This window comes from Bufo gargarizans, chromosome 4, assembly GCF_014858855.1.
Source record: "Bufo gargarizans isolate SCDJY-AF-19 chromosome 4, ASM1485885v1, whole genome shotgun sequence".
Lineage (NCBI taxonomy): Eukaryota > Metazoa > Chordata > Amphibia > Anura > Bufonidae > Bufo > Bufo gargarizans.
In genome coordinates this window covers 63,950,172-64,022,260 of record NC_058083.1, presented here as the reverse complement: position 1 = coordinate 64,022,260, position 72,089 = coordinate 63,950,172, and the positions used below count along the sequence as shown (strand labels likewise).

The 72,089-nt window shown below is 46.0% G+C and overlaps 1 long non-coding RNA gene across 1 annotated transcript; it reads right to left on the bottom strand.

The window, feature by feature from the left end:
• Window positions 1-52,871: 52,871 nt before the first annotated feature.
• On the bottom strand, window positions 52,872-53,453 carry LOC122933950. Its single transcript, XR_006388614.1, has 3 exons — window positions 53,426-53,453; window positions 53,065-53,156; window positions 52,872-52,928 (listed from the first exon to the last, which is right to left on the bottom strand). It is a non-coding gene; the product is annotated as an uncharacterized LOC122933950 (long non-coding RNA).
• Between the last annotated feature and the right edge of the window lie 18,636 nt (window positions 53,454-72,089).

Here is a 72,089-nt window from a genome sequence, read left to right as displayed (position 1 = left end):
CCTTATAATAGACACATTTGTGAGGAATATTAAATAAAATCACATTAGATGACAAGGCACGTGTTACCAACAAATAGTAGCAGGGAGAAAGAGTTTAGTAACATAACTCTGGGATGTTACACAGGCCCCATAGAAATGAATGGGGTTGCGTGAAAATCCCAAGCATCCGCAAGCAAGTTGCTAGGTGACGCACGGTTGCTAGGTGACGATCGGGATGGGGACCCGATCATTATTATTTTCCCTTATAACATGGTTATAAGGGAAAATAATAGCATTCTGAATACAGAATGCATAGTACAATAGCGCTGGAGGGGTTAAAAAAAAATAATAAAAAAAATTTAACTCACCTTTATCTACTTGTTCGCGCAGCCGGCATCTCTTCTGTCTACATCTGTGAGGAAAAGGACTTTTGATGACGTCACTACGGTCATCACATGATCCATCACCATGGTAATGGATCATGTGACGTCACCACAGGTCCTTTTGCAGTACGCCGCCCTGCAGGGTGAGGCGAATGGTGAGGTCACAGGGGTAGTTACTAACCGAGGGTGGTTGTGGTACTCACAGTCTTTTGTATACCCTGGGCAGACGTACAGCAGTGATGGAGAGGCTGGCACAGGGGTCCTCTGGGGCACTCTCTGTATATAGGGACCAGGCCTGATGGTAGATGAGGTGCCCTGGATGTTGCAGGCGTTTAATGTGCTGGTGGCAAGATCCCTTGTGAGCGGCAGTCACTAGCAGGCTTATACAAATGGCAGGCACAATGTTCTTGCAAGATACTCAGAGGGTTAAACACTTACAGATCAGGCGGCACTTTTCCTCAGAATCCTGTCTGTGTTTATCCCAAGGCCCGTATGCCCTAATGCTGGCTTTATCCTTGGTTAAGGTAAACTTCCTCAGGTATATATTTCCTTGCTTTAAGTAAAATCCTTCTGCCCTTCAGCCCTCAGGTTGGCTGGAAACACTTTGGCTCTGCTCTGGTTATGGGAACTTCAGGTTTTCTCCGGAGATAGCTTCTTCTCCTGGTGGCAACTAGAAGCCTGGGCTGTCTAGCTACATGGCAGTAGTTGGCCTTCAGCTCCACTCTGGCTGAAGACACCCTCTGAACTCTCAACTCTGCACACAGACCCTTCCCTGAACAGGACCTGACTATTTATACTAGGGGTTCCCTAGCTCCCTCTACTGTCGAGGGGGAGGAACTACACCATAATAGGCCTGAGACACATAACAGGGAAAAATACACATAAAAGCATAGCAATATACATTAAAATGGACTGTAAAACACACTGCCACTGTGCCTCAGGAGGTGGAGAACAACGTGGCCCAATTGACCCTTGTGTAGTGCCAACATTTACCTAGTGGGACACTACACTTTTCCTCACAGATGAAGACAGAAGAGATGCCAGCTGCGCGAACAAGTGGATTAAGGGGAGTTACATTTTTTTATTTATTTTTTTTAACCCCTCCAGCGTTATTGTACTATGTATTCTGTATTCAGAATGCTATTATTTTCCCTTATAACCATGTTATAAGGTAAAATAATACAATCTACAGAACACCGAACCCAAACCCGAACTTCTGTGAAGAAGACCGGGTCTGGGTACCACAGTTAGTTTTTTAGCATGCGCTTTAAAAACTGAACAACGGAACGCAATCGCAGTCAAAACTGAATGCAAATGTGTACCTACTGGCGCAGGTTTACCGCAATGCACCGGGACGCATCCGGACCTAATCAGACACGCTCGTCTGCAAGGGGCCTAAGAGAAAACGGAGCCCATGATATACTGTGGAGCCTCGGCAGCTACAACACTCCGGGCCGTACATCTACTGCTAGAAGACACATGTCCGCTCTGCCAGGACCACAGACTGGAGGAGGAGAGAGAAGAGCCCGGTGATCCCACCTTCTCCTCCGGTCACACATAGCACCTTGTGTCTTCTCTGCTTGTGGAGTGACTAGAGGATCCCAGACATGAAGGGAGGAGAACTACTGGAATAAGGATGTGTTCACACCACGTCTGAGCCTTCCATCAGAGGTAGATATCAGGAGGGTTTCCTAATGTAGATCTCAGATAGAAGGAGGTGACGTCTTCCCTGTACAGTCCTATCATTCTATATAGTCACACAGGGGCAGACGTCACCCATAAGCCCCATGTATACGGCACGGCGCAGGTTCTCCTGCAGGATCCTCTGTATAGAATAGTGTCATCTACTGTACCGGCCGATGGAGGCCAAGAGGACACTATATCTGTCAGGAGGATGGAGCCTATGGAGAAGTCTGATGTATATGGGAAATGTAGGCTCTAACGTGATGTGACCGGAGAATAACATGTGGAGCTCCTACATTACATGTCATTACACGCGTGTACACACTGCACATGACCGGACTGAGGCTCTAACACGGCCTCTTCTCACCTCGTCTCTTCTGAGGCTACTTTCACACTTGCGTTCAGAGCGGATCCGTCTGCATTATATTGTAAAAAAAATTCTAAGTGTCAAAGTAGCCTCAGACAGATCCGTCCAGACTTTACATTGAAAGTCAATGGGGGGACGGATCCGTTTGAAAATTGAGCAATAGTGTGTCATATTCAAATGGATCCGTCCCTATTGACTTACATTGTAAGTCTGGACGGATCCGCACGCCTCCGCACGGCCAGGTGGACATCCGAACGCTGCAAGCTGCGTTCAGGTGTCCGCCTGCTGAGCGGAGCGGAGGCTGAACGCTGCCAGACTGATGCATTCTGAGCAGATCCGCATCCACTCAGAATGCATTAGGGCTGGACGGATGCGTTCGGGGCCGCTTGTGAGCCCCTTCAAACAGAGCTCACAAGCGGAACCCCGAACGCTAGTGTGAAAGTAGCCTTACCTGGTGATGTCAGAGGCCGGGGAGCCTCCATCATGGCCTCCTTGTACAGATCCTTGTGTCCTTCTATATACTCCCACTCCTCCATGGAGAAATAGACCGCCACATCCTGACACCTTACAGGAACCTGACAACACAATGACACCGTCATCACCCAGACCCCTCCAGTGCTGTTACTGGAGAATTTCCCAGCATTCCCAGCAGTGTCACCTCTCCAGTCAGCAGCTCCATCATCTTGTGGGTGAGTTCTAGGATCTTCTGCTCATGTATCAGGGGGGGAGGCTCTGTGATGGGGGTCCTGCTCCACCCTCCTGACTCATGGATGATGGGAGTCCCCCCCGATGTCTTCTTCACTATGGTGTAATCCTGTGGATGGTAGAGAGACACTTAGGGAAAGAAATTCCTTCCTGACTCCAGATCTACACTCAGAATCCCTCCCTGGATCATGGCCCCATCTCCAGTAATCTAGTTACTAGAAGCTGGAATATTATTACCCTCCAGACCTCCAGACCCTTCTGGACTCTTCTAGAGAATCCCCCATGACCCCTTCCTCTGGCAGAGAGCTCCATAGTCTCACTGCTCTTACAGTAAAGACTCCTCTTCTAAGTTGGTGGAGAAACCTTCTTTCCTCTAGACGTAGTGGAGGCCTCCTTGTTATAGTCCAGTATCATCTAGATGTCAGACTAGTGGTAGAAATCCTCCCTCCAGGCCACACTCCGGCCATCTCCTCTGCTTCCTCTCCTCCTGGGTGCAACGTGCCTACTTACCTTCTCATGGCTCCTACAACATGACTATTGGTCTCCATAATCCATCACTGACCATACAGGTGGCTGATCTTCAGGTTCTCCATCACTTGGAAGGTCTGGAGGCCGTTCTCCAGGACCCTGGACTCTTCCTATCACTTCCTATGATGGATTCTCCTTCCCGATGTCTGACTTGTTACAGAATACAATAAAGAGGAGAGAAATCTAGAAAAGTTTACCTCTCCGCTCAGCAGGGAGATGATCTCCAAGGTGAGGTCTAATATTCTTCTGCTGATCTCCTTCCTGTCCATCCTTGGTGGTCATTCAGGAGAAGAGGAGAGACCTGGAGGAGCTGGAGGCTTCTAGTACTGCAGGCGCCTTTATGAGGAGAGGAGAGGAGAGGCTGGAAATCCTCCAGGGACAAGAGCATTAGTGAGATCCAAAACCGCACTTACTGCTCCTGGAGAGACCCCGCTTCTCAGAGCCCCCAGCACCGGGGATAAAGGGGGATTCTGGAGAAATGGCTGATACCAGAGAGAAGAAGAGGCTCCAGACACCACAGCAGTGACTACCGACCAGGACCTGCTCTGTATCTGCTGCACTGCAAGAGCTGAAGGACCTGGGATGATGTCACCATCATGTGATCAGTGCAGGGGGCGGAGCTCAGCAGTGGAGAGAAGTGGTAGCGAAGGACCTGTGATGATATCACTGTCATGTGATCAGGAGGGGCGGAGCTCAGCAGCTGAGGGAAGTGGTGATGAAAGACCTGTGATGAAGTCACCATCATGTGACCACATTCCTGTGAGGGAGGGGCAGTTCTGGAGTAGAACTGTGTGATATTTCACAAGACCAGATGCAGGTGTAAGGCTGGGTTCACACCTGAGCGTTTTACAGCGCGTTCCTACGCGCTGTAAAACGCACAACAGGCAAGAACCAATGATTCCCTATGGGAATGGTTCTCACCTGGGCGTTTTACAGCACGTACGATCGCGCTGTAAAACGCCCGACGCTCAAACAAGTGCTTGAGCTTTTTTTTGGGCGTTTGTCGCGCGTTCCCGCACATAGAAATTCGGGAACGCGCGACAATGTGTGAACGCCAGTCTCTGTATGCGCGATTGTAAACGCCCGTACAATCGCGCATACAGAGCGCTCGTTTCAGAACGCTCAGGTCTGAACCCAGCGTAATGCTCTGCAGGGAAAGCAATGGTCTGAAGGAATTTGGGGCTCTTGGCGTCTTATTTCCTAGTAGAAAGAAAAAGCTTGGTGAGGGGAAAGGGAAACTGCCCCCCCCCCCCCCCGGGTTAGTATGGCGCATCAATTTATGTCTATTTTTGTGTTTACGCATTGATTAGGGCTGCACCAGTAGACTGGATTGATCACTCCTTGGATTCTGATACCCGTATTTGCCAACTACGGTAATGTGGGTTCATCCCTTTGCTCGGTCGGTAGTCTGAGTTGCACTGGTCACTATATCTAATATTGGATGCACTTTACTGGCCAGTGGGGTCTCTGTCATTACTCATCCGCACGATTTTATATGTGTGTTTATTGTCATTGTTACATTGTGCTTCAGTAAAGGGATGTTTTGTTATATCACAGGTGTGGTCTATGTGATTTGGTAGAGATCCTAGTAGAAAGGCCGTGTTCCCTCCTCACACATCACGGTACGTCCTACAGGTCCCTGTCCTGGAAACCACAGAGGAAAGATGGCAGAGTCCGCCTTGTTATACCTTCGTGTTTCCTGTCCTGGACTGTAGAGCAGAACGTAAGATGTCTCCTCTAAGTGTAATTTCTCATTGGTCGCCTCACCAAAAATGGGACCAATTAAAGGAACAGTTTGCCTTTAAAAAAAACTAAACGTATGGCTTTGAGAATATGGCGACACAAAATAATTTTTGTGAACCTCAACGCTATCTGACGGATATATTCATCACGGTGCAGCGCTACTTAGTGCCTCGTGACGAATATATCCGTCACTGAATCACACTGTGATCATGTCTATGTACATGGTGACAGAGCGGCGATGGCGGCTGTCACGCACAACCAGTCATCTCAGCTCACCGGCCCGGGACAGGTGAGGGTGGCCCCTGATCGCTCCGATTGGTTTGTACCTATGGGCCAATCAGAGCAGGAGACGCGCACATAGTGAAGCACTGCAACACCCAGCCGTTCCTCCTCTCGATATTTTACTCAAGTAGAATATGCGCCTCAAAAGAAAGCCGACCAGTTGTGAAAACAGAAAAGACAGATAGAGAAAATGGTACAAAAAAGAAGAATTTCCAATTTTCCTTCCTGACACAGTACTCTGCGCGAGCAGTATTAATAAAACATGCGGTAAAAAGAACTGGGCTACATTAAAAAACAATCCAGTTATAGGTAAATTAATACCAGACCACCCAGATGTGATTTTTAGAAAAGTCCCGAACTTACAGAACCACTTAGTACATAGTGCGGTAGCAGTAAAAGAACAAAAGAAATTGTCAAAATAGGTTCCTCTGGTGCGGGTTTTGTTTACCCTGTAAAAACCGCACTAAAGAAAAAAAGAAGGTGAGACAGGCAAATACCGTACATTCTAATAAAAGAGACATAGATCTAAAGATTGTGGGTGACATTACGTGTAAGTCCTCGGGTGTAGTCTTCGTGCTGGAGTGCCCATGTGGCCTCCAGTATGTCGGCCGCACCATGAGGAAATTAAAATTTAGAATACAAGAGGCACATCAGAAATATTAAAAAGGGATTAGAAACCCCAAAAGTTCAGTTACATTTCAAAATTGCCCATAACAAAAATCCGAAGGGTCTGACCTATATTGGAGTAGAACGAGTGCAGGCGAACTGGCGAGGTGGCGATACTATAAAAAAGATCGATCGAACAGAAGTAAAAATGGATCTATGAGATGGGAACATTACAACCGCATGGTCTGAACATGGAGTTGGAACTGAAACCTTGTCTTATAGATTAGAGCCACCCAGCCAGCTGCATTATTATTATTATTATTTATTATTAAAACGCCATTCATTCCATAGCGCTGTACATATGATAAGCAGTGCACATATATAATACAGACAATTGCACTAATCATGAACAAGACGAGTTACAAACTGGTACAGAAGGAGAGAGGGCCCTGCCCGCGAGGCTTACAATCTACATGGTATGGGAGAAGGACACAGTAGGTGCGGGTGAAGTTGGTCGTGGCGGTAAAGAGGCAGCAGGGTCACGGGTTGTCGGCTTGTCTGAAGAGGTGGGTTTTCAGGTTTCTTTTGAAGGATTCCACTGTAGGTGAGAGTCTGATATGTTGGGGTAGCGAGTTCCAGAGTATGGGGGATGCATCCGAGAAATCTTGGAGGTAATTGTGGGAAGAGGCGATAAGAGGAGAGGAGAGAAGGAGGTCTTGTGAGGATCGGAGAGTGTGTGTGGGGGTGTATCGGGAAAGTAGGTCAGAGATGTAGGGTGGGGTCAGGTTATGGACGGCCTTGTATGTATTTGTTAGTACTTTGAAGTGAATTCATTGGGCAATGAGGAGCCAGTGAAGGGATTGGCAGAGGGGAGAGGCAGAGGAGTAATAGGGTGAGAGGTGGATTAGTCGGGCAGCAGAGTTGAGGATAGATTGGAGGGGTGCGAGAGTGCTAGATGGAAGGCCACAGAGGAGAATGTTGCAGTTGTCTAGGCGGGAGATGATGAGGGCATGTACATGCCTTTTTGCAATTTCAAAGTTAAGGAAAGCGCGGATGAAGGAGATGTTTTTGAGTTGGAGGCGGCAGGTGGTGGAAAGGGCTTGGATGTGCGGTTGGAAGGAAAGGGCAGAATCCAAGGTCACTCGAAAGCAGCGGGCTTTGTTGACTGGGGAGAGTGTGCAGCCATTAATCATGATAGATAGGTCTGTTGGGGGGGGGGTGAACAAGATGGGGGAAAGATTATGAATTCTGTCTTATCCATGTTAAGTTTTAGAAAGCGAAAGGCGAAGAAGGATGATATAGAAGATAGACATTGTGGGATTCTGGATAGTAAGGTGGTGATGTCTGGACCAGAGAGGTAGATTTGTGTGTCGTCAGCGTAGGAGTGATACTGAAAGCCATGGGACTATATGAGCTGTCCCAGGCCAAAAGTGTAGCTAGAGAAGAGCAGGGGTCCTAGGACAGAGCCTTGCGGGACACCAACAGAGAGGGAATGAGACGAGGAGGTGGTGCAGGAGTGGGAGACGTTAAACGTCCGGTCTGTGAGGTATGATGTGATCCAGGAAAGGGCCAGGTCAGTGATGCCAAGAGATGAGAGAGTTTGCAACAGAAGGGAGTGGTAAACAGTGTCGAAGGCAGATTACAGGTCAAGGAGCAGGAGGACAGAGTATTGTTTCTTGGTTTTGGCTGTCAGTAGGTTATTGGTGACTTTGGTAAGGGCAGTCTCGGTCGAGTGGTGGGGTCGGAAGCCAGATTGTAGGCTGTCAAAGAGGGAGCAGGAGGAGAGGTGGGAGGACAGTTCTGAATGGACATGTTGTTCAAGATACATCAATTGAATATACCATATCTGAATATTCAAGATACATCAATTGAATATTGGGAACACGTGTGAGAGGCAGGAGTTGGATCGGAGTGAGTGCTATAGCTGTTGGTAGAGTATTATTTGTTTTATCTGCTTTTGAAGAATTTTACAATTACATGCCCTGGTCCCTCTTATCTTGAAAAACTAAGGTACATCAGAATGTATCAAAGCAAATTGAGTAGGAGTTTTTAGTAAAGTATTGAGAATAGTGGGTGGAGTGAACTTGGGGATTTAAGAATTGTGGGAATACTTGGAAGCCACGCCCTTGATGAAGCCATTTGGAGCGAAATCCGTGTCGGGCAGGACCATTGATCTGTGTTGATTTTATCATTGCGCATTTTATCTCATTTGAATGTAAGTATAATAAACCATATTTATGAATTTTAAAATACGGAATTTCACTATGGGAGCATTATTTAATCATCTGTAGGAGGCACAACGAGAACAACTGTACAGAGGACCTACTGGTCGGCTTTCTTTTGAGGCGCATATTCTACTTATACGCTTGTGAGTATAACATTAAGAGGAGGAACGGCTGGTTGTTGCAGTGCTTCACTATGTGCGTGTCTTCTTTATATTCTCACAGGATGTTAATTGAAAGAAATGCCTAACGAAGCTAGTGTGTGCTTGAAGGTATTGTGCCAATATTGACTGGTATTTGGAACTGTTCAGAATTCCCTCTAGCTTAACTAAGGCCCCAATTCCAGCTGAAGAATTGCTGCCACCACCATGCTTCACTGTGGGGATGGAGTTCTTTTGGTGATGTGCAGTGTTGTTTTTGCGCCAAACATATCTTTTGGAATTATGGCCAAAAAGTTCAACCTTGGTTTCATCAGACCATAACACATTTTCCCACATGCTTTTGGGAGACCTCAGATGTGTTTTTGCAAAATGTAGCCTGGCTTGGATGTTTTTCTTGGTAAGAAAAGGCTTTCGTCTTGGCACTCTATTCCATAGCCCAGACATATGAAGAATACGGAGATTGTTGTCACATGTACCACACAGCCAGTACTTGCCAGATATTCCTGCAGCTCCTTTAATGTAGCTGTAGGCCTCTTGGTCGCCTCCGAGACCAGTTTTCTTCTAGACTTTTCATAAATTTTGGAGGGACGTCCAGTTCTTGTTAATGTCACTGTTGGGCCATACTTTCTCCACTTGATGATGACTGTCTTCACTGTGTTCCTGTCACTGCCACTTCTGTGAGAAGGTCTGACAGACGTCCTTCTCTACATCTTGCATGATGTTCTTTGTTTTGGTTTTTACTTTCTCATCTCATTCCTTCTTCCAGGTATCACCGTTTTAGACTAATCCTCTTTCCTTTATATTCCCTCCCATACTGCCTCACCATGTGGTTTATACTATAAACCGGATTCCAAAAAAGTTGGGACACTAAACAAAGTGTGAATAAAAACTGAATGCAATGATGTGGAGATGGCAAATGTCAATATTTTATTTGTAATAGAACGTAGATGACAGATAAAACGTTTAATCCGAGTAAATGTATCATTTTAAAGGAAAAATACGTTGATTCAAATTTTCACGGTGTCAACAAATCCCCAAAAAGTTGGAACAAGTAGCAATAAGAGGCTGGAAAAAGTAAATATGAGCATAACGAAGAGCTGGAAGACCAATTAACACTAATTAGGTCAATTGGCAACATGATTGGGTATAAAAAGAGCTTCTCAGAGTGGCAGTGTCTCTCAGAAGCCAAGATGGGTAGAGGATCACCAATTCCCACAATGTTGCGCAGAAAGATAGTGGAGCAATATTAGAAAGGTGTTACCCAGAGAAACATTGCAAAGACTTTGCATCTATCATCATCAACTGTGCATAACATCATCCGAAGATTCAGAGAATCTGGAACAATCTCTGTGTGTAAGGGTCAAGGCCGTAGAACCATACTGGATGCCCATGATCTCCGGGCCCTTAAACGACACTGCACCACAAACAGGAATGCTATTGTAAAGGAAATCCCAGAATGGGCTCAGGAATACTTCCAGAAACCATTGTCAGTGAACACAATCCACCGTGCCATCCGCCGCTGCCAGCTGAAACTCTACAGTGCAAAGAAGAAGCCATTTCTAAGCAAGATCCACAAGCTCAGGCGTTTTCACTGGGCCAGGGATCATTTAAAACGGAGTGTGGCAAAATGGAAGACTGTTCTGTGGTCAGACGAGTCACGATTCGAAGTTCTTTTTGGAAATCTGGGACGCCATGTCATCCGGACCAAAGAGGACAAGGACAACCCAAGTTGTTATCAACGCTCAGTTCAGAAGCCTGCATCTCTGATGGTATGGGGTTGCATGAGTGCGTGTGGCATGGGCAGCTTGCATGTCTGGAAAGGCACCATCAATGCAGAAAAATATATTCAGGTTCTAGAACAACATATGCTCCCATCCAGACGTCATCTCTTTCAGGGAAGACCCTGCATTTTTCAACAAGATAATGCCAGACCACATTCTGCATCAATCACAACATCATGGCTGCGTAGGAGAAGGATCCGGGTACTGAAATGGCCAGTCTGCAGTCCAGATCTTTCACCTATAGAGAACATTTGGCGCATCATAAAGAGGAAGGTGCAACAAAGAAGGCCCAAGACAATTGAACAGTTAGAGGCCTGTATTAGACAAGAATGGGAGAGCATTCCTATTTCTAAACTCGAGAAACTGGTCTCCTCGGTCCCCAGACGTCTGTTGAGTGTTGTAAGAAGAAGGGGAGATGCCACACAGTGGTGAAAATGGCCTTGTCCCATCTTTTGGGGGATTTGTTGACACCATGAAATTCTGATTCAACATATTTTTCCCTTAAAATGGTACATTTTCTCAGTTTAAACTTTTGTTCCGTGATTTATGTTCTATTCTGAATAAAATATTAGAAGTTGGCACCTCCGCATCATTGCATTCAGTTTTTATTCACGATTTGTATAGTGTCCCAACTTTTTTTGAATCCGGTTTGTACTTCCTGGATTGAAGTGTTCACTGCTGGAGATTTCTGCTACTGCTTGTTCAGATAAGTCCTTTCATGTATTGTGTTTCCTTGCTGGCTTGATTCTAGGTGACCCTGACTCCCTCCGTATGAAGTGCAGGGAGCCGGTGGTCGTATCCCCTCACTATTATAGGGTTTTCAGGTGTCACACAGTCTAGGTACGTGGGCATGCAATCGTCTACCTCTAAGACCCTTGTATGTGTTTAGCAGTCAGGGTGAGCGCTTAAAGTTTTATAGGGGTCACCTATATGCTCCTTAGTTTGGGATCAAGCCATTCGGATGTTTATTCATAACTTCCAGCTATCAACATCATCCGTGACATTATAAACCGCCATTACCGTCTTAAGCATGTATCCGGTTTCAGACTTGATTGACCACATGCAAGGTCTTTCACTGGAGGTAGCAGATCTCCATAAAACTGTGTCTCAGTTTCAGGTGACCGGTTCTGCTTGCGTTCATGAAGTTTGTTCCGAGCCTAAGATCACGCTTCCGGATACGTTCTCCGGGGGTAGTGAGAATTTTGTTCGCTTTAGAGAGGCTTGCAAACTCCATTTTTGCCTACTTCCCCATTCCTCTGGTGATGAGGAACAGAGGGTGGGGATCATCATCTCGCTGCTCAGAGATAATGCTCAGTCTTGGGCCTTTTCGCTGCCGGTCGGGGCACGGCCCCTCCGATCGGTGGATTAATTTTTTGTAGCCCTGGGGCAGATATGTGATGACCCGGATCGTATTGCTCTGGCTGAATCTAAACTGCGACTTTTATGCCAGGGTAAACAGTCCGCAGAGATATATTGTTCTGAATTTCGGAGATGGGCAGCTGATACTGGTTGGAACGATGCTGCACTCCGAAGTCAATTTTGCCATGGTCTTTCGGAGGGATTGAAAGATGCATTTGCTTTTCATGAGAGACCTGCCTCGTTGGAGTCTGCCATGTCTCTAGCTGTTCGTATTGACAGGCGTCTTAGAGAGAGAGGAGAGACCACTCCTTCCTGTCATATTTAGCCCAAGGACAGTGGGGCTGTCTCATTCAGTACGCAGGGGTCTCAGTCTCTCTCAATCCCCTCTGAGCAGGAGGCCATGCAGCTGGGTTTGCTTGCTTCTGATAGTAGAGGATTCAGTTCCCAGAGGAGGGTTTGTATCTGTTGTGGGGGTATAAATCATTTGGCTAATGTTTGCCCCTCTAGGAGATTCGGGGAGTTTTCTGAGGGTATTAAAAAAGAAACAAAAAGAAAAAACCCTCTAAAAACTTTCCATTTGCTACTATTGGCAAGGTTGATGTGGAAATTGAAGGTTTGCCGTTTGCTTGTAGTTCCCGTTTTCTCCTACCTGCCAGGGTGGCGCTAGACAGCAAGAACATTGTTTGTGAGATTTTTGTAGATAGTGGAGCAGCTGTCAATCTCATTGATAATCAATTTGCTATAACACATGGTTTCCAGGTATGCACTTTTGGAATAGGATATACCTGTTTTTGAGATTCCACTCGTTAAAGGGCATAGTTCACAATATCCGTTTGACTGTGGGTGACGCTCATGTTGAGGATATGTCATGTTTCGTCCTAAGCGGATTACCTACTCCTCTAGTGTTGGGGCTACCCTGGCTCACTAAACATAACCCCACCATTGATGGTGGAGTGACTTTTGCAGAGAGAATTGCCTCACTGCGTCTCTTTCAGAGGTTTCTACCAAGACTGTACCATCTTTTCTCTCAGAATTTTTGGATGTGTTTTCCGAGAGTGGTGTCCAGGAGTTGCCCCCTCACCGGGAGTACGATTGCCCTATTAATCTCAACCCAGGCGCCAAGCTGCCAAAATCACGTTTATACAATCTCTCCCAACCTGAAAGAGTCGCTATGCGTACTTATATCTCTGAGAGCCTGAGAAAGGGACACATCCGACCCTCGAAGTCACCTGTTGCCGCTGTTTTTTTTTTTTTGTTAAGAAAAAAGATGGTTCTTTAAGACCTTGTCTGTATTTCAGGGAGCTGAACTGTATCACAATTCGTGACCCATATCCGCTTCCTCTGATCCCAGACCTGTTTAACCAGATTTTTGGGGCTAAAGTTTTTTCTAAGTTAGATTTGAGAGGGGCATACAACCTGGTCAGGGTCAGGGAAGGGGATGAATGGAAGACAGCCTTCAATACTCCTGAGGGCCATTTTGAGAATTTGCCCTTTGGTTTGATGAATGCTCCAGCCGTCTTCCAACATTTTGTGAACAGCATTTTTTATCATTAAATGGGGAAATTTGTACTGGTGTATCTAGATGACATTTTGATTTTTTCTCCTGATTTCAAAACTCATAGGGACCACCTACGTCAGGTCTTGCTCATTCTGCGGGAGAATAAATTGTACGCTAAACTGGAAAAATGTGTGTTTGCGGTTCCGGAGATTCAATTTCTTAGTTTTCTTCTCTCCGCTTCTGGTTTTCGCATGGACCCTGAGAAGGCCCGCGCTGTGCTTGATTGGGAGCTTCCTGACTATCAGAAGGCACTGATGCTGTTTTGGGGTTTTGCCAATTATTACAGAAAGTTCATTTTGAATTATTCCTCTGTTGTTAAGCCACTCACTGATATGACTAAAAAGGGGGTAGATTTTTCCTCCTAGTCGGTAGATGCGCTTAAGGCCTTTTCTAGTATCAAAGAGAGTTTTGCTTCTGCTCCCATTTTGGTACAACCTGATGTCTCTCTAGCTTTTATTGTTGAGGTGGATGCTTCTGAGGTGGTTGTGGGTGCGGTCTTATCTCAGGGTCCCTCTCCTGCCAAATGGCGACCGTGTGCCTTTTTCTCAAGGAAACTCTCCTCCGCAGAGAGAAATTACGATGTGGGAGATAGGGAGTTGTTGGCCATCAAATTAGCTTTTGAGGAATGGCGCCATTGGCTAGAGGGAGCCAGACACCCTATTACCGTGTTTACCGATTATAAGAATCTGGCCTACTTGAAATCGGCCAAGCGTCTGAACCCGAGACAGGCCAGATGGTCTTTGTTCTTTTCTAGGTTTAATTTTGCTGTCACGTTCCGCCCTGGGGTTAAAAATGTGAAGGCGGATGCCCTGTCACGTTGTTTTCCGGGAGGGGGGAACTTTGAAGACCCGGTCCCATTTTGGCTGAAGGGGTGGTCGTCTCTGCTCTTTATCCTGATTTGGAGGCAGAGGTTCAGGCAGCCCAGGCAGAGGCTCCTGATCTTTGTCCTCCTGGGAGGTGGTTTGTGCCTATGCGCTTTATGACACAAGGTTTTTAAGGAGCACCACGATACGGTCCTTGCTGGGCACCCGGGGAGTAGAGCCACAGTAGATCTCATTGCTCGGAGAGCCTGCGAGTCCTGTGCTCATGCCAAGGTCCCTCATTCACGGCCATCGGGTTCTCTCCTCCCGTTACCCATTCCTTCCTGTCCTTGGACGCATCTGTCCATGGACTTCATTATGGACCTACCTCATTCCTCGGGGAAGACTGTAATTCTGGTGATAGTGGACCGTTTTAGCAAAATGGTGCATCTCATTCCCTTTCCTGGGTTACCCAATGCTAAGACGTTGGCGCAAGCGTTTGTTGATCACATTGTTAAATAGCATGGCATTCCTTCAGACATTGTTTCTGATAGGGGCACGCAATTTGTTTCCAGATTCTGGAAGGCCTTCTGTTCTCGCTTGGGGATTCAGTTGTCATTTTCGTCTGCTTTTCACCCGTAGTCGAATGGTCAGACCGAACGCGTCAATCAGAATCTGGAGACATATCTGCGCTGTTTTGTGGTGGAGAATCAGGAGGATTGGTATTCTTTTTTGTCCCTTGCTGAGTTTGCTTTAAAAAAACGTAGTCAGGAGTCCTCTGATAAGTCACTAATTTTTGGTGCATATGGGTTTCATCCACAGTTTGGGACATTAAGGCCACACGTCTCATCAAGGCTTTCCATAGGTCTCATCCTCAGAAGGTGGGTTCTGAGTGTCCAGAGTCCACCCGTAGAGGGAGGGGTACTGTCACCGCCACTTCTGTGAGAAGGTCTGACAGACGTCCTTTTCTACCTCTTGCATGATGATCTTTGTTTTGGTTTCACTTTGTCATCTCATTTCCTTCTCCCAGGTGTCACCTATTTAGACTAATCCTCTTTACTTTATATTGCCCCCCATACTGCCTCACTTTGCGGTTTATACTACTTCCTGGATTGAAGTGTTCACTGATGGAGATTTCTGCTACTGCTTGTTCAGATAAGTCCTTTCATGTATTGTGTTCCCTTGCTGGCTTGATTCTAGGTGACCCTGACTCCCTCCGTATGAAGTGCAGGGAGCCGGTGGTCGTGTCCCCTCACTATTATAGGGTTTTCAGGTGTCACACAGTCTTAGGTACGTGGGCATGCAATCGTCTACCTCTGAGACCCTTGTATGTGCTTAGCAGTCAGGGTGAGCTCTTAGGGTTTTATAGGGGTCACCTTTATGCTCCTTAGTTTGGGATCAAGGCAGTCGGATGTTTATTCATAACTTCCAGCTATCTGCAACATCATCCGTGACAGTTCCATGGTATATCTAATGCCTTGGAAATTCTTTTGTCCCCTTCTCCTGACTAATACCCTTTAACAATGAGATCCCTCTGATGCTTTGGAAGCTCTCTGTGGACCATGGCTTCTGCTGTGGGATGCGACTAAGAAAATTTCAGGAAAGGCCAACTAGAGCGGCCTAACTTTATTTGGGGTTATTCAGAGGCACTTTAAATGATGGCCGGTCTATGCTGACTCCTATTTAACAGGATTGTGAATGTGATTGCGTAATTCTGAACACAGCTACATCCCCAGTTATAGGAGGGTGTGCACACTTATGCAACCATTATTAAAGTTTTTTTTTTGTTTTCTTCCCTCCACCTAAAATATTTGTTTGTTTTTTAATTTAGTTGTACAGTTTATAGGTCACATTAAAGGGGGAAAAAGTTCTGAAATGATTTATCTTTGTCTCAATTTTTTACAGCACAGAAACCTGACATTTTAATAGGGGTGTGTAGACTTTTTATATCCACTGTATGTGTATGTATATATACATATATATATATATATATATATATATATAATGTACTGATGTACACCCCTTTTGTGGCGTATATCAGTTGCAGATTTTGTCTCAAGCCATACTGCAACAAAATCTGCGACTTTCCCAACTCACGCCACTTTCCGGACAGGTCTAACAACAGGGTGCGTGGCTTGGGTGGGGAGAGGGTGGGCCGGCGGCCCCTGTCTCATTTATCCTTTTGTATGCCAGTTTTTGGGGTACAAAATGACCTAAATCTAAATTAGCAAAGAAGCTGACGTAGATTTTAGACTGTTGCATGTCCTGCTGGAGGAAGCAATGTTTCTACTTCCATGTGCTTATAACTTGTATGAAACAGCTGTGGGGTCCAAATGCTCACTACATACCTAGATAAATTCCTTGAGATGTGTAGTTTCCGAAATATGGACAGTTCTTGGGAGTTTACACGAGCTCTGCAAATGTTACACGGTGCCAAAAACACTCCCAGCAAAATTGGTGCTCAAAAATCCAAATGTTGCTCCTTCCCTTCTGAGCCTGGTAGTATGCCCAGGCAGCAGCCAATAGCCACATATAGGGTATTGCTGTACCTGGGAGAACCTGCATAACACTTTATGGGGTGAGTGTCTTCAATAACACAAGCTAGGTACAATGCGCTGGCCACTGAAAAATGGGTCATTTATGAGGCTTTCTATTATATAGGCCCCTCACAGTCACTTCAAAACTGAATCCCTAACAAAAAAAGAACTTTGAAATTTTCAAATAAGAAAAACTATAAGCCTCCTATCATCCTACAAAAATAAAAGGATTTAAAAAAATGATGCCTTCGTAAAGCAAATATATGATACATGATAGCTATTATGTAAATTGGGTGGTAAGAATATTTTTAAGTTTGAAAAAAGCAAGTTTTTCCAAAATGTCACCAAATTTTAGAATTTTTCATCAATAAACGCAAAACTTTTTGACCAAAATGTATCACTAACATGGGTAAGTTAAAGTGTCCCAAAGTCATTACTACATAAAGGGACACGTCCTTAAAGGGGTTGTCCTGCCAATTTATATTGATGACCTGTCCTCAGGATAGGTCATCAATATCTGATCAGTGGAGGTCCGACACCTGGCCCCCCGCTTAACAGCTGTGTAAAAGCAGTGGAATGACGAGTACTCGCTATAGTCACAGGGGACGACGTGCAGTGTAAAGACCAGGAAGCAATGCTCACACGGAGCGTCACCTCCTCTCCAAACAGCAGATCGGTGGGGGCGTCAGGTGTCAGACCCCCACCGATCAGACATTGATGACCTGTCCTGAGGATAGATCATCAATATAAATCACAGAACAACCCTTTTACGGTAAGACTAGGTCCTTTAAAGTGTTTTATTGTTTCTGTATTTGTACTGATCCACAGCAGTAGGGTTATATCATTTATGTCACATGATGAACGCTGGAAATTTGAAAATCTTAAATCTGTGACAAAACTCCCTTTTTCTACACCGTTCCCCAGGAAGTGTTAATAAAAGTTACTCAGTCCGTTATATACACCCCATAATTGTGGCTTTAAAAATACAACTCCTGAAATACAACATGGCTATGTCACTGAAAAATAAAAAAGTTATGGATTTTAGAACAATATCATGTAAGGCTACTTTCACAATAGCGTTTTTACTGGATCCAGCAGGGTTCAGCAAAAATGCTTCCGTTACTGATAATACAACCGTCTGCATCCGTTATGAACGGATCCAGTTGTATTATCTGTAACATTGCCAAGACGGATCCATCATGAACTCCACTGAAAGTAAACTCCACTGTGGCAGAGAAAATGGATCCGTCCCCATTGACTTGCATTGGGGGTCTTGCCCATCTTGCTCCGCATCCCAGGACGGAAAGCAAACTACAACCTGTTGAGGTTTGCTCTCCGGTATGGGAACGCAACTAAACAGAACGGAATGCTATTAAGACTCAATGATGGATCTCAATACCGGAAAACTAAAATTCTAGTGTGAAAGTAGCCTAACAAAAAAAGTAAAAAAAATGCCATATGGCCAAAATAAAAACCTGCAAGTGAAATCCCGCCTCTAGTCTAAGGTAGTGTCACGGTCCCTCCAGTGACAGAGGTTAGAAGATCTGAGAGACTGGCTGCACGTTAGGTCATCTGACAGCCTCTCTGTTTTCACTTGTTGCAGTGTTGTTGTTGGTAATGACCACACCTCTTGTCTCAGGTGCAGCTTGTGGTCATTACTGCTCCTCTATTTAGTCTGGACTCGCACTTCATACCATGCGGTTGATATCCTCTGCCTGCAGTTGGAAGAGCTAGTGTGTGGTCCTCATCTGAGTTCCTGCTCATTCATTTTCTATTGAAGAGAAGTGTACTTCTCTGTATTGTGTTGTTCCAATTTGCTCGTTGCTAACTAGGCCTCAGGGAAACGCTGGTTCATTCATCTGGGAAGGAACCAGTAGTCTCAGACCCTGTCACTACTCTTAGGGCTATTCAGGGTTACTAGGGCCTAGGTTTCTGGTGTATGAATATTCCCACCTTTAGGGTCTATTTATACTGACAGGAGTCATGGCTAGGTTTAGGGTTTTCATAGGTGGTCACCATTTCCCTAGCTTTGAGGCCTAGTTCCTGGTCATTTTCCTTCTGTTGTCATTCTGGTGTTCCTCCCCTCCCCTTACACCGTGACAGCATATTTGTGCTACCACATTATTTTATATACTTTATATAAGCAAAACTTCGTGGCACTCTGCCGTCCGTTTGCCGCTGGAAGTCGGGTTCCCACCCCATTTCAGTAAAAATATAGAAACTCCAGCAATTGCGTTGCAAAAAAAGGAATTCTTTAATTGATATTTGCGGCTGTGTACAATTTTTGACGTGTCGGCCACACATTGGCCTTCATCAGACTTCTGCCGCTTGTTAGGGTAAATGTACAGGATGTGGGCGCTTTCCTGGTAGTGCGAATGCACTTTTATCCTGACGCCCACATCCTGTACATCTATACATTTTATACATTTGACATGTATAAAAACTTTCCAGTAATAAAAGAAAAAACACAATGTGTGACCACACAATTGTTTCCATGCTAAACATAGCCTAAAGCACTAACTTCAGGAGAGCGTGGAGAGGCTGCAGAGAGAAGGAAAAAACAAAACAAAAAAAACACTGCTTTATATTTTCAGTTGACATGAGTCCCGCTAATAAAAATACATGAGCTCTTTTTTGTAGTTTATTCCTTTTGGGAAACGTGTTTTTAGGCAAAATGTCCAATAAGCCTCCCTTTGTCGGACTTTGCGTTCTACATCTCCCCCTCTAGGTGGGGTTTTCACCCTTTCAATGCCAAAAGCTTGAAACATACTGACATTCCTATTGTGCTTTTCTATGAAATGTTTTTGCAACTGTATATTAAATGGCAAGAGGACGGCTGGCAGTGACTGGTGGCAGCGACTGGTGTTGCTGAGACTGCTGGCACCGACTGGTGTTGCTGAGACTGCTGGCACCGACTGGTGTTGCTGAGACTGCTGGCACCGACTGGTGTTGCGGAGACTGCTGGCAGCAACTAGTGTTGCTGAGACTGCTGGCAGCAACTAGTGTTGCTGAGACTGCTGGCAGCGACTGGTGGCTGATACAGCTGGCAGTGACTGGTGGCTGAGACTGCTGGCACTGCGACTGGTGGCTGAGACTGCTGGCAGCAACTAGTGTTGCTGAGACTGCTGGCAGCGACTGGTGGCTGATACTGCTGGCAGTGACTGGTGGCTGAGACTGCTGGCACTGCGACTGGTGTTGCTGAGACTGCTGGCAGCGACTGGTGTTGCTGAGACTGCTGGCAGCGACTGGTGGCTGAGACTGCTGGCAGTGACTGGTGTTGCTGAGACTGGTGGCTGAGACTGCTGGCAGTGACTGGTGGCTGAGACTGCTGGCAGTGACTGGTGGCTGAGACTGCTGGCAGGGACTGGTGGCTGAGACTGCTGGCAGGGACTGCTGGCTGTACTGCTGACAGCGACTGGTGGCTGAGACTGCTGGCAGTAACTGGTGTTGCTGAGACTGCTGGCAACGACTGGTGGCTGAGACTGCTGGCACTGACTGGTGTTGCTGAGACTGCTGGCACTGACTGGTGTTGCTGAGACTGCTGGCACTGACTGGTGTTGCTGAGACTGCTGGCACTGACTGGTGTTGCTGAGACTGCTGGCACTGACTGGTGTTGCTGAGACTGCTGGCACTGACTGGTGTTGCTGAGACTGCTGGCAGTAACTGGTGTTGCTGAGACTGCTGGCAGTAACTGGTGTTGCTGAGACTGCTGGCACTGACTGGTGTTGCTGAGACTGCTGGCAGTAACTGGTGTTGCTGAGACTGCTGGCAGTAACTGGTGTTGCTGAGACTGCTGGCAGTAACTGGTGTTGCTGAGACTGCTGGCAGTAACTGGTGTTGCTGAGACTGCTGGCACTGACTGGTGTTGCTGAGACTGCTGGCAGTAACTGGTGTTGCTGAGACTGCTGGCAGTAACTGGTGTTGCTGAGACTGCTGGCAGTAACTGGCGTTGCTGAGACTGCTGGCAGCGACTGGTGGCTGAGACTGCTGGTAGGGACTGGTGGCTGAGACTGCTGGCACTGTGACTGGTGGCTGAGACTGCTGGCAGTGACTGGTGGCTGAGACTGCTGGTAGGGACTGGTGGCTGAGACTGCTGGTAGGGACTGGTGGCTGAGACTGCTGGCTGTGGCTGAGACTGCTGGGACTGCGGCTCTGTGATGCACAGACAGTAATGACGCCACTCCAATGTGGAGAGCACACCACGGGGTGTGGGCGGCGTGTGGAGTGCCATGTGATTGCTCGGCGGGCCGCGCAATGGCAGTTAAAGGATGGCTGAGAACATGTCGTGTGATGATTGGTCGGCGCGCTGGTATGGGTGGTGCAGGCGGCATGTGGAGTGCCGTGTCCTGAATGGTGGCCGCACATGCCCAGTGTAAAAATCGCCGGACACATTATGTAGGATAGGCCAGCACTAGAGAGAACCAATGTGCCACACAGTGCCAGCTACACCACGTCATCACCATGCCAGTACCTGGAGGGAGGATAGTGGCCCCACCAACGGAGCCAAATACTGACACATGTGGTAGGTATCATGGTGTATGTCATACTGTGGTATATATGCTATGTACACGGCATGGTATAAGGTTGTGTGCACGTGTGCGTATATATATATATATATATATTCAGTATGATAAATAGGTTGTGTTTATAGTAGGATACATACAGTACATGGTAAGTACATAGGTATATACAGTGTGTGTATATATAAGGTGTATTTCCAGTATGCTATGTACGGTACATATTGTGATAAATGGGTCTATTGTGTGATACATTCTGTGGTATATATGGTACATATAACGTATATAAGGTGTATTTCCAGTGTGCTCTGTATACAGTGTGGTGTATTGTGTCATGTCTGGTATATATTGTGCATGTATAGAAGGTGTACTTCCAGTATGCGTTGTGTGGTATAGGTGGTACATGTATATAAGGTGTATTACCAGTATGCTCTGTATATAGTGCGGTGTATATTGTGTGTTATGTCGAGTATACAGTTATTGTGTGGTATGTATGGTGTATATATAAGGTGTATTTCCAGTATGCTCTGTATATAGTGTGATGTATTGTGTGTGTCATACATGGTATACAGTCACAGTGTGGTATAGCTGTTACACGTATATAAGGTGTACTTGCAGTATGTTATCTACCATATATTTTGTGTGCTAAAATATTTAATAAAATACCTAGAAGACTAGATGGGCCAAATGGTTCTTATCTGCCGACACATTCTAGGTTTCTATAACAATAATAGTTTACACTGTTATGGGGGATCTACGGATGACGCACTGTTATGGGGGATCTACGGATGACACACTGTTGTGGGGGATCTACGGATGACACACTGTTGTGGGGGATCTACGGATGACGCACTGTTATGGGGGATCTACGGATGACACACTGTTGTGGGGGATCTACGGATGACGCACAGCTATGGGGGATCTACGGATGACACACTGTTATGGGGGGATCTACGGATGACGCACTGTTATGGGGGATCTACGGATGACACACTGTTGTGGGGGATCTACGGATGACACACTGTTGTGGGGGATCTACGGATGACGCACTGTTATGGGGGATCTACGGATGACACACTGTTGTGGGGGATCTACGGATGACGCACTGTTATGGGGGATCTACGGATGACGCACTGTTATGGGGGATCTACGGATGACACACTGTTGTGGGGGATCTACGGATGACACACTGTTATGGGGGGATCTACGGATGACACACTGTTATGGGGGGATCTACGGATGACGCACTGTTATGGGGGATCTACGGATGACACACTGTTGTGGGGGATCTACGGATGACACACTGTTGTGGGGGATCTATGGATGACGCACTGTTATGGGGGATCTACGGATTATGCACTGTTATGGGGGATCTACGGATGACACACTGTTATGGGGGATCTACGGATGATGCACTGTTATGGGGGATCTACGGATGACGCACTGTTAGGCCTCTTTTAGACGGGCGTTGCGGGAAAATGTGCGACTTTTCCGCTCGAGTGCAAAACATTGTAATGCGTTTTGCACACGTTTTGCACACTTCCCAGAAGTTCGGGCTTGGGATCGGTGTTCTGTAGATTGTATTATTTTCCCTTATAACATGGTTATAAGGGAAAATAATAGCATTCTGACTACAGAATTCATAGTAAAATAGCGCTGGAGGGGTTAAAAAATAATTAAAAATAATTTAACTCACCTTAATCCACTTGTTTGCGCAGCCGGCATCTCTTCTGTCTTCTTTATTTGCTGTGCACAGGAATAGGACCTGTGGTGACATCACTCTGGTCATCACATGGGCCATCACATGATCCATCACCATGGGGGATCTACAGATGACGCACTGTTATGGGAGGATCTGTGGATGACGCACTGTTATGGTGATCTACGGATGACGACTGTTATGGGGGATGACACACTGTTATGGGGGATCTACGGATGACGCACTGTTATGGGAGGATCTGTGGGTGACGCACTGTTATGGGGGATCTACAGATGACGCACTGTTATGGGGGGATCTGTGGATGACGCACTGTTATGGGAGGATCTGTGGGTGACGCACTGTTATGGTGATCTACGGATGACGACTGTTATGGGGGATGACACACTGTTATGGGGGATCTACGGATGATGCACTGTTATGGGGCATCTACGGATGATGCACTGTTATGGGGGATCTACGGATGATGCACTGTTATGGGGGATCTACGGATGATGCACTGTTATGGGGATGACGCACTGTTATGGGGGATCTACGGATGACGCACTGTTATGGGGGATCTACGGATGACACACTTATGGGGGATCTACGGATGACGCACTGTTATGAGGATATTTGGGAGATCTTTGGATGACGCACTCTTATGTGACTTTAACCCCCTCATCTGTTAGAGTACACCCATGTACTGCACTGTTATGGGGATGACGCACTGTTGTGGGGGATCTACGGATGACGCACTGTTATGGGGATCTACATATGACACACTTATGGGGGATCTACGGATGACGCAGTGCTATGGGGGATCTATGGATGACGCACTGTTATGGGGATCTACATATGACACACTTATGGGGGATCTACGGATGACGCAGTGCTATGGGGGATCTATGGATGACGCACTGTTATGAGGATATTTGGGAGATCTTTGGATGACGCAGAAAAAAACTCCCTGGGTGTGACGTTGTGATTGGACAGCGTGCAGGTGTGGGCGGGGCGGCCGTGTGTGGAGCGCTTTTATTATATAGGATGAGGCGGCTCATCTGCTAAACGGTTAGCAGTGTGCGCTCTAACTAATTGCTTCACCCAATCAAGTAGAAATATGCAATTATATGTAGACAAATGTCTATTTTCAGCCTTCTATACTATGTTAGATAGTTAGGGCACACCTTCATCTGGACACCACCTGGATTAAAGCTAATTTATTAAATCAAGTTGGTGTCCAGATGATGGTGATGCCTAACTATCTACATACAATAACCCACCAACCTTCTCTGCTTTGTCCTTTTAAAATTCCCCCTGGTTATCGGCCCAGCCTCTTTCAGGTTCTGTCTCCGGACAGTCTGCAGGAGGGTTTTGGAGTATGGATCTCCAGTTTCACAACCCCTTCCCCTCTGAACGCTGTGATATTTTTTTTTCTCTTTCATTTTTTCATCTCTACATTTCGAAAGCCATAACTTTTTTGTTTTCCTATCCTCATAGACGTACGAAGGCTTGTTGTTTCGTGCCATATTATTACAGAAGTGCGGGTTAAAGTTTTTGTTCAATGGCCAAAGGTTAAAACTAAAAGATAATTATTTCTCGCCAATCCTCCGTTACTGCTGTTCAGACGCAGGGCGTTCGTTTTTCTGCTATACTCTTAGTAAACCCCCTAATAGTTTGATCTTTCCTATTTGCTATGGTGATGGGTTCTGGGGCCAATGCAAGTAGGAGAGGCATCAAAGGACAGGACATCCCCTTGTAAATAAAAAATTTGGCATTGCAGTAATCGTATTGACCAGTAGAATAAAGGTAGATATGCCGCCCAATGAATGGCTCAAAATCCCCACCGATCCAGATAATGGGAGTCCTGTTCCCTTGCCCGAATGGAGTAGCAGGTCGAGCGTGTGCCCTGCAGCTACAATGACCATCTAAGGACCAATGGAGAGCAGAAAAAAAGGATTAAAATCAAGAATGGAAAAAAAAAATCATCAGATTCATTTAGAATCTGTGTGGAAACATCAAAAAGTCATGTCATGGAAATAATCCATGGCCATACACACTAGGGGGGTGTGTATGGCCATGGATTATTTCCATGACATGACTTTTTGATGTTTCCACACAGATTAGCCCCAATGACCGATGTACATATACAGAGAAGAGACTCGTGGGGCACAAGATGATGAAGAGGTTTTCTGGGAGTTTCGTGTTGATTATCTACTTTCAGGATAGGCAATCAGCATGTGATTGGAAGGGTATGACCCCCAGTATCTCCACCTATCATTTGATGGAAAGGACCATGGTGATCCCTCGACCGGAGTCTCCTTCATTGTTTATCAGGTGCTGTGCTGTACATTTTGATTCTGATTATAATTTATAATACTGGGGTGGGGGGGACTGCGCCACCAATGAAAATAATGAACCTGTTCGTATCACATTCCCAGCCCCTGGCCTCTATGGCAAGGTGTTGCGATCTCCGTCAATTAACCCCTCAGGTGTGGCACCTGAGGAGCTGATTGCCGCAGTTTGCAGCGCCCTGTCATAGAGGGCGGGTGCTGTGTATGTGATACGGCCGGCACCCGCATCCTACATTTGTATTAACAGGTTAATTATCTTCATTGGTGACGCAGCGGCCACAGCCCCTCCTCCTCAGTACTATGCTCTCATTGGTGGCAGCGGCCACAGCCCCTCCTCCTCCTCAGTACTATGCTCTCATTGGTGGCAGCGGCACAGTGGGGAGGGAGAGACTCCTTCTCCACTCTGCTGCTGAGGAGAACATGGCGTGCGCTGAGAGCAGCGAGTGCCATGTTCTGTAACTGAACGGAAAATAGTAAAACCTGGTATTGACTCGATCCGGGTCTAAAAGTATCGATTGGGTATTAATAGTTCGATACACGGTGCAACTCTAGTCTGGACAAAGGTCTTAGTACCTCTATGTTAAAGGATTAAACAGAAGTTATATCTGCTTTTGAGGCAGATCTTTACCTTCGACTGTTTGATAAGGACATTCCTGAAAGGAGCAGCTAAAATAGGACCTGTCATCTTAAGTCCGGGCTTATTCAACTCAGGCAGTGTCTACTTCTTGGGAAGAGAAAAGTCAGATTCCTGGAGTTCTCACTTGACCTTTATCAGTCATTATAGGTTGAGTTCCAGGTTTTAGAAAGTGCAGCCTTTGGATGGTTTAGGCTAGGTTCACAGTGACGTTCGAAAGATCCGGCATACTATTTCCTGCCAGAAGAGCCTCCCAGATCTCCTGAAAACTAGTGTGAAACTAGCCTTATTTTGAACTCTGTGCATCAAGAGAGTCCTTCCTATCGGTGAGATTACTTCTTACTAATTGCCCATATTGTGTTGCTGGTTACAATGTAAGATACATTTTGATTTAAAAAAAATTACATGTCCAGTTGCTCAGATTTATTACTACTGATATATCATGACCTAGATGAATGAAGACCTCCACAGACCGCCAAGGAAGATATGAGATGTATAACTGGCTGTGCATGATCTCTATGGGAGAGTAGGCAATAAAAGCTCCATTGGAAGAGACCAATAGACAGTAAGGCCTCATTCACACTTTTGAATTTCGGTCGGTATCTTGTATCAGTATCTGTAAGCCGTAACAGGGAACGGAATAAAACAGAGAAAGGTATAATGGAAAGTCTTCCATGGTCGGGAGCTACTCCTATTTATATCCTACAAATACTGGTGTAAGATACTGGCCAGAATACACAAGTGTGAATGAGGCAAAGAGAAGGAAATGGAAGGAAATAGAAGATCTGGGTTTTTAACAAATTATTGTCAACTCAATTTGTTATTTTTTACCATGACCTTTATCTTGATATATTGTATTAATGAAGAGCAAATACCCATTCCATATGTCCACATAGGTTACATAAAAGTCTACAGGCGGTGTCCTTCGGTTTCTCACTGTGTCCCTCTGGATTCTCCTGCAGTACTGGCGGAGGTATGAATACGGTAAGAAGCAAGGTCCATGGGGACAATCATCTTCACTGCTCTGACAGTAAACAACGCTCTTCTTCTTCTTTTTCCTCATATCCACAATACTTTTCCTCCATGGATCCTGGTCACTGTTGACCTCAGGGATATATAATTTGGCAGACCCAGGGTAATTCCACAGAAAAATATACTCTCATATATGCTGTTTAATGCATGGAAACACTTCCCACATTCCAAACAAGAATTCAGTTTCTTCTATGTGTGAATTCTCTGATGAGTTTCAAATTCAGATTTTCCTTTTTACATGAAGAAAATCAAAATGGCTTCTCTCCTGTGTGAATTTTCTCATGTGTAGTGAGACTTGACTTTTTTGTAAAACAGTCACCACATTTGTAGCATCTAAATGTTTTTTTTTCTTCTGTGTGAACTCTCTGATGCAACTTGAGGTGCCAATTAGTAAAAAAACATTTCCCGCATTCTGAACATGGATACGGCTTCTCTCCTGTGTGACGTCTCTCGTGTTTAACAAGATCTGATTTATTTGTAAAACATTTCCCACATTCTGAACATGAATATGGCTTCTCTCTTGTGTGAATCCTCTCATGTTTAACAAGATCTGATTTATTTGTAAAACATTTCCCACATTCTGAACATAAATATGGCTTCTCTACTGTGTGAATTCTCTCATGTATAACAAGATTTATTTTTCTTGAAAAACATTTCCCACATTCTGAACATGAATACGGTTTCTCTCCTGTATGATGTCGCTGATGTTGGACAAGACCTGTTTTATCTGTAAAACATTTCTCACATTCTGAACATGAATATGGCTTCTCTCCTGTGTGAATTCTCTCATGTATAACAAGATTTATTTTTCTTCTAAAACATTTTCCACATTCTGAACATGAATACGGTTTCTCTCCTGTGTGATGTCGCTGATGTTTGACAAGACCCGATTCATCTGTAAAACATTTTTTACATTCTAAACATGAATACGGCTTCTCTCTTGTGTGAATTATTCTGTGGGTTAAAAGACGTGAGCGTTGTGTAAACGGTTTTCCACATTCCCCGCACTGAAATCTTTTACCCCCTTTTTGCCCGGTATTTGTGGTAACAATCTGTGATTGGTCTGGAGAAGGTTTCTCACGATTAGGAGGATTATATGATGGATCTGTACTTTGAAGTCCTGGATGTACATTATGGGTAATGAAGTTCTCTCCTGAAGAGCCATGCCCGATATCTTCATCTTTTACTTTATAATCTGGTGATAACATGATATTTTCATCAGAGTTCTTACAGAGATGTTCTGTTAGGATAAAAAAAAATAAACATTTTGTGTTAAGAAGTTAGAAAAATTAAGTATAAAGCCTCATGCACACGACCGTTTTTTTTCACGGTCCGCAAAAACGGGGTCCGTGGGTCCGTGATCCGTGACCGTTTTTTCGTCCGTGGGTCTTCCTTGATTTTTGGAGGATCCACGGACATGAAAAAAAAGTCGTTTTGGCGTCCGCCTGGCCGTGCAGAGCCAAACGGATCCGTCCTGAATTACAATGCAAGTCAATGGGGACGGATCCGTTTGAAAATTGAGCCACAGTGTGTCATCTTCAAACGGATCCGTCCCCATTGACTTACATTATAAAGTCTGGACGGATCCGCTTGCCTCCGCACGGCCAGGCGGACACCCGAACATAACTTGAAGCGTCCCCATCACCATGGGAACGCCTCTACGTTAGAATATACTATCGGATATGAGCTACTTCGTGAAACTCATTTCCGACAGTATATTCTAACACAGAGGCGTTCCCATGGTGATGGGGACGCTTCAGGTTAGAATACACTGCAAACTTGGTACAAGACTGCCCCCTACTGCCTGGCACCACCCGATCTCTTACAGGGGGATATGATAGCACAATTAACCCCGTCAGGTGCGGCACCTAAAGGGGTTAATTGTACTATCATATTCTCCTGTAAGAGATCAGGGCTGCCAGGCAGCAGGGGGCAGACCCCCCCCCCTCCCCAGTTTGAATATCGTTGGTGGCACAGTGTGCGCCCACCATCGCCCCCCCCCTTCCTCCCTCTATAGTTAAAAATCGTTGGTGGCACAGTGTGCGCCCACCATCGCCCCCCCCCTTCCTCCCTCTATAGTTAAAAATCGTTGGTGGCACAGTGTGCGCCCACCATCGGCCCCCCCTCTCTCTATAGTAGTAACAACCATTAGTGGCAGTGTGCGGCCTCCCATCCCCCCCCCCATCATTGGTGGCAGCGGAGTTCCGATCGGAGTCCCAGTTTAATTGCTGGGGCTCCGATCGGTAACCATGGCAACCAGGAAGCTACTGCATCCCTGGTTGCCATGGTTACTTAGCAATAGTACAATTGTAGAAGATTCATACTTACCTGCTTGCTGCTGCGATGTCTGTGACCGGCCGGGAGCTCCACCTACTGGTAAGTGAAAGGTCTGTGCGGTGCATTGCTAAAGAACTGTCACTTACCAGTAGGAGGAGCTCCTGGCCGGTCACAGACATCGCAGCAGCAAGCAGGTAAGTATGAATCTTCTACTATTGTACTACTGCTAAGTAACCATGGCAACCAGGGCTGCAGTAGCTTCCTGGTTGCCATGGTTACCGATCGGAGCCCCAGCGATTAAACTGGGACTCCGATCGGAACTCCGCTGCCACCAATGATGGGGGGGGGGGGGAGATGGGAGGCCGCACACTGCCACCAATGGTTGTTACTACTATAGAGAGAGGGGGGCCGATGGTGGGCGCACACTGTGCCACCAACGATTTTTAACTATAGAGGGAGGAAGGGGGGGGCGATGGTGGGCACACACTGTGCCACCAACGATTTTTAACTATAGAGGGAGGAAGGGGCGGCGATGGTGGGCACACACTGTGCCACCAACGATTTTTAACTATAGAGGGAGGAAGGGGGGGGCGATGGTGGGCGCACACTGTGCCACCAACGATATTCAAACTGGGGAGGGGGGGGGTCTGCCCCCTGCTGCCTGGCAGCCCTGATCTCTTACAGGAGAATATGATAGTACAATTAACCCCTTTAGGTGCCGCACCTGAAGGGGTTAATTGTGCTATCATATCCCCCTGTAAGAGATCGGGTGGTGCCAGGCAGCAGGGGGCAGTCTTGTACCAAGTTTGCAGTGTATTCTAACTAGAAGCGTCCCCATCACCATGGGAACGCTTCTGTGTTAGAATATACTGTCGGAAATGAGTTTTCACGAAGTGAAAACTTAGATCAGAAAAAGCTTTTATGCAGACGGATCTTCGGATCCGTCTGTATGAAAGCAACCTACGGCCACGGATCACGGACACGGATGCCAATCTTGTGTGCATCCGTGTTCTTTCACGGACCCATTGACTTGAATGGGTCAGTGAACCGTTGTCCGTCAAAAAAATAGGACAGGTTATATTTTTTTGACGGACAGGATACACGGATCACGGCCTCGGCTGCAAAACGGTGCATTTTCCGATTTTTCCACGGACCCATTGAAAGTCAATGGGTCCGCGAAAAAAAAACGGAAAACGGCACAACGGCCACGGATGCACACAACGGTCGTGTGCATGAGGCCTTATACATTTTTTGACCTGTTTTTAGAATGGTTTGGTAAAGAAAGGGAGTTCAATCTATCAGGTCCAGGTTTAATCTATCAGGGAGATCAATCCATCAGCATATGTACATTTACATTTACCTAATGCTTTCTTTTTTAGTCTCTACATTTGAGAGACACAGAATTGCAGACTGAAAAGCTTGCAAAGAGGATGGGTCTGACCTGCAGCTGTTGGGAAAAAGTTTACATGACAAGCAGAGTATGTCACAATAGGAACACATGCAAGGTGACAAGCCACAAGGGGGCGTTCTAGCATTCACTGCACTCGTTACTTTGCAGGATAATCTGCTTCCACACTCGCCTTACGCATTAGGCTACCAAGGAGTTAAGCGACCTCCAAACACGTCCTCACATCCATGTACAAAGCTGTTGCCACCACCCTTTAGCACAACCGATGTCACACCCCGGTTACAGATACACAGCGCTCACAGGAACAAACTTCAACAATACGTCTAGCAAACCTCTAGCACACTGACCTTTGAGAGTAACACAACAAAGAGGTACTTAGAGGGTGCGGATATTTACAGCATCAAGCAACGACTTATTACATTTAATATACAAAAAGGTATAATACTACCAGGTTACAAAACAATGACAACAAAAAAAAAAACACACATACACACATATGCAAACAGTACAGCAATAAAAGGGATAAAATTATAAAAAGCATACAAATTAGATAGGTGGGATCAATGATGGGAGAGCAGCTAATCAGACCTACAACTAGATGTATCTAGCGGATCTGACCCTTGTATAGCATACTCCTAATCTGAGCCAAAATTCTTGTAGGTATCCCTGAGATGGATAATATAACTGGCAAGTTTTACAGGGTATTTTTACCGACCCAGGCATACCAAACACAAATGTGAAATAGTATTCATTTCCACCTCAAATTCTGAGTGGGAAGGAGGTGGAGCATGTGAGCGCATGTACCTAGCAACGTGCGTTGCCCCCTCCCAGGCTGGCGACACGACACTGGCGTGAAACTGGAGTCCCAATGCCGGGAGCTCTGTCTGGTTGCTGACTCCCCCGCCATGTGAGATGAACTGCCTCCCCTATCTACGGAGTCAGGCCGGATGATGAAGCAGCAACAAGAAGACATGGTGATACCGGTGCTCCTCGAGTGACGAACGTGTCCTGGCAACTCTAAGGTGAAGGAGGCGGTGGGTGATAATCGGGCTGTTCCAGCAGTGCAGAGTCCCGGCTCTGACTGACTCGAGCAAGAGGACCCCTCGGAAAGAGAGGGCTTCGCTGGGTGGTGCATCGAAGTGATTACATGCAGGTTGAAGAAGGGGTTACTCGCTTGGTGTGGAAGCGGAGGGCTTTTTGGAGTCCCAGCACCCCTTAAGAGCAAGTCTGTTTGGGATGAAACAAGTTGCCTACTCTGGAGCACGTGAGAATGTGTATTGCTCGTCTCTAAATAACACGTGTTGAAACTAACAAGCCTCTAACTGTTGCTGTTTCTAAATAATGTATACGGTGAAACTAACAAGGATTTAACTTTTGTTGAGACGTCATCCCCTGGCTATTTATTGGAGTAACGCCTTATAACATAATCGGAGAATAAGACCTTTATCTCAGACCAGACTCTGGTGACACAGAACTGGGGGCTCATTGCTTTTTAACCTTGTCGTATCACTTGTTTGTGTCTCCTAACGGCCTTTATCCTTATCTGAGAAAGCTAATTTGGGCTATAGACTACCTGGCGAGCAATATTATTGTCCGATCTCCTGTTCCCCCAAGACCCTCTCTGCTATATGAGAAACTGATAACATGTATATGTATCGAATCGTGATCTGCAGAAAGGGAGAGGGGAGAAAGGAAAAGGAGGAGTAAAGAAAAGAGGGGGGGGGGGAAGAAAAGAGAAAGAGAAGAAAAAGAAAAGGAGAAAAAAAGGGAAGATAAGAAGGAAAAGATAAAAGAGGGGGGAAAAATAATCAAAAAAACTCTCCATTTATAATTATGATGCAAGTTAATCTGGAAGTGTTGAACTTATTTTCATGATCACGGACACGGACACTTAAAGGGGTTATCCCATCATAATGATCACTGTTAAATCTGTTAATGATTTGACAGTGATCATTTTTGTAAATATACTTTATTAACAAATCCCCACCGATTAGGATAAAATTCATCCCCACTTACCTGATTGTTGTGACTCAGTCTCCCCTGGTTACGACCTCCGCTCTTCTCCAAAAGCCGGAAGGTCGCGCTTGCCCAGAAGACTCCTTCTTTTCTCCCGGCCGGTCCGCTCGCTGTTCTGAACGCGCACGCTGCCGCGCATGCGCGACGGTGACTTCTTCCCGGCCAGAATAGTACAGAGCTGCGAACGCGCACGCCGGCTCTGTAGGAATAAGTCACCATTGCGCATGCGCGGCGGCGTGCGCATTCAGTCCAGCGCGCGGCACGGCCGGGAGAAGACTTCAATCAAGATGAAGCCCGCCCCCAGCCAGAATCCAGGAAGTGAACGCGCGGTGGCAGCAGGTAAGTATAAAAACGCTAAGTGGGATAACCCCTTTAAACTTTCCCATTTAATCAAGGTTTTACTCGATGTTCGAAAATCATGATGAACTTTTTTTTTTCTCTCCCTTCTCCAAGAATCATGGATTTCCAATAAATAACTGTTGCAATTTAAAAGAAGAATACAACTACAGCTTATTAGATTTTCAGTTAGGTTGATTCAAGTTTTTTTTTTTGACTTGCGGAAATATTTATATCGTATATAACGTTTCGGCACGCAGACCTTCTTCAGATACTATGCCGAAACGTTATATACGATATGAATATTGCCGCAAGTCAAATAAAAACTTTAATTAACCTAATTGCAAACCTAAAAAGCTGTAGTTGTATTCTTCATTGAAAACGGTGTTGGAACCCTACTTACAGCTCCTAAAAGTGTGCGACAAAGATCTATCTGTTGCAATTTAAAAGATATCCTGTTTATAGAATGGTGCTTATTGATTTCCTCCTTCTTTACTTTGTTTGATGAGGACATGTATGCTATAATCTTACTAGGAGGGTTCTGAACTTGCTTATAACAAATTTAGAGTAGATCTGAGGAGAATTGTAAGAGGTCAGTGGAGGGGTTGTGGAAAGAAAAAAACTAAGACAAGCGTGTGGGCCTGGGTAGATTAAAAAAAGAGAGTAATGGCCAAACACACAGGAGGAAAAATTCCTCAATTTCCCCAGGAACTAAAAAGACGGACCGCTCGCAACAGTAGGTGATAACGTGCATGAACAAACAAAACGATAAGGAAGGATTGCCTCTCCAGAAAGTAGAACAAATCAATGTTAATGCTAGTGGGGATGGAAAAGGAGAGGATTCCCTGACAGAAGAGAGAGGTTCCAGAGAAAATATAACTGGGGGGGGGGGACTTGTGGACTTCAGGACGAGCAATCGCCCAGTCTGCAGGATATCTTCCTACAAATTAAAAAATGTAACTCGGCAATAATGGACCTCTCTCTCCAGGTAGGGAATATGAAGTAAAATATAGGTCTGTTGCGGGCGGATGTGCATAAATAAAAAACACAGATTGGAAGAGGTAGAAAAAAAGGATATCCGAGGTGGAAGATCAACTCCGGGCAACCATTTCAGATTGGGGGAAAATATTACAAGAAAATAAAGAGATGAAGAATAAATTACAGTCATGTGAAAAAATTAGGACACCCTTTGAAAGCATGTGGTTTTTTGTAACATTTTTAATAAAAGGTTATTTCATCTCCGTTTCAACAATACAGAGAGATTAAAGTAATCCAACTAAACAAAGAAAACTGAAGAAAAGTCTTTTCAAGATCTTCTGTAAATGTCATTCTACAAAAATGCCTATTCTAACTGAGGAAAAAGATAGGACACCCTCACATGTATTCCCTCTTAAATTGGCTCAGATCTCACACAGGTATATCACACCAGGTGCACATAATTAGTAGATCGTTACTCTGCATGTTGAATGAGGCTTGCCCTATTTAAACCTCAGACATTTAGTTTGGTGTGCTCCTGACTGTTGAAGTGAGAGTGAGCACCATGGTGAGAGCAAAAGAGCTGTCAGAGGACTTCAGAAAAAAGATTGTAGCAGCCTATGAGTCTGGGAAGGGATTTAAAAAGATCTCAAAAGATTTTGAAATCAGCCATTCCACTGTCCGGAAGATAGTCTACAAGTGGAGGGCTTTCAAAACAACTGCCAACATGCCCAGGACTGGTCGCCCCAGCAAGTTCACCCCAAGAGCAGACCGCAAGATGCTAAAAGAGGTCTCCAAAAACCCTAAAGTGTCATCTCGAGAACTACAGCAGGCTCTGGCTACTGTTGATGTAGAAGTACATGCCTCTACAATCAGAAAGAGACTGTACAAGTTTAACTTGCATGGGAGGTGTGCAAGGAGGAAACCTTTGCTTTCCTTGAGAAACATCGAGGCCAGACTGACATTTGCCAGAGATAAAGTTGACAAAGACCAGGACTTCTGGAATAATGTTCTTTGGACAGATGAGTCCAAAATTGAATTATTTGGACACAACAGCAGAGGACATGTTTGGCGTAAACCAAACACAGCATTCCAAGAAAAGAACCTCATACCAACTGTGAAGCATGGAGGTGGAAGTGTCATGGTTTGGGGCTGCTTTGCTGCAGCAGGACCTGGTCAGCTCACCATCATAGAATCCACGATGAATTCTACTGTGTATCAGAAGGTGCTTGAAGAACATGTGAGACCATCAGTTAGAAAATTAAAGCTGAAGCGGAACTGGACCATGCAACATGACAATGACCCAAAACATACTAGTAAATCAACCAAAGATTGGCTGAAAAAGAAGAAATGGAGAGTCCTGGAATGGCCAAGTCAAAGTCCAGATTTGAATCCCATTGAGATGCTGTGGGGTGACTTGAAAAGGGCTGTACGTGCAAGAAACCCCTCAAACATCTCACAGCTGAAAAAGTTCTGCATTGAGGAGTGGGGTAAAATTTCCTCAGACCGATGTCGAAGACTGGTAGATGGCTACAAGAACCGTCTCACTGCAGTTATTTCAGCCAAAGGAGGTAACACTCGCTATTAGGGGCAAGGGTGTCCTATCTTTTTCCTCAGTTAGAATAGGCATTTTTGTAGAATGACATTTACAGAAGATCTTGAAAAGACTTTTCTTCAGTTTTCTTTGTTTAGTCGGATTACTTTAATCTCTCTGTATTGTTGAAACGGAGATGAAATAACCTTTTATTAAAAATGTTACAAAAAACCACATGCTTTCAAAGGGTGTCCTAATTTTTTCACATGACTGTACTTGATATGGAAAATAGATCAAGAAGAGCTGATATTAGATGTATTGATTTCCCGGAGGGGTGGAAGGTCAATGTTATGGAGGTAGAGCACCGCACACAGTTGTTGCAGGTGCCAGCAAGGACTTGTAAGTTGTAACCAAATAGCAGAAGATTGCGGCACACAGCTTCTTTTGTCTGCAGTTTATGACAGTTATTAGTGTTACATCACATGGGATTTATGATCCACTTACATTTCAGAAGATTTATAGTAGTCACAATCACTAGATTTGGCGACCGGACGTTTCAGCCTATCAAGGCCTTTCTCAGCAGTCTATTATCTTGTTATGACTTCTTATGTTGAATGGCGCCATTCAACATAAGAAGTCATACCAAGATAATAGACCGCTGAGAAAGGCCTTGATAGGCTGAAACGTCCGGTCGCCAAATCTAGTGAATGTGACTACTATAAATCTTCTAGGGTGGAAGGTCAAGACGCCACCCTCTTTGTGCAGAATTGGTTGTTAGAAACATTTGGTCAAGATGTTACAAGACTAGGGGATTTTGTAGAACGGGCCTATAGATCTCCCCTTAAAATACCCCTCCCGGTTGCAAAACAGAGATCAATCATGGTCAAATTATTATCATCCAGGGTTGAGGGATGGGGGGGGTGGGTGGATTCCTCCTTTCCTTTTTCTCTTTTTTTGTGTCCGGTTCTGCTCTCTCCCTCTCTCCCCTTACCACCTCCTGTATCTCTCACATTCCCTGTCTAAGTTTATTTTTTACTAGAATAAATTAGTATAACGGATGCGTATAGTATCATGGAATATTAGAGGCCTGAGTACAGGTACAAAAAGAATAGCAGTTTATAATGCAATTTGCAAATGTCTCCCAGCAATAGTATGTCTCCAGGAGACTCACCTAACCAAAGAAAATTGTACATTATTGGAGAAACCATGGGTTCAGTTTGCATATCACTCACTGTTTTGTACCTACTCCAGAGGGGTAAGTATCTCAATTCATAGGGATATTAAAATAAAAATAGACCTCGCAGTGGATAGAGTGGGAAGATATGTTCTAATTGATTGTATAATTAAAAATAAACCCTGGATAATCGCAAGCGTATACATTCCACCTCCTTTTACACTAGAGGTATTGATAAACATTTAAGAATATCTATTAAAGAGAGATGATGGGTCTCTTATAATTTGGGGAGATTTTAACACGGTTATGGTTGAAAGTTTGGACAGATGTAGAATAGGGAATAAGAGTGTACCACACAACAAACCAACACTTAAAGTTTTTGTGAGGAAACAGATTGGGTAGATATTTGGAGAAAGATGAATCCAGGAGTCAAGAAAATTTCTTGTTTTTCTAAAAACACATAAGGTACTTGTTAAAGATGTGTGAATTTTATTCTATATTTTGTATCTCTAGGACTGTAATGAGTTAACTTTTTCTTCTTCAAGTGCCTCCCACCCCCCTCTGTTTCAAGACTGGAGGAGAGAGGGGGGGCAAAGAGCTGTGCTGTGGGAAGGGTCTGTTTTCTCATCTTTGTACAGGTGTCCCAAGGGAGGTGTATAGATTGTGGAGGAATGCATAAGCCAATCATATGATTAGATGATATATACATATTATTCACTGCCTATAGAGAAGCACCTCCTTGAAATGTCACATATGACGTATGCAGTATTATTGTTAGAATAGACGCCATTAAAAGATGGCGAACACTTAGATGTTTACTTTAGTTCACATTCCAAAGTGATACACAGTGCGCAGATGTTAGGATGTTATCTCTGTTTCTCTTATCTCTTCTTTCTTTTGAGCCAATGAAATAATGCCTGGGCCTCAGAAAGTACTGCCCTTTTCTGAAGATACATATACCGCTTACTTTCTGTAATAAATTAGAGATTGCTTTGACCAGCTTCTGTGTCAGTGTCCAGTCTCTCAGCCACGCGTGGATATTATCCCCCTGGGGGTACATTGATTTGGAGCACCAGAGTGCATCTCAAATGCTCTAATTTAGGGCTACTTTAACAGATGGCACATCTGCATGGACAGTAAGATCACAGACAAAGGGAGGGGACAGTAACCTCCTGGTTTGGAAGGGGGCGCTGTAGCGTCGGAGGTGTGGGACAAAGTAAACTCTGGCTGACCTGGCCAGGAAGACGCGTGGAGCCGTATGACCCTTAGAAATGGAAGACTGCGGAGATATTCTTCACCTGACCTGACCCCTAGGAAGATGCGTGCGGAGCCCGCCTGACCCCTGGAGAGGGGAAGATGTGCGAGGAGTCCCAGCTGACTAGTCAGATGTAATAGTCAGATTTGAGCCAACCAGAGGGGAGGGTGAAGCCTTTGTCTGTGGAGGAAAGGGTTAAAGGTGCCTATTTACTCCTCTGTTTTGTGTGTGTCAGTCTGAAATACTGCTGTTGAAATGGGTCGGTCCCAGTATTATGAAGGATAAAATACAGCCCCTAGCTAGAAGCGAGGGAAGAGGGAGATTATAGGATGTGATATTAATGGAGAATTGAAAGTTAAAATGTGAAAAAGAATGTTACAGAGCAGTGTCAGGATGTTAATTGATGACACCAGCAAGAAAGAAAGTGCCCCAGTGTCTGCAGTCAGAAAGGCGCTTGTGTTAAATGTCCTGAAATGAACTGGTTAAGATTTGTTACCCTAATAATATGTGTGTGTTTAAATAGGGAAATAGGGAAGACCCATAGCCTGGTCAGTTAATGGATAAGTATTGTATCTAGTGTGAGCTACAGAGATTCACTTCCCCTGCCTTCACACAGAAACATTCCTGAGATAAGAGAAATGGGCAAAGGAAAAGGGGGGAGGGAATCATGCAGAGTAAGTGATGTGTAATATATTATACAAGACGAAGAATTGTTCAATAATTTTCTTTCTTCTTTCCCAAGCAGTGTAATGTGGGAATGACTGTGACTGTATGATTATAACATGTATATTGTCTTCTTATAAGAGTTGATTAATCACAGAGTGAAGACCAGAAGACATTGGAAAACACAGCACAACAGCGACATAGAACATCAGCAATTCTGGGTGTGGTGTGGCTATCTGTTTCCAGGAAAGCTGTGTTTGTCTGTGCTGCAAGTTTTGGGATGAAACAAAGAAAACTGTGTGGCTGGGTTGGAAGACATAAATGATTCAGTGGAATGTGAATGGGTGTGGCTTTGAGTTGTAGTTGAGTCGAAAATGTGTGAAGACTGATGGATGTTTTTAGCAGAGCTGTGAATGCAATTCATATTTTATGTATAAGGGCGTGGTTATGAGCCGTTTGTGAAAATGAGTACATGAAAATGTGAATGCGTATGGAGTACGATATTTATTTTTAAATAATATGCGCATTGAGAATTTTATTTTATTTTTCTTGGAAGGTTTTAGATTTTTTATTGGTGCCAACAATGTTGATTGAGCTGTAAATTTTTTAAATTGAAGTCAATGAAAAGTTTCTTATGAGCCCTTTGTGTGTTCATGTCTGTATTGCCAGATCTGTTTGTTTCAATGTTTGAAGTTACGTGTTACATGTTAAGTGTTGTGCTTAACATCAGAGCTCTGTTCTTATGGACAGCTGGGACACTACTGACGGACAGAAGGAGGGCCACAGCGGTCACCGGAAAGGGTTGGACTTAGATGACTCAGAACGGAGGGAGGAGGATAGGGGTGGACGTTACAGACAACGACAGCCCTTGTGCCCATCCCCTAGTTATAAGACACTCCCATGGAAGATGAGAAGTCCTGTTTACCAGTCTATTAATTCCACGATAGGAAAAGTTGGATACTTCTGTAAGCCAAAATGCAGAGTAACATCAAGCAGCATTGGGTGGTTCAGTGGTGCCAACCATAGGTAGTGTTCCTTTGGCATTGCTTCAGCCCTGATGTCAAATGCCTCATTGAAGTGAGAAAAAAAAGTAAGTCTGCCACCCTATAATGGTCCTGGGAGATGGGCCTGCAGAGTCTGTGGGACCCAGATCCCAGAAGAGAGAGTGTTGTGCTGTGTGTGGTACTCCTCGTCCACACCACACGAGAGGATTGTATTCTATGTTGACCATGCCCGGATCACTGTCCGTCCCCACAGACACCCATGTTTTTTTGTCATAAGGAGAACACAAAGACAGGTGAGGGGGGGGGGGGGGGGAGTTAGGTCAAGATTAGGAAATCCAGTATCGGCTCTACTTTTAAACATTTTTAGCAGATTCAGTCTGGCCCAATGATATCCCTCATTCTGGGTGATAAAAGAAGTAGTCCAGTTTTTCATTGATACTGGAGCAGCTAAGACAGTTGTGCACAGCAAACATGGCCTCCCCTGATTTACTCTCCAAGGACACCAGCCTTTGGGTAGAAGTGGATGGGAAAGTAGTACGCTCCCTTTTCAACAGAAACCATCCATATTAGATTTGCCCCTAACCAAGATGCGCTTGACACTGACCAGCAAACGGGCAACGCCCCTTGTTGCCTCCTGGGTGCAGATTTGCTTGCAAACGTACATGCTAGTATCTCATATCAGGAGAACGGCACTGTGAAGCTTACAGGTGCCCTCCACGACCAGGAACTTTGTTTGTTGGCCATTAGTGATAAGATTCCCTGGTCCATGTTTGTATCAGTACTCCCAGAAGCTGAGAAAAGAAAACCACTCACCATTGGATGGTACATGACCTACATGCCGTTAATGAAGCCACAGTTTCTAACACCCACATCGTGCCCAATACACACACACACACCTTGTCGGCTCAGATTCCCATTACCCCTACTCACTCCACTGTGATTGATTTGTCCTTTAGTCCCTACCGCCTCACAGATGAGGTGGTAGATGCTTTTTATGCCTAGAACTGACAATTTTGTGTTCCCCCACACTGAGCCTATCAGATTATTACATTTAGATTGTATTGTTATGAAGTGAGTGGCCATGACTCGGCTGTCCTCACCCAACTGCATGGCCAGCAATAACGCCCCGTAGCATATTATTCAGTCAGACTTGATCCCGTGGCCAGAGGTGCCCCTTTCTGCATCAGAGCTGTAGTAGTTGTACTAGCTATGCTTGATGAAAGCTCCGAGATAGTTCTGAACCACAAAGTGATGGTGATATTACATCTATCCTCATGAACGTACAATCCAAATGATTGTTTTGTTGCCCGTTATTTGAGAATGCAGTGTTCCATTTTGTTGCCTGACAATGTTGCTCTCCAAAGGTGTAATACTTTGGACCCAGCCACCCTGTTGCCTCTGGACCAAGGGGGGAGGGAAGAGTTAGGGCACCGCACTTTAAACTTTTCTTCCAGATTCAAAGGAAGAGGCTCCTGACTGATTGCAGATGATGTCACAAGAGGTAGTGGGATTTGGTAAATCAGCCATTAGGTAATCAAGATCATGTGCTCTTTGTGGATAGATTGAGGTATGGCCAGGATGGCAGGTACTACACAGGTTGGGCAGTGGTGATTAAACGTGAACTACCACACATGTCTGCTCAAGAAGTGGAGCTAAAAGACTCTGAAGATGGCTTGCAGATATGCAGATGGAAAAACAGCCAACATCTACACTGATTCCAGGTGTGCTTTTGGGATAGCCCATGACTATGGGCCCATATGGAAAGCCGGAGACTCCTTGATCGCTTCAGGTAAACCTATCGAAAATGGGGAAGCAGTGAGGTCTCTGATAGAAGCCCTCTTGTCACTAACATGAGGGGTGATGATAGCAACGAAAGGCCACTGTAAACAGATGCAGAGGAGGCAAAGGGGAAAGCCACGGCAGATCAGGCGGCAAAAATGGCTGCCAAATTACCTAAGCAGACCCACAGTTCAGGTCCCTGAAATAACTCCTCCTGTCTCCCGAAAGTTCTTAAGACCTTACAGAACCAGATGGGGAAGGAGGAAAGGGACTGGTGGATGGAAAAGGGGGGACTACAAATAAGAAGGGAAACTTTGCCTTCCCAGGTCCCTCTACTCCACGATGCCACAGGCAACCCATGGAGTGATGCACCAGACAAAAACTGCTATGTGTGATTTAGTTCGTAGCATATGGTACGCCCCAGGGTTCAGCACTGTCAACAGTCAGACATACTCAAGGATAAATGATTTGTGCCCAGAACAACGTGGGCAAGGTGGTTAAGGTACCCAAGAAACATGTCTTGCTTTTTGTATCTGTTTCAACGTTTGCAGACTACCTTCAACTACAGTATAATGTCTCCTTGTAGCTGCCCAATACAGTATACTGTCTCCTTGTGAACCAACGCCCCATACAGTATAACGTCTCCTTGTGGCTGCCCCCATACAGTATAACATCTCCTTGTGGCCGCCCCCATACAGTATAACATCTCCTTGTGGCTGCCCCCATACAGTATAGCGTCTCCTTGTGGCTGCCCCCATACAGTATAGCGTCTCCTTGTGGCTGCCCCCATACAGTATAACGTCTCTTTGTGGCTGCCCCCATACAGTATAACGTCTCCTTGTGGCTGCCCCCATACAGTATAACGTCTCCTTGTGGCTGCCCCCCATACAGTATAACGTCTCCTTGTGGCTGCCCCATACAGTGTAACGTATCCTTGTGGCTGCCCCATACAGTGTAACGTCTCCTTGTGGCTGCCCCCATACAGTGTAACGTCTCCTTGTGGCTGCCCCCATACAGTGTAAAGTCTCCTTGTGGCTGCCCCCATACAGTATAACGTCTCCTTGTGGCTGCCCCATACAGTGTAACGTCTCCTTGTGGCTGCCCCATACAGTGTAACGTCTCCTTGTGGCTGCCCCCATACAGTATAACGTCTCCTTGTGGCTGCCCCCATACAGTATAACGTCTCCTTGTGGCTGCCCCCATACAGTATAACGCCTCCTTGTGGCTGCCCCATACAGTATAACGTCTCCTTGTGGCTGCCCCATACAGTGTAACGTCTCCTTGTGGCTGCCCCCATACAGTATAACGTCTCCTTGTGGCTGCCCCCATACAGTATAACGTCTCCTTGTGGCTGCCCCCATACAGTATAACGTCTCTTGTGGCTGCCCCCATACAGTATAACGCCTCCTTGTGGCTGCCCCAGTACCCCATACAGTATAACGCCTCCTTGTGGCTGCCCCCATACGGTATAACGTCTCCTTGTGGCTGCCTCCATACAGTATAATGTCTCCTTGTGGCTGCCCCATACAGTATAACATCTCCTTGTGGCTGCCCCCATACAGTATAACGTCTCCTTGTGGCTGCCCCCATACAGTATAACGTCTCCTTGTGGCTGCCCCATACAGTATAACGTCTCTTTGTGGCTGCCCCCCATACAGTATAACGCCTCCTTGTGGCTGCCCCAGTACCCCATACATGTATAACGCCTCCTTGTGGCTGCCCCCATACGGTATAACGTCTCCTTGTGGCTGCCTCCATACAGTATAATGTCTCCTTGTGGCTGCCCCATACAGTATATACATCTCCTGGTGGCTGCCCCCATACAGTATAACGTCTCCTTGTGGCTGCCCCCCATACAGTATAACGCCATCCTTGTGGCTGCCCCAGTACCCCATACCGCCATCCTTGGGCTGCCCCAGTCCCCCATACAGTATAACGTCTCCTTGAGGCTGCCCCCATACAGTATAACGTCTCCTTGTGGCTGCCCCCATACAGTATAACGTCTCTTTGTGGCTGCCCCCATACAGTATAACGTCTCCTTGTGGCTGCCCCCATACAGTATAACGTCTCCTTGTGGCTGCCCCCCATACAGTATAACGTCTCCTTGTGGCTGCCCCATACAGTGTAACGTATCCTTGTGGCTGCCCCATACAGTGTAACGTTCTCCTTGTGGCTGCCCCCATACAGTGTAAAGTCTCCTTGTGGCTGCCCCCATACAGTATAACGTCTCCTTGTGGCTGCACCATACAGTGTAACGTCTCCTTGTGGCTGCCCCATACAGTGTAACGTCTCCTTGTGGCTGCCCCCATACAGTATAACGTCTCCTTGTGGCTGCCCCCCATACAGTATAACGTCTCCTTGTGGGCTGCCCCCCATACAGTATAACGCCTCCTTGTGGCTGCCCCATACAGTATAACGTCTCCTTGTGGCTGCCCCCATACAGTGTAACGTCTCCTTGTGGCTGCCCCCATACAGTATAACGTCTCCTTGTGGCTGCCCCCATACAGTATAACGTCTCTTTGTGGCTGCCCCCATACAGTATAGCGTCTCCTTGTGGCTGCCCCCATACAGTATAACGTCTCATTGTGGCTGCCCCCATACAGTATAACGTCTCATTGTGGCTGCCCCCCATACAGTATAACGTCTCCTTGTGGCTGCCCCATACAGTGTAACGCATCCTTGTGGCTGCCCCCATACAGTGTAACGTCTCGTTGTGGCTGCCCCCATACAGTGTAACGTCTCCTTGTGGCTGCCCCCATACAGTATAACGTCTCCTTGTGGCTGCCCCCATACAGTATAACGTCTCCTTGGGCTGCCCCATACAGTATAACGTCTCTTTGTGGCTGCCCCCATACAGTATAACGTCTCCTTGTGGCTGCCCCCATACAGTATAACGTCTCCTTGTGGCTGCCCCCATACAGTATAACGTCTCCTTGTGGCTGCCCCCATACAGTGTAACGTCTCCTTGTGGCTGCCCCCATACAGTGTAACGTCTCCTTGTGGCTGCCCCCTACAGTGTAACGTCTCCTTGTGGCTGCCCCCATACAGTAACGTCTCCTTGTGGCTGCCCCCATACAGTATACGTCTCCTTGTGGCTGCCCCCATACAGTATAACGTCTCCTTGTGGCTGCCCCTACAGTAAACGTCTCCTTGTGGCTGCCCCCATACAGTATAATGCCTCCTTGTGGCTGCCCCCATACAGTATAACGCTCCTTGTGGCTGCCCCCATACAGTAACGTCTCCTTGTGGCTGCCCCCTACAGTATAACGTCTCCTTGTGGCTGCCCCCATACAGTATAACGTCTCCTTGTGGCTGCCCCATACAGTATAACGTCTCCTTGTGGCTGCCCCCATACAGTATAACGTCTCCTTGTGGCTGCCCCCATACAGTATAACGTCTCCTTGTGGCTGCCCCCATACAGTATAACGTCTCCTTGTGGCTGCCCCCATACAGTTTAACGTCTCCTTGTGGCTGCCCCCATACAGTATAACGTCTCCTTGTGGCTGCCCCATACAGTGTAACGTATCCTTGTGGCTGCCCCATACAGTGTAACGTATCCTTGTGGCTGCCCCATACAGTGTAACGTCTCCTTGTGGCTGCCCCCATACAGTGTAACGTCTCCTTGTGGCTGCCCCCATACAGTGTAACGTCTCCTTGTGGCTGCCCCCATACGGTATAACGTCTCCTTGTGGCTGCCTCCATACAGTATAACGTCTCCTTGTGGCTGCCCCATACAGTATAACGTCTCCTTGTGGCTGCCCCCATACAGTATAATGCCTCCTTGTGGCTTCCCCATACAGTATAACGTCTCCTTGTGGCTGCCCCCCATACAGTATAACGCCTCCTTGTGGCTGCCCCAGTACCCCATACAGTATAACGTCTCCTTGTGGCTGCCCCCATACAGTATAATGTCTCCTTGTGGCTGCCCCCATACAGTATAACGTCTCCTTGTGGCTGCCCCATACAGTATAACGTCTCCTTGTGGCTGCCCCATACAGTATAACGTCTCCTTGTGGCTGCCCCCATACAGTATAACGTCCTCCTTGTGGCTGCCCCCATACAGTATAATGTCTCCTTGTGGCTGCCCCCATACAGTATAATGTCTCCTTGTGGCTGCCCCCATACAGTATAACGTCTCCTTGTGGCTGCCTCCATACAGTATAATGTCTCCTTGTGGCTGCCCCATACAGTATAACGTCTCCTTGTGGCTGCCCCCATACAGTATAACGTCTCCTTGTGGCTGCCCCCATACAGTATAACGTCTCCTTGTGGCTGCCCCCATACAGTATAACGTCTCCTTGTGGCTGCCCCCATACAGTATAACATCTGGTTGCGGCTGTCCCATACAGTATAACGTCTCCTTGTGGCTGCCCCCATACAGTATAACGTCTCCTTGTGGCTGCCCCCATACAGTATAACGTCTCCTTGTGGCTGCCCCCATACAGTATAACGTCTCCTTGTGGCTGCCCCCATACAGTATAACGTCTCCTTGTGGCTGCCCCCATACAGTATAACATCTCCTTGTGGCCCCAAGTGTTTTTTTTTTCTAAATGGGTATTTATTGCGATATATATCGTTATCGCGATAAATTTCTTAATATCGTTATTGTGGGAATATTTTTGATACAGTCCAACCCTAGTTTGGGAAGCGGGTAAAGCATATTTGAGGGGGATATTCATTAAATATAAAATACTCTATATATAAAAAAGAAAAAGAAAAATATATGGAGGGAGTTAGAAACGGAAGTAATCAAAAGTAAAAAAATATACAGTATATATAGAAAATCCTACAAAAGACAACCTACAGATCTGGGACGAGAAACAAATCTAATATATAAAGCTGTGTGTATGTCCGCTAAAGGAATCCGCACCGTCGCATTTACAATCACGAAATTTGGCACACAGGTACATCAGGTGTCCGGGTAGGTTTTAGACCAGGTCTCAGCTCTCTAGGACGTACCGTTCCTGAGATATTCCCCAAAAATGCATTAGCCAATAAAAGCTCATGACCGTTATCAGGCAATAGAAGCTCGCAGGTCCTCCAGTCTCCACATACAGTTTTACTGCAGGTTTCCATAACAACCCAGCCATTTATCTTCACTGCTGTAGGAGAGCTTTAAAGGAAATCTGTCACCAGGATAATCGCTATTGAAGTAAAGCCCTGGCCTAATAGCACTTAGCACCTTTGTTCCAGCAATAGATGTTTTTATCCTCTGAAAATCCAGTTTATTTGATATGCAAATTATACAGTAAGTTGCCCAGAGGGGAGTCACTCTTGCAGGAAGGATCCCAGACACGCCCCCTGCCACGTGTCCACCCTCAAAAAACGTAACCCCCCCCAGGTCCCACTAAGCCACGCCCTGATCCGGTTAGGCTACACCCACTCCCACTCCTGAGCCGACCGGGATTAAAAAAATTAAGGTAAAAATCAACTTCTGTCAGCTGCAGGGGTGGAGGGAGGGCGACTTTCTCCCTGCAGCTCACACTCAGACAGCACAGTGCTGCTGTCTTAGAGTGAGCTGTTCAAAATGACACGCCCCGATCCAGTAAAGGCCACTGTTAAGGGGGCGAGCCCCTGTGGAGGTCACTGTCAAGGGGGTGGTATGCTGTGAAAGTCACTGTTAAAGGGGAAGACTGCAGTAAAGGTCAGGGTATATTTAATCTATTTCATTTAATGTTTGTGTGTCGTTAAAATATATCAACACTATCCACTATATTAGTAAAAGCTACAGCACCCCGCCCCCTTAACAGTAACCCCATTAAAAATAAAATTCATATAACAATTCAAACTCCTCTTTTTCCTTTTTACAGATATAAACAATTAAAAAATGTTGTTTTTGTTAGCTTCACCTCCCAAAAAAAAAAAAAAAAGGTGATCAGAATCATATACACTCCAAAATGGTATCAATAAAAAAATACAGATAAGCCCGTAAAAAAAAAAACGAGCATTCACACAGCTCCATGGATATAAAAACATTATGGGGGTCAGAAAATAATAATTCACTTACCGGTAATTGGATTTTCCAGAACCCATGACAGCACCATAGAAAGATGCATCCCCCCCACAACTGGACAGGAAGTCCCAGAGCAATCAAAAAGGGAACACCCACTTCCTCCCTCAGTGTTGATTCCAGAGTAGATCAGTAGGAGCCGTACAGCATAGAATTCCTATAACCTCATTCTTCCTTTTTCTTTTTACTTGAACAACAGAAACAATTTTCATCAACCATAAGCACCCGGGAGGGAATTAGAGGGGTGCTGTCATGGGTTCTGGAAAATCCAATTACCGGTAAGTGTAATTATTATTTTTCCTTCACCCATGACAGTACCATAGAGAGATCGGCTAGCAGAGATGAAAAACACCCCTCGGGAGGGACGTGCTTGAAAAGTAATCTTAAGCTATGAAGACTCCAACGTTAACAAGAGGTCCAACTAAAAAAGTGGGAACAATAAACATCCTTACCTAGGAATTTCAACATTATATCTTAAACCCAGGATAATCTGTTAAAAGAAATCTTATACGGGTTTCTCATCAAGTGTTAACATAAATCATAACAGATTTAACAACACATCTTAGAGAAGTACTTATATTGATGTAGAACGATCAAGCTGAAGATGATTGCTGAACACCGATTCCTTTGGTGCAGATTATATTCCGCGACAGATGTTTCTTCCCCAGAAAAGGCCCTTCCAAGGCACGCCACCTGCACTGTTGAATCTTCAGGGAGCGCGCAACAGGGAACCCACCCGGCACTCTCCCCACCCAGTGATCCAAGATCCACTGGAGAACCAGAAAAACTTTGGATGCCAAAATCACCAAATTTTCTTGCAATCTGGCATCCACGATCGAACCCTACCATGGCATCAATCCCTTATCTGGAGGAGCTCACGGATCTGCTGCAAGATTTCCAAAGACCCCCTGGACCCTACAGAACTCCTAGGGTCCCCACCGCCGGAAACTACCGCACAAAGGACCCCAGCAGACAATCGCCGACCCTCCAGGGACTCCCTTGGAAGTTCTAGATCGGCGGCAAGTATTTATAGGGTTTTGCTGGTGAGCCATACTGTCACCGTCAGAAATCTGAGAAGCTCTGACAGATGTTCTTCAGAACCTCTTGCTTGAAGTTCTTTTGTTTTGCTTTCGTTTTGTCATCTCGTTTCCCTCTCTCAGCTATCATCTAGTTGCACTGATTGCATCCCTTTAAATCCCTTCCCATACTGCATCACTTTGCGGTTTATACAACTTCCTGGAGTGTGTACATGCTGGATGCTGATGCTTCTACAGATAAGTCTGTTCATTCATTTGTGTTTTCCTGTTTGCTTGATCCTAGGTGACCCTGACTCCCTCCGTATTAAGTGTAGGGAGCCGGTGGTCGTGTCCCCTCACTATTATAGGGTGTTCAGGTGTCATACAGTCGAGGCATGAGGGCATGCAATTATCTATCATAGAGATCTTTGCATGGGCTGAGAAGACAGGGAGAGTTTCAGGGCTTAAATAGGGGTCAGGTCACCCTTTTGTTCCTTCGTTTCGGATCAAGCCAGTCGGATGCTTATTTGTAACTTCTTGTTTTCTGTTACACCATCCGTGACACATACTTCCTGTAGGCCATCCAGACTAAATGGACCAGCCCATCTTCTTACTCCCAACTAGGAGCCATATAGGGCTTTGTTGGTATGCCATATGTCCTGTAGGCCATCCAAAAAACATGGTACAGCCCATATCTTCACTCCCAACTAGGAGACTAATAGGGCCTCGTTGGTGTACTATGCTTATTGAGAGATCATTAAACTACAAACTGTCAATCAGGCATAGCCACAGAACCAGTTCATCATGCAGGCGTAGCTATCAAGGCAGACCGCCACCAAGACATGGTTGCATCTCAGGCACAGTGGGTCGCATAAACACCCGCTCAGAGCCGGGTACCGTCATCCAGATACTGTTGCAACTACCGACAGTTATCAAGACACGGCGGCACGAGCCTTCACCCACACAGACATGGCGACCAAAGCCGAAAACCATGCAGACAGAGCCGCAGAAGCCACTAACCATGCAGGCACGACCCATGCACAAAGCTGTAGGAGCAGTCATCCCAGGCAAGCATAACATAGAAGCAATTATCTCTATAGGAACATGAGGCAATGAAAAAAGCCACCCTGCCACAGAGACTGACTTTTTTTTTTATTACCACAGGCTCAAGGCAGTGAACCAGAAAGTCCCAGGCAGCCATGATTTTTTAAGCATGGACTCAAAGGGGTAACCAGCCAGCCAGGCATATCCTCAAGGGCAGTCAGCCAGCCTGCTAAACAAACAGGCAACGACTCATAGGCAGCCAGCCGACCAGGCAAAGACTCACAGGCAGCCAGCCGACCAGGCAAAGACTCACAGGCAAACAGCCAACCAGGGATAGACTCACAGGCAAACAGCCGACCAGGGATAGACTCACAGGCAAACAGCCGACCAGGGATAGACTCACAGGCAAACAGCCGACCAGGGATAGACTCACAGGCAAACAGCCGACCAGGGATAGACTCACAGGCAGCCAGCCGACCAGGGATAGACTCACAGGCAGCCAGCCGACCAGGGATAGACTCACAGGCAGCAAGCCGACCAGGGATAGACTCACAGGCAGCCAGCCAGCCAGGGATAGACTCACAGGCAGCCAGCCGACCAGGCAAAGACTCAAAGGCAGTCAGCCAGACAGGCATAGACTCCAAGGCTGTCAGCTGACCCAGGATGGATGCACAAGTGTTCCACCAACCAGGCATAGATGCACAGGCGCTCAGCAGACCAGGCTTTCAACGAAGCAGGTACAGATGCAAGACATTCAGCTAAGCAAGCATAGATGCACATATGGACCGCCCACCAGGCGTTCAACAAAGCCGGCATAGATGCAAAAAAGTTCAGTGAGACAGGCATAGCCACACAGGAATACAGTCAAGCATACACAGGGCATCAGAATTTAATGAAACCAACATAAGATCAAAGGCATTCAGCCCGAAGCTAACCAGGCAACCAACCATGCCCAAAGCTATCAGGCCTCAAAAACCAAGTGGCAGACAGCCAGGCCCTGAAGCCAAGAGGCCCCTGAAGCTATGAGGCAGACAACCAGGCTCTGAGGCCCGACAAATATTCAAACATATCAATCATGCTAAAGGTACCAGACAGATTTATACCAACCACACAACACAAATATTCGCTGTATAAGTTTAAAAGTTGTGTCTCGTTTCACAGCCCTGAAGGCTGCATGCTCCAGGCTCCTCTGTCCGGAGGACAGGAAACCACACCGAGGGGGAAAGTGGGTGTTCCCTTTTTGAGTGCTCTGGGGCTTCCTGTCCAGTTGTGGGGCGGATCCATCTCTCTATGGTGCTGTCATGGGTGAAGGGAAAAATGGTGATGCAAATGACACATTCATTTTATTTTCAAACTTTAGTTAAAGTATTAAAACACAAAAAAAAAAAAAAGAATTCGGAATCTCTGGAATGATAAATGAAGGGAACCGGTCAGTTTTGCTGAATAGGAAACAATGTAATAACGAAACACATAAAATGTAAAAAAAATTCCCACAATTTCACCACAATTTTTTCCAGCTTCCCACTACATCATATACAACATTAAATGGTGTTTTTGTCCCTCATACGGCTATGTGAACAGAAAAATAAAATGTCACGGCTCTGGAAAGGTAGCGAGGAAAAATGAAAAAAACTAAACAGCTTTGTGGTGTTTCCTAAAGCGGCAGGAAATTATCAGCACTGTTTGAGGTATGACTACACTGTCTATAGTTACAGATACTCAGGACTATGTGCTGGGACTGATACGGTATGGGAAGGAACCCATCTAAACCTGCTAACAAGGACCCCATGACCCCAGAAAAGGGCAGCTTGGGTCAAAGCCGCCGACCATCTAATTGTGTTACCAAAAGATTACTGACCAGATATCATAAGATTCAGGACCCCTGGATTAAATTGTCACTAGAAAGGTCAATGAATATGCTTGAGTTTTTGAGCCAAATCCTGCAGTGGATCCAGCAGGAAGCAGAAGTAGACGTCCTTCCTTTATATCTCCTATACCTTTGCAGCCAGCAACTATAGGCCAACAGCAGAACATCGATAGCAGTCAAAATCATGAAAACTACTGAAAAACAGGATAATGGACCACCTAAAACCAACATTTCTCATCTGTATCATTGGGGGACACAGGCTTGACCTTGGGTATAGCTATTACCACTAGGAGGCGACACTAAGCAAAGAAAGTGTCAGCTCCTCCTCCCAGCTATATCCCTCCTGCAGACCCTGAGCTAATCAGTTTTAGCTTAGTGTCCGTAGGAAGCAGACCTCTGCTGAATTTTTTCTTTGTCACATCTGCAGTTCTTTGGCCCTTGATATCCAGACACCATTCTTTTTCAGTGGAATCTGCTTCCCTTTCTGCGGTTCGGACCTTTCTGCAGGGGGTGGCGCAAGCTGCGCCTCCTTAACGTCTTCCGTTAAATCCTTGGGACCCTAATCTGGTGCTCAGCCCCGGGGACTGCTCTGTAACGTCCCAAGGTCAAGCCTGTGTCCCCCAATAATACAAATGAGAAAACTAGATTTTTGTACTTATCATAAAATCTGCTTCTCTTCCGTTCATTAGGGGACACAGCTTCCGCCCTGTATATACATTAATGGTTCTCCTAGATCAGGCATGCTCAACCTGCGGCCCTCCAGCTGTTGCAAAACTACAACTCCCAGCATGCCTGAACAGCCTACAGCTATCAGTCTACAGCAGGGCATTGTGGGAGTTGTAGTTTTACAACAGTTGGAGAGCCGCAGGTTGAGCATGCCTGTCCTAGATGAGTCAGTGTGGTTCTTGAGGATGACCGATCTCCGGTTTTCTTCCTTTTTATTGTTTTCTGTTGACTTCTGGTTGCTCCTACTGCTTTTGTACAAACTGATTAGCTCAGGTTCTGCAGGAGGGATATAGCTAGGAGGAGGAGCTAACACTTTCTTTGCTTAGTGTCGCCTCCTAGTGGCAATATCTATACCCAAGGTCAAGATTGTGTCCCCAATGAACGAAAGAGAAACATATTTTACGGTAAGTACAAAAAAAATCTAGTTTTTGGGCCCGGAACAGCATGGCGTTAGTAAAGGCAAAGCAGATGATGTCAAGCATCTCATTGCCTATGACACAAAGGTGTCGGATGAAGCTGGTGCCGTAGATAATCGCAGATCTGGATGTCAGCATAGCCTTTTATACACTTCTACATAAAGAGCTGATTGATAAGTTTGGCCTAATCCTGGGATAGTTCAGTGGATTTGGTGAAGGACAGATATAAGAACGAGAGAGACTAGTGACAAGTGGTGACCACAAGCGTCTGTTCTGTGTTTGGAAGTGATATACAGCAGGAGATGGTTTGGTAGTTAAGGAATGACTATAGGTAGGGTGTGTGAGTAGGTCATGACTGTAGGTCATTCATGATTCCATACCTGTGGTCACATGGACTGGAATGTCCTCCTCCACCTCACTCTTACACGGGGGATCGCCCATCATCCGCTCTTCTTCATCCTCCACTTTAATATCAGTCAGATCTTCCCCCTGATTTGTCATCTGTAACAATTCAGGACAATACAGCAGACAGGTGGGAAATCTAACAGATCCACATAAGAGACCCCCACAATCTATGACCCCTCTATGACTGCAGGACCCCCCTATATAGAGGTGTATAGGGCTCAGCTCCATCTACCTGATGGTTCTCTGGGAGCTTCTCCTCTGGACAGTCCTGGGAATACAGAGGACGGGGACATCTCTCGGGGGGATTTCCTTCTATGAGTCCATCTGTAGAAAACACACAGGGGCAGGAGAGATTATTACATGTGATGATGATATGATGGGAGTAGTATCTATGTGACCCAGAAAACAGACATGAAAGTCACTTCTTACACTGATGAACGCCCCATAAATCAATCATCTCCTCTTCTTCTTCATCTTTAACTTCAACTTTAATATCCATCAGATTTTCATCCTGAAGAAGAGAAAAAAAATTAAATGATCTTTGGTTCAATCACTTTCTGGTCAGATTCTGGTGAGACTTCAGCTCCATCTACCTGATGGTTCTCTGGGAGCTTCTCCTCTGGACAGTCCTGGGAATACAGAGGACGGGGACATCTCTCGGGCGGATTTCTCCTCCTGGATCCATCTGTGGAGACACAAGCACACAGTGACTGAATACATGGCCTCCTGTAGATCTGTCTATAGATCAGACTCTTCTCTCAGCTCCTTCACTTCTAGGTTTAGTGATCGGGGTCTAAATAACAATGTTCTGCTCCTCACCAACCTTCTGATAAATCCCACAGATGATGAGAACAGGGGTCCTGTGTCCTCACATGGATGGAGCGGTGGCTGTAGATGTCTGCTGCTTCACTCACTGCCAGTGGAAATGCTGGAGATAGCTGAGAGGACGTCTGCTCCATCCACTCCATTCACAAGGAGGACACGGGACCCTCGTTCTCATGATCAGTGGGGTCTCAGCGGTCACATATTTATCCCGTCCTGTGAATAGGCATGTCACCATATTCTGACTCCCGTAAATTGAGAGCTCATTTTCTGTGGGGCGAGCTGGAGATTTTATTGGTACTATTTTGGGGTGCATATAACTTTTTTGATCATATATTTTGGGGTAAGAATAGGATTTTTTCACAACATGATTTTAATATTTCATATTTTTGAACATAACAAGACAAATAATGTTTATTTATACATGATAAATAGGGGGGGGGGGGATTTGGAATTTGTTATATTTTGCTTTATTAATATTTGGAAAAACGTTATTTCTTTTAGTTCCCTATGGGTCTTAAATCTGCGATCCGTCTGACTCCAGAGGCAGGGTATAACAGAAGAACCAAGATGGCGGGCCTTCATTATATCTCAGGATGCCATTACCACCGACCAGCGCCCGAAAATTGTGTTGCAGAGAAGGGAACGATCAGTGGACAAAGGAAGCACCCATGTCTGCCCAGCTGCAGTGGATGTTACTGACCACAACATCTTTTGTTGGGGGTCATCTCTGTATCACAACTCCTGACTCTAGTGTTGATCGAGTATGCTCGGCACATGGCGATATTCGACCGAGTACCGCATGTGCTTGAGCGCAATGCTAGAGTCTCCTGCCCGCACGTTTCGCGGCTGCTAAGCGACCAATAAACGTGCAGGTAAGTACTGCCCTCCTATTGGTTACTGGCATTACAGTGATTGGCTGGCCGGAACGCATCATCGGGTGCTATATACCACCCAATGACGCGGGTTCGGCTCATTGCGAGTCAGGGAGAGCTGTGCTGAGGAAGCGACAGATAGTGTAGGGAGTGATATAGGAATATTTTTAGTAGAAAAACTTTTCAGAGACCCAAAAGTCCTTTTAAGGACTATTGTTGTGTGTGGCCACAGCAATATATATTTTTAGCGCATCCTGCACTAAATAGCATGCAACAGTTAGGCCCCTGCAGTGACATTAGCTGCGCCACATCTCCTGTGTAAAGTGTGCGCATCCCAAAAATATCTGCGACATCCAGTGTACTTTGTCAATAGACGGTGTCCGCTGCGGACAGTGACATTACCAGGGCCACATCTGCAGTGTAACGTGTGCGCTTCTAAAATGTATCTGTGACATACAGTGTACTTTTCCGTAAACGCTGCGGACAGTGACAAATGATATCTCCTGTGTGACGTTTCCGCATCCCAAATACCTTTTTTTACTTTTTTGGCGCATACACTTACAAATCCTACGCTACTGTACGTGTGACATACTTTCAATCATATATAACATTTAATATAAAGAAGGCGAGCAGTAAGGGACGGGGAAGTGGCCGTGATGCTGATGGTGCACGCAGAGGCCGTGGCCCTGGGTGCGGTGAAACTGTGACTGCTGCCAGAGCACAAGAAAAACACTCATCCTAGATACCTGGCTTCATGTCCCAGTTTGCAGGGCGGAGCAGGACACCACTCTCGAAGTCAGACCAGAGTGGTGGTCGGTTGGATTGCAGCAGATAATGCTTCCAGTCGGTTAAGCACCATCCTGTCTTCCACCAAGTCCAGTCTCAGTAGCCAAGAGTCTGCTTAACCCAATCCTCACCCTGATCCTCCTTCCTCACACCATGGAGAGTCTGGGGAACCAAGTGACCCCAAACTCGTATATTCCGAGGAGCTCTTTTCAGCACCATTCCTTGATTTAGCCCTCTCGCCGAGCACGCTTGAAGAGGGACATGAGATCTTGTGCCCTGATTCTCTTGAGCATCCACAGTCACAAGAAAATGACGGTGGGGAACGGCAATTACTGTTTAACCCCTTAAGGACACAGCCTTATTACACCTTAGGACCAGGCCATTTTTTTGCAAATCTGACCAGTGTCACTTTAAGTGCTGATAACTTTAAAACGCTTTGACTTATCCAGGTCGTTCTGAGATTGTTTTTTCGTCACATATTGTACTTCATGACACTGGTAAAATGAAGTAAAAAAAAATATTTTTTTTGCACCAACAAATACCTAATTTAACAAAAATTTTGAAAAATGTGCAAATTTCAAAGTTTCAGTTTCTCTACTTCTGTAATTCATAGTAATACCCCTAAAAATTGTGATGACTTTACATTCCCCATATGTCTACTTCATGTTTGAATTATTTTGGGAATGATATTTTATTTTTTGGGGATGTTACAAGGCTTAGATGTTTAGAAGCAAATCTTGAAATTTTTCAGAAATTTACAAAGACCCAATTTTTAGGGACCACTACAGCTCTGAAGTCACTTTGCGAGGCTTACATAATAGAAACCGCCCAAAAATTACCCCATTCTATAAACTACACCCCTCAAGGTATTCAAAACTGATTTTACAAACTTCGTTAACCCTTTAGGTGTTGCACAAGAATTATTGGCAAATGGGTATGAAATTTGAGAATTTCATTTTTTTTGCCTAATTTTCCATTTTAACCCATTTTTTCCACTAACAAAGCAAGGGTTAACAGCCAAACAAGACTGTATCTTTATTGCCCTGACTCTGCCGTTTACAGAAACACCCCATATGTGGCCGTAAACTACTGTACGGCCACACAGCGGGGCGTAGAGTGAACGGTGCGCCATATGGTTTTTGGAAGGCAGGTTTTGCTGGACTGGTTTTTTGACACCATGTCCCATTTGAAGCCCCCCTGATGCAGCCCTAGAGTAGAAACTCCATAAAAGTGACCCCATCTAAGAAACTACACCCCTCAAGGTATTCAAAACTGATTTTACAAAGTTTGTTAACCCTTTAAGTGTTGCACAATATTTAATGGAAAATAGAGATACAATTTCAAAATTTCACTTTTTTGGCAGATTTTCCATTTTAATATTTTTTTTCCAGTTACAAAGCAAGGGTTAACAGCCAAACAAAACTCATTATTTATGGCCCTGATTCTGTAGTTTACAGAAACACCCCATATGTGGTCGTAAACTGCTGTACGGGCACACGGCAGGGCACAGAAGGAAAGGAATGCTATACGGTTTTTGGAAGGCAGATTTTGCTGGCCTGTTTGTTTTTACCCCATGTCTCATTTGAAGCCCCCCTGATGCACCCCTAGAGTAGAAACTCCAAAAAAGTGACCCCATTTTAGAAACTACGGGATACAGTGGCAGTTTTGTTGGTACTAGTTTAGGGTACATATGATTTTTGGTTGCTCTATATTACACTTTTTGTGCGGCAAGGTAACAAGAAATAGCTTTTTTGGCACCGTTTTTTTTTTGTTATTTACAACATTCATCTGACAGGTTAGATCATTTGGTAATTTTATAGAGCAGGTTGTCACGGACGCGGCGATACCCAATATGTATACAATTTTTTTTATTTATGTAAGTTTTACACAATGAATTAATTTTTAAAACAAAAAAAGTTTTAGTGTCTCCATAGTCTAAGAGCCATAGTTTTTTCAGTTTTTGGGCGATTATCTTAAGTAGGGTCTCATTTTTTGCGGGATGAGATTACGGTTTTATTGGCACTATTTTGGGGTGCATTTGACTTTTTGATCGCTTGCTATTACACTTTTTGTGACATAAGATGACAAAAAATAGCTTTTTTTTACACCGTTTGCTTTTTTTTTTTTTTTTTTTTACGGTGGTCATCTGAGGGGTTAGGTCATGTGATATTTTTATAGAGCCAGTCGATACGGTCGCGGCGATACCTAATATGTATACTTTTATTTTATTTATGTAAGTTTTACACAATGATTTCATTTTTGAAACAAAAAAAATCATGTTTTAGTGTTTCCATAGTCTAAGAGCCATAGTTTTTTCAGTTTTGGGGCGATTATCTTGGGTAGGGTATGATTTTTGCGGGATGAGATGACGGTTTGATTGTTACAATTTTGGCGTACATACAACTTTTTTGATCACTTTTATTACCTTTTTTGGGAAGTAAGGTGGGAAAAATTTCAATTTCATCATAGTTTTTTATTTTTTATTTTTATGGCGTTTACCGTTTGGGTAAAGTAACATGACTGTTTTATAGATCAGGTCGTTACGGACGCGGCGATACCAAACGTGTGTAGGGAATTTTATTTTTTTCATTTTTAATCAGTGATAAATATGTTTTATTGATTTTTACTTTATTTTCACTTTCTTTTTGACCCAGACCCACTTGGTTCTTGAAGATCCAGTGGGTCTGATGTCTGTATAATACAGTACAGAACAATATATATTGTACTGTACTGTATTTTACACTTTGAACAGATCTATGCCTTTTAGCACAGATCTGTTCAGCACCATGGACAGCAGGACGCCTGAGAAGGCGTCCTGTTGCCATGGGAACCTTCCCCGTCTGCTTAGTAGTGGTCAGAACTGCGCAGACGGGGAAGGGTAAGGACGGGGCTTCGGGGGGCTGCCTGGGAGCTCTCTCCCTCTCCATTCGGGGGTCTGCAAAGGCACAGCAGCCCCCCGATGGGAGAGGGAGCTCCCTGCGCTGTTAACCTTTTCCATACAGCGGTCCGCGGTATGGAAAGGGTTAAACGGCTGACATCGTAGCACAGATGTCAGCCGTTTATACCAGGGTGCCAGCAATGTGCTGGCACCCTGGTATACCCACTAGACGCCAACGATTATTCAACGGGAGGCGGGCGGGGGATCGCGATCCCGCCTGCCGCACCGCCCGCCTCTCGCACCGCCCGCAACCCTCCCCCTGCACCTCCCACCAGGCAAAAATCACTCAGGGGTGCAGGGGGGGGGGGAGATACAGATATGTTTTAGGAATACTGAAGTTTCTGATCCCCGCGGTCAGGGACCGCGGGGATCAGAAACTGCAGAAATCGCAGCAAACCGCAGGTCTGAATTGACCTGCGGTTTGCCGCGATCGCCGACATGGGGGGGTCACGGGACCCCCCCCCCGCGCATTTACCCAATGATTTGAGCAGGCACCGGGTTCCGATCACTGCCAGCCGCACGGCAGTGATCGGAAGTACACAGGGCGTACATGTACGCCCTGTGTCCTTAAGTACCAGGGCACAAGGGCGTACCTGGACGCCCTATGTCCTTAAGGGGTTAAGGAGGTGGATGATGATGAGACACAGTTGCAAATAAGCCAAAAGCAATTACTGTCTCAAGAGGTTGATGAAGAGGATGAGACACAGTTGTCAATCACTAAGGTTGTGGTAAGGTCAAAAAGTCAGGAGGATGACCAGAGTGAGGAAGTGGAAGAGGAGGTGGTGGATGATGAAGTCACTGACCCAACCTGGGAAGGTGGAAAGCCGAGCGAGGACAGCAGTACAGAGGGGAAGGATCTGCAGCACCGCAACAGGCAGGAAGAGGCAGTGGGGTGGCAAAAGGGAGAAGGCGGGCCACACCAAACAGGCCTACAACTGTTCCACGGAGCACACCCTTGCAGAAATCTCCCTTGCCAAGGGGTAGGTGTTCGGCAGTATGACGCTTTTTTGAGGAAAGCGCGGATGACAAAAGAATTGTAATTTGCAACCTGTGCCATACCAAAACGAGCCGGGGCATGAACACTAGCAACCTCACCACCACCAACATGATCCGTCACATGGCATCAAAGCACCCTAACAAGTGGGACGAACGCCTGGGTCCACAATCAGTGTGTGCGGGTCACACCACTGCCTCCTCTTCCCCTTTGTTATGTGCTGGCCAATCCCCTGTCGAAGACACGGGCCCGGATGCCTCCCGCCCTTCACCTGGACCTTCGCAAGCACAGTCAGCAACCACATCCACTTCCGTGTTCCAGCACAGCATCCAAATGTCCTTACCCCAGGCCTTTGAACGCAAGCGCAAATACCCAGCCACCCACCGACAGGCCATTGCACTAAATGTGCACCTTTCAAAATTACTGGCCCTGGAAATGTCGTCCCTCGTTACGCAGTCCCCAGCCGCCACTATTTTTTGAAGGTGTGCCCGCCTTACACCAACATGTGTCCCGTAACATCACACGTGCCCTGACCAATGCAGTTACTGGGAAGGTCACTTAACCACAGACACATGGACAAGTGCATTTGGCCAGGGACGCTACATTTCCCTGACGGCACACTGGGTGAACGTTGTGGAGGCCGGGAGTGAGTCGTACCCTGGAATGGCACAGGTGCTACTGACGCCAAGGATTGCGGGCCCTACGTCGATCAGGGTCTCCACCAGCACCTACGTTAGTGGCTCCAACCCCCACTTTTCCTCCTCCACTTCCACTTCTGAATTATCTGCGTGCAGCACCAGTCAGTAGCTGGAAGCAGTGTAGCACTGCAGAGCTGTGGCAGGGGATAAGAGACCAGACTGAGCATGGTTGTGTCTGATAATGGCTAGCGGTTTCTCAAAACCTACCCCAATTTGCCTGAGCTACTGGTGAAGGTGCGTTGCGTGTGTGTCCATTTCCGCAAGTCATCGACAGCTTCAGCCGGTCTGTCAACGCTGCAGCAGCGCTGGAAATTGCCAGATCACCGGCTGTTGTGCGACGTAAGCATGCGCTGGAACTCCACGTTCCACATGTTGGCCAGACTTTGTGAGCAGCAGAGGGCAGTAGTGGAATACCAGCTGCAACATGGTTGTCGCCAGTCCAGTCAGCTTCCGCTCTTCACAAGAGAGGAGTGGGCACGGATGTCTGACCTCTGTGAGGTTTTAAGAAACTTTGAGGAATCAACACAGATGGTAACCCTATTATCAGCGTCACCATCCCACTGCTGTGTCTACTCAAACGCTCGCTGCTCACAATTAAGGACGACGCTTTGCATGTGGAAGAGGTGGAAATGGGGAAGACATTACACAGGGTGATAGCCAGACCACCCTCAGTTCGTCTTCTCAGAGCGAATTGGACAATGAAGAGGAGGAGGAGGAGCAGGAGATGGTTGCCTCTGCTTCAGAGGGTAGTACCCATGGAAGTTTAATTCCATCTGTTCAGCGTGGGTGGGTAGAAGAGGAGGAAGAGGATGAAGAGATTGAGAGTCATCCTCCTGATGATGACATCGATGTCTTGCTTGTTGGTACTCTGGCACACATGGCTGACTTCATGTTAGGCTGCCTTTCCAGGGACCAGCGCTTTATACGCATTTTAGAAAACACAGATTACTGGTTGCTCACCCTTCTCGACCCCCGCTACAAAGAGAACTTCTCATCTCTCATTCCTCTGGTGGAGAGGACGAGCAAAATGGTGCAATACCAGAAGGTCCTTGTGGAAAAATTGCTCCAAAAATTACCAGCTGACAGCGCTGGCGCAGAGTATGTAGTTCCTTGGGCAATCGAGGAGGGGAGACAAGGGGAACACACAGCAGTTCCAACAGAGGAGGGAAACACTTTTCAAAGCCTAGGACAGTTTCATGACACCCCGCCAGCACCCTCACCCTAATGCGTGGCCTAGTGTTACAAGGAGGGAAACATTTTGGAAGATGGTGAAGGAGTACGTAGCAGACCGTGTCAGCGTCCTCAGTGATCCTGCTGTGCCTTACAACTACTGGGTGTCCAAGCTGGACACGTGGCTTAAACTGGCGCTCTACGCCTTGAAGGTGCTGGCCTACCCTGCCGCCAGCGTTTTGTCAGAGCGGGTATTTAGTGCTGCTGGTGGCATTATAACAGATAAGCGTATCCGCCTGTCAACTGAAAATGCTGACAGGTTGACTCTTATCAAAATGAACAAGGCCTGGATTGACCCTGACTTCTCTACTCCACCAGAGGAAAGCGGCTGAACATAAAGGCACTTTACAAGTGTTGTTTAAAATGTACTGAATACACTGTATTCCCATGCACCCCTTCCACCACAAACAGTGGCGGATTATAATAGGGTCGTTCGGGTCGGTAGCCCCGGGCCCGGCATCCCTGGGGGGCCCAACGCCGACCCCAACGCCCACATACTGCGAAGGGGCATGTGAGCGAGTAGTTCCCTGCCCCGCCGCTGATCACCGACACAGGCTCGAGGCCTAGTAGGCCTGAGGCCTATGCGGTAGTGAAATCCTGGCGCAGACGTGTGCGTGATGACGTCCTCGTGCGTCTGTGCTGGGAGGGACGCAGGACAATGAAGAATGTGCGTGTGCCTCACCATGCCGGACACAGATTGGTTGCTATGAGCACCTAAGCCAGTTGTACTTTACACCAGTTTGATAAATGACCCCAATTATGAGAAATCTAACGTGTCTGTGTAGCAAACTCTGTAGATGACGAGATGCGGCTGAAATAATTTGTCATGGTGGTCTGGGTCTAATGGAGGAGAAGAGGAAAGAGAAGATCTACATGACAGGTGATGTCCCTGGATGTGAGAGGCATGTGGTGCAGTATTCCCCTATATGTAGAGCGGGCTCACTACTGTGACCTGCGTCTCATCTTCTCCTCCAAGTCTTTATTATCATAATTGTATGTATTTTCAATTTGCAACTAAAATTTTAATTTGTCACCTGCAGTCCTATGTAACAGCCCAGATAACAGTGATAACTTTCTGTGTGCAGATAATGTAGGAGATGTTCCATGCAGTCCTATGTAACACCCCACATAACACAATAGTTCACTGTGTAATGTGAGGTGTTACATAGGACTGCAGGTAACATCTATGACATCTGTACTCAGAGAGTTATGAGATGGTGGGGGTCCGACTCCTGGCACCCCGGCCAATCCGCTGTTTGAGGAGACCGCGATGTCCCAGTGAGCGCCGCAGCCTCTTTGCTCCTTACCGAGCACAGCGCTGTCCATGTGATAGCACTGCGCTTGGTACTGCAGATCAGACCCAATCACTCAGATGGGACAGAGCTGCACCGAGACCATGTGAACAATGAATGTGATGTCCTATGGCCTAGGAAGGGCACCGCAGCCTCTTCATACAGGGAAAAAAAAAAATATAAAATGGAGGAGGGTGGGGGGACTAAATTGGTTAGACAGCACTTAAAGGGCTTCTGTCAGCCCACTAAACCGTTTATTTTTTTTTGTTTACTAATAATCCCTATACTGCGAGCTCCCTGTACATAAGTTAAATAATCATTTTGGTTCAGTAGAATTTGATAAAAAGCTATTTTTAAAATATGCAAATTACCTTGCTACCAGCAAGTAGGGCAGCTACTTGCTGGTAGCAGCCGCATCCTCCGATCCTAATGACGCCCCCTCCTCATTGTGATTGACAGGGCCAGGGACTGGGATCGTTCTCTGCTGGCCCTGCCTGTTTGCATTCAAAATCCGGCTTTTTATCAAATTCTACTGAACCAAAATGATTATTTAACTTATGTATGCAGAGCTCGCAGTATAGGGATTATTAGTAAACCAAAAAAAAAACGGTTTAGTGGGCTGACAGCCCTTTAATACGCCCCTGACCACAAACAAGGGTATATGGTTGAATCTTCCTTTTCTCATCCTCCTCTTCCATTATATGAACATGCTTTTTCGTCGCATATAATGCCCTCACATATAATTTTTTAGAGGGTCAGCTCACCAGCAGGCCCGCACCTAAAATCTTTTACAGGGTCAGCTCACCTGCAGGCCCTCACCTACAATCTTTTACAGGGTCAGCTCACCTGCAGGCCCTCACCTACAATCTTTTACAGGGTCAGCTCACCTGCAGGCCCTCACCTACAATCTTTTACAGGGTCAGCTCACCTGCAGGCCCTCACCCACAACCTTTTACAGGGTCAGCTCACCAGCAGGCCTGCACCTAAAATCTTTTACAGGGTCAGCTCACCTGCAGGCCCTCACCTACAATCTTTTACAGGGTCAGCTCACCTGCAGGCCCTTACCTACAATCTTTTACAGGGTCAGCTCACCTGCAGGCCCTCACCTACAACCTTTTACACGGTCAGCTCACCTGCAGACCCTCACCTACAATCTTTTACAGGGTCAGCTCACCAGCAGGCCCGCACCTAAAATCTTTTACAGGGTCAGCTCACCAGCAGGCCCGCACCTAAAATCTTTTACAGGGTCAGCTTACCTGCAGGCCCTCACCTACAACCTTTTACACGGTCAGCTCACCAGCAGGCCCGCACCTAAAATCTTTTACAGGGTCAGCTCACCAGCAGGCCTGCACCTAAAATCTTTTACAGATTCAGCTCACCAGCAAGCCATAAATCATAATTTTTCAAGGGTGTATGATGCCCTCCTTTATGTGTAACATAGGGTGTTTGCCGTGCCGGTTCCTTGTAATTTTTGGCAGCTCTTTCCCTTAGTGCATAGGCTTTATGAGTGTAGGAGTCCCACTACCTGAACAATTGTACCAGAATGTGAATGAGGCCCTCCTTTATGTGATATACAGGTTGTATCGGATGACTCTTCCTTGTAATTTTTGGCAGCACTTTATATGCAAGTAAATATACAGGAAAGGATGTTTCCTAATAATTTTTGTGTCTTCTTACCTGGTGATGTCAGAGGCCGGGGAGCCTCCATCATGGCCTCCTTGTATAGATCCTTGTGTCCTTCTACATACTCCCACTCCTCTATGGAGAAATAGACCGCCACATCCTGACACCTTACAGGAACCTGACAACACAATGACACCGTCATCACCCAGACCCCTCCAGTGCTGTTACTGGAGAATTTCCCAGCATTCCCAGCAGTGTCACCTCTCCAGTCAGCAGCTCCATCATCTTGTGGGCGAGCTCTAGGATCTTCTGCTCATGTATCAGGGGGGGAGGCTCTGTGATGGGGGTCCTGCTCCACCCTCCTGACTCATGGATGATGGGGGTCCCCCCCGATGTCTTCTTCACTATGGTGTAATCCTGTGGATGGAGAGAGACACTTAGGGAAAGAAGTTCCTTCCTGACTCCAGATCTACACTCAGAATCCCTCCCTGGATCATGGCCCCATCTCCAGTAATCTAGTCACTAGAAGCTGGAATATTATTACCCTCCAGGCCCCTTCTGGACTCTTCTAGAGAATCCCCCATAACTCCTTCCTCTGGCAGAGAGCTCCATAGTCTCACTGCTCTTACAGTAAAGACTCCTCTGCTATGTTGGTGGAGACGTAGTGGAGGTCTCCGTGTTATAGTCCAGTATCATCTAGATGTCAGACTAGTGGTAGAAATCCTCCCTCCAGGCCACACTCCGGCCATCTCCTCCTCTGCTCCTGGGTACAACCTGCCTACTTACCGTCTCATGGCTCCTACAACATGACTATTGGTCCCCATGATCCATCACTGACCATACTGGTGGCTGATCTTCAGGTTCTCCGTCACTTGGAAGGTCTGGAGGCCGTTCTCCATGACCCTGGACTCTTCCTATCACTTCCTATTAAGGATTCTCCTTCCCGATGTCTGACTTGTTACAGAATACAATAAAGAGGAGAGAAATCTAGAAAAGTTTACCTCTCCGCTCAGCAGGGAGATGATCTCCAAGGTGAAGTCTAATATTCTTCTGCTGATCTCCTTCCTGTCCATCCTTGGTGGTCATTCAGGAGAAGAGGAGAGAACAGGAGGAGCTGGAGGCTTCTAGTACTGCAGGCGCCTTTATGAGGAGAGGAGAGGCTGGAAATCCTCCAGGGACAAGAGCATTAGTGAGATCCAGAACCGCACTTACTGCTCCGGGAGAGACCCCACTTCTCAGAGCCCCCAGCACCGGGGATAAAGGGGGATTCTGGAGAAATGGCTGATACCAGAGAGAAGAAGAGGCTCCAGACACCACAGCAGTGACTACCGACCAGGACCTGCTCTGTATCTGCTGCACTGCAAGAGCTGAAGGACCTGGGATGATGTCACCATCATGTGATCAGTGCAGGGGGCGGAGCTCAGCAGTGAAGGGAAGTGGTAGAGAAGGACCTGTGATGATGTCACCATCATGTGATCAGGAGGGGGTGGGGCTTTTCTGTGAATAGGAGAAGTGGTGATGAAAGACCTATGATGACGTCACCATCATGTGACCACATTCCTTTGAGGGAGGGGAAGTTCTGGAGTAGAACTGTGTGATATTTCACAAGACCAGATGCAGGTGTAATGCTCTGCAGGGATCAGGGTTCTATGTGCAGGGAAAGCAATGGTCTGAAGGGATTTTGGGCTCTTGGCGTCTTACTTCCTAGTAGAAAGGCCGTGTTCCCTCTTCACACATCACGTTACGTCCTACAGGTTCCTGTCCTGGAAACCACAGAGGAAAGACGGCAGAGTCCGCCTTTTTATACCTTCATGTTTCCTGTCCTGTACGGTAGAGCAGAACGTAAGATGTCTCCTCTAAGTGTAATTTCTCATTGTTTGGTCGCCTCACCAAAAATGGGACCAATTAAAGCGGTTTACGGTTTTATACATATAGAATTTTTAAAAACTAAAAAAAATGATGTTCTACATCTCTATATATTAGTATAAATAAAATTCTGACAGACCGTTTACTGCAAATTTTATTTTATCATCTTCAAGTGAATGAGATGAAGCCCCAGAAGACGCACCCATTTGGACACCAAATTACAGTCTGCAATGCACGGACACCGACTGTGGGGCAGCCGCATGCAGATCGCAGACTCATTTACTTGAATGGGGTCTGCGATCCGTCCATTCTGCAAAAAGATAGAACACACTCCGTAGTGCTTCCGTGGAGTTCCGTATCCCACCGGATTTGCCGAATGCACACGGCCGGTGCCCATGTATTGCGGACCTGCAGTATGCGGGCCACAATACGGCCACAACCGTGTGCAAGAGGCCTAATTGTAAATTTGCAGACGTCTACACCCTGAAAAACATGCTGCTGTTGATGAGCTTCAAAGGGAGGCTTCATTTTCGACAGTACCTGCCTAACAAATGGGCAAGGTACGGAAAAAAAAAAGTATAAATTGTCCAAAAGTGAATCCAGATACACACACCGCTTCAAGAATGTCCCCCCACCCTTGGCATAAGTGGAAAAATTGTGTAGGATTTGGTTCAGCCACTGTTGGATCAAGGCCAGCATCTGGACCATGACAGCTTTTACTCCATCCCCTATGACGGATCTCAATCCCGGAAAACTAAAACGCTAGTGTGAAAGTAGCCTAACAAAAAAAGTTAAAAAAAAGCCATATGGCCAAAATCAAACCTAAAGAGTAAAGTGAAATCCCGCCTCTAGTCTAAAGTAGTGTCACAGTCCCTCCAAGGGCAGAGATTAGACAATCTGAGAGACTAGCTGCTTGTTAGGTCATCTGATAGCCTCTCTGTTTTCACTTGTTGCAGTGTTGTTGTTGGTAATGACCACACCTCTTGTCTCAGGTGCAGCTTGTGGTCATTACTGCTCCTCTATTTAGTCTGGACTGACACTTCATACCATGCAGTTGATATTCTCTGCCTGGAGTTGGAAGAGCTGGTGTGTGGTCCTCATCTGAGTTCTTGCATCTCTAATGAAGATAAGTGTACAACTCTTGGTATTTTGTTGCTCCCATTTGCTCGTTGTTTACTAGGCCTCAGGGAGATGCTGCTTTGTTCATCTGGGTAGGAACCAGTAGTCTCAGACGCTGACACTAATCCTAGGGCTTTTCAGGGTTACTAGGGCATAGGTTTACGGTGTATGAATATTCCCAACTTCAGGGTCTATTCATACTAACAGGAGTCAGGGCTAGGTTTAGGGTTTCCGTAGGTGGTCACCATTTCCCCTTCCCTTGCCTTGAGGCCTAGTTCCTGGTCATTTTCCTTTTGTTGTCATTATGGTGTTCCTCCCCTCCCCGTACACTGTGACATTATCAACCGCCGAAAAACTGCCATTTTGTTTGTGTCAGAGCAGCGATGGATACGATTTCTGCACTGCTTGGACAACAGCAGGGGCTGTCTTTGGAGGTAGCTGACCTCCGCACGACCCTCTCACAGATCCAGAGACCACAGGCACCTGGTACCGGCAGCGGGAACCAGGCCTGCCTTGAACCTAACCTAACCTTCCGGGAGAAGTGACAACTTTATTTGGTTCATGGAGTCGTGCTAATTATATTTTAGACTACGCCCTAACTCTTCTGGGGACGAGAGTCAAAGAGTCGGTATAATCATTTCGTTACTTAAAGGTGACGCTCAATCTTGGGCTTTTTCGTTGCCGACTGGATCACAATCCCTCCGGTCGGTAGAATAATTTTTCAGAGCTCTAGGTCTTATCTAGGAATGACCCAGATCATATCTCCCTAGCTGAGACTAAGTTGCGTGGTTTACAGCAGGGAGAGCGTTCTGCGGAGACCTATTTCTCTGAATTTAGATGGGCTAAGGATACGGAGTGGAATGATCCAGCTCTCTGTAGTCAATTCTGTCAAGGGTTATCCGAGAGCCTGAAGGACGCGTTGGCATTTCACGAATATCCTGAGTCACTGGAAGCGGCAATGTCCCTTGCTGTACGTATTGATAGTCACCTGAGGGAGAGACCGAAAGTTCGTCACTCTCAGGACGTATATCATATAAGGTGGCGGCCTCCTCCCACACTGGGTAGAGAGACACTTGAGTTCATGTCTGGTGATAAACCAATGCAGCTGGGAGGAGCTACTCCTGGACCTGGTGATAAGAACTTTAGGCTTAAAGGGTTTCTACCACTTTGATTTCACATAATTAGGTGTCAGACACTAGCGATTATGTGAAATCAAAGTGGTAGAAACCCTTTAAGAAGAGACTCTGCTTTTTCTGTGGAAAAAGGGGACATTTTGTTAACGTATGTCCTTATGTTCATTGTCAAGGTGAAAAAGAAAAAAAAATGTTTAATCCTCATCTCACTCTTGGTGGTGTGGGTGGGGAATCTGAGAATGGACTTTTGTCTTTTGCAGGTAGTACCTGATTTTTCCTGTCTGCCGAGGTGGCGCTAGATTCCAGAACTGTGGCAATAGAAGTGTTTATTGACAGTGGGGCAGGGGTTAACCTAGTTGATGGTCAGTTTGTCCGTATGCATGGGTTGACAACAAGTGCATTAGACAAAAATATTTTGGTGTTCATCATCTGGTGGTGTATCTGGATGATATTCTAATTTATTCTCCTGATATGGAGACGCATCAGGATCACGTGAGACAAGTGTTACAGATCCTAAGAGAGAATAAATTGTATGCTAAGTTGGAAACGTGTGTATTTGCAGTTCAGGAAGTGCAATTCCTGGGTTACTTACTCTCATCTTCAGGTTTTCGTATGGATCCAGAGAAGGTCCGTGCTGTGTTGGACTGGGATCGACCCGAAAATCTGAAAGCGCTTATGCGGGTTTTGGGGTTTACCGACTACTACCGTAAATTCAATTTGAACTACTCGACTGTGGTTAGACCTTTAACGGACATGACTAGGAAAGATTTAAATGTCTCAGTCTGGTCTAATGAGGCATTACGAGCCTTTTCAGTGGGTAAGGAATGTTTTGCTTCTGCTCCTATACTGGTGCAACTGGATGTGTCACAGCCATTCATTGTGGAAGTTGGTCATCCAAGGTAGGGGTAGGAGCAGTCTTGTCGCAGGGACCTTCACCTAGTAAATGGCGCCCATGTGCTTTCTTCTCTAAGAAGCTCTCAACTGCTGAAAAAAATTCTGACGTAGGTAATAGAGAGTTGCGGGCCATTAAGTTGGCTTTTGAGGAATGGCGTCATTGGCTGGAAGGAGCGATTCATCCTATTACGGTAATTACCGATGACAAAAATCTGGCTTGCCTGGAGTAGGCTAAGGCTTCTTTTACACGTCCGTGGAACGCGGTCCCTGAGATACTGGACTAGCATCCTGCTTAGTGCAGAAGCACACAGCGTCATTGATTGCTATAACGCCGTGCACTTTGTGCCGCCGTAGTACAGTAATACACTCGTATGATCTATACGAGTGTATTACTGTACTGTGGCAGTGGCACAAAGCGCACAGCATCATAGCAACCAATGGCCAGATGGTCATTGTTTTTTACCAGATTTAATTTCATTGTCACCTATCGTCCTGGGGTTAAGAATGTCAAGGCGGACGCTTTGTTGAGTAGCTTTCCTGGGGGGAAGGGGGGGTGATTCGGAAGATCTGGGTCCGATGTTGGCTAGAGGGGTGGCAATATCGGCCCTTTATCCCGACCTTGAGGCAGAGGTGTTGGAGGCCCAGGTAGATACACTGGAGTCCTGTCCTCCGAGGAAGTTGTTTGTTCCTTCCGAATTACGACACAAGGTGTTCAAGGAACATCACTGTACAGTTCTTACAGGACACCCTGGGAGCAGATCCACGGTCGATCTCATTTCTCGTAGATTCTGGTGGCCGGAGTTGCGTAAATGTGTTGAGGGCTATGTGTCAGCTTGTGGTACTTGTGCATGTGCTAAGGTGACACATACTCGGCTTTCAGGATCTCTACTTCTGTTGTCCATCCCGTCCCGATCTTGGACTCATTTGTCCATGGACAAATATCACAGATTTGCCAAATTCCTCAGGAAAAACTGTGATTCTCGTGGTTGTTGATCGCTTCAGCAAGATGTTGCACTTTATAGCATTATAAGGTCTACCTAATGCTAAAACCCTCGCACATGTGTTTGTCGATAACATTGTGAAGCTACATGGTATTCCCTCTGATGTGATGTCTGAAAGGGGGACTCAGTTTGTTTCCAGATTCTGGAAAGCATTCTGTACTTGCCTGGGGGTACAATTGTCCTTCTCTTTCATCCTCAGTCGAATGGACAGACTGAACACACTAACCAGAATTTAGAGACTTATTTGAGATGTTTTTTTTAGAGAATCAGGAGGAGTGGTCTTAATTTTTGTCTTTGTCCGAGTTTGTCATAAATAATCGTAGGCAGGAGTCCACTGATAAGACACCATTTTTTGGGGCATATGGGTTCCATCCGCAGTTTGGCACATTTTCTGCTACTGAGACTTCTGGATGAGGAGGAAAGATTTTCCTTTTCTTTGTCATCTATTAGGCAGAAAATTCAAAACGTATGGCTCACAAGAGACGTATAAGTGGGCCAGACCTGAAAGTGGATGATTCTGTGTGGCTGTTCACAAGAAACATTGAGTTGAAAGTACCTTCTTGGAAGTTGGGTGCAAGGTTTATTGGTCCATATAAGATCTCTGCCATTATTAACCCGGTAGCCTTTCGTCTTGACCTTCCGCAGGCTTTAAAAATTCATAATGTTTTCCACAAATCATTACTAAAGAGATATGTCGAACCTGCTGAACCGTCCTCCTTGCCTCCCGCTCCTGTCATGGTGGACGGTAATCTTGACTTTCAGGTCACCAGGATAGTGGATTCACAAATTCTCCGTAGATCCCTTCAGTATCTCGTTCACTGGAAGGGTTACGGTCAAGAGGAGAAAATGTGGGTTCCAGCAGCCGACGTTAATGCTAGTCGCCTTGTAAAAGACTTTCATAGGGCTCATCCGGATAAGGCCAGTCCTGGTTGTCCATAGGTCACCCGTAGAAGGGGGTACTGTCACTGTCCCTCCTATGACAGAGGTTAGAAGACATGAGAGACTGGCTGCACGTTAGGTTATCTGACAGTCTCTCTGTTTTCACTTCATGCAGTGTTGTTGGTAATGACCACACCTTTTGTCTCATGTGCAGCTTGTGGTCATTACTGCTCCTCTATTTAGTCTGGAAAAAGTTCAGAAATGATTCTTCTTGGTCTGATTTTTGTGGAGACTTTTTGTAGCCACTGTATATATGAGTGTCGGATCTTCTTCTTTCTTCTAATACAGAGTGGGATCCTATCCATCCATCATGACCTACTGGTAGGCCATGTCATCTAATGATGCAATTCTATATAGTCATACAGGGGCAGATGTCACCCATAAGCTCCTAGAATTTAAAGAAAAATGATACAGTACAGCCTACAGTTTTTTTCTGGATGCTGCTCTATAGAATAGTGTAATCTACTATTCAGCCCGATGGAGGCCTAGAGAAGACTATATTTGTCAGCGGGATGGAGCCCATGGAGAAGTGTGATGTATATGGGAAATGTAGGCTCTAACGTGATGTGAACAGGAGTAACGCAAATATTTATAATATAGTGATATATATTAGTATTTTCGAATACTGCTTCTTGCTTGTGGGCCAATGAGAAGGCCGCTTCTTGCTTGTGGGCCAATGAGAAGGCTGCAATGTCTTTGTTTGAGCTTAGCAACATCCCTACCCATTTCTATATAGTAACCTCCCCAGCAGCCATTTTCTACAGTTTTTTTTTTAAGTTCTGAGAGAGACAGCAGTGTCATTGCTGTGCTTTGTGCTTTCCACACTACATAAGATAGATAGATAGTTAGCTTATATATATATAATACAGATATTTAGTGGGAGATAGTCAGTGTAGGTTATATCCTGATATAGTGGAGCTGATAGGGTCCAGTGCAGGCTGTTAGGTAGTGTGATAGGTTCTGCCGTCCATACATACATGCTACAGACATAGTGCTGTGATGTCACAACAATACATAGTGCACCAATCAGTAATATGTAGTCAGACC